General features: G+C 38.7%; 1 protein-coding gene across 1 annotated transcript; it reads left to right on the top strand.

The window, feature by feature from the left end:
* The first annotated feature begins 15,875 nt into the window (after nucleotides 1-15,875).
* ppa2.L (pyrophosphatase (inorganic) 2 L homeolog) lies at nucleotides 15,876-61,102 on the top strand. Its single transcript, NM_001092561.1, is given in 11 exon segments — nucleotides 15,876-15,993; nucleotides 30,217-30,281; nucleotides 41,831-41,884; nucleotides 44,457-44,576; nucleotides 51,260-51,346; nucleotides 51,676-51,802; nucleotides 55,135-55,262; nucleotides 56,395-56,480; nucleotides 57,379-57,448; nucleotides 58,366-58,405; nucleotides 60,716-61,102. Coding segments are annotated over 11 exon segments (870 nt in total). The 5' UTR covers nucleotides 15,876-15,932; the 3' UTR covers nucleotides 60,748-61,102.
* Nucleotides 61,103-72,089: the final 10,987 nt, after the last annotated feature.

Raw genomic sequence — 72,089 nt, 5'->3', positions numbered from 1 at the left:
CACACACTCATAGTATTATGATTTGTTATAAAGTCCAGTATCTTATCCTTCATAACCCTTCAAAAAGCTTTCCTACTACTAACGTAAGACTAACTGACCTATAATTTTGAGGCTGAGAACGGGATCCTTTTTTGAATAGAGGCACCACATTAGCAATTCGCCAGTCTCTCAGCACTATGCCAGATCTCAATGGATCCTGAAAATTAAGTGAGGAGATTTGGCAATCACAGAGCTAAGCTTGCTAAGTACCCTGGGATGAATACCATCTGGCCCAGACCTTTGTTAATCTTAACATGTTCTAATCTCTTTTGAATTTCCTCATGTGTGAACCATGCAACATTAGTTGCATTACTAGAATTGGGACTATTAAGAAGGAAACCTTCAATAACTGGTTCCTCATTTGTGTAGACAGATGAAAAATATGAATTCAGAACCTGCGCTTTTATTTTGTTTTCATCAACCAGCTGACCCCCCTCTGAAACTAAACATCCCACCCCTTCCTGCTTCATTTTTTTACTATTAACATATTTAAAAAATAATTTTGGATTCTTTTTACTGCTTGCTGCAATATCCTTTTCAATATCAATTTTAGCTTGCCTTATAGCTTCTTTGCATGATTTATTGGCCTCCTTGTACCTTATAAATGTTTTGGCTGTACCAGCTAACTTGAAAGCCTTAACAACATGCCTTTTCTTACCTCAACACCAACACTTCTATTGAACCAAAAAGGTTTTGCTTTGCAACATCGTTCCTTGCTTACAAGGGGAATATACTGACATGTATATTTATCAAGCAGCATTTTAAAGACTTCCCATTTTTGTTTCGTGTTTAACCCTGTGAAAAGCATTTCCCACTTAATATGTTGCAGAGATGCCCTTATACTGTCAAAGTTTGAACGTCTGAAATTTAGTGTTTTAGTTACTCCCTTATAGAATTGCTTCTGCAACAGAATCTCAAAGGAGACCATGTTATGATCACTATTCCCTAAATGCTCACCCACACAAATTTTAAAGATGAGTTCAGTATTATTAGTTATTACAAGGTCCAAAAGAGAGTTATTCCTAGTAGGTTCTTGAACGAGCTGGAACAAAAAGTTGTCATTCAGCATATTTACAAACCTACTAGCTTTTTCTGTCTTGGCAACCCCATTACCCCAGTCAATGTCTGGATAATTGAAGTCACCCATAGCAACAACTTGACGCAGCTGTGAAGCCGCTTGTATCTGCAAGAGTAGCTGGGCTTCATACTCATCGTAAACGAGGTGGTTTAGAGCATACACCAATGATAATTCTCTTTGTAACCTTTTGCCCAGTCAAAATCTCAACCCAGAGGGATTCTACACCTTCACCAGTGCCAGCTATGGTTATTTCTTTAGTGCATGGCTTTAATTCAGGCTTTACATACAAACACACTCCTCCACCCTTTTTTATCCCTCTGTCCCTCCTAAAAAGGGTGTAACCATTTAAATTCACAGTCCAGTCACATGTTTCATTCCACCAGGTCTCGGTGATACCAATTATATCATCATTTTAGAGCATGCAATTAATTCTAGGTCTCCCATTTTACCTGACAAACTCAGTGCATTTGCCAGCATACAGCGGAGGTTACTACTTTTACTGAAATTTGCATTACTTAGTGGAGAATTATATGTTAAGTTAGCATTATTCTGTTTTCCTTCTAATAGAGGGACCTCCTTAACTGGTTAACTATATATCCCCCTCACTCCTCCCCAATGAACCCTTACTAACCCCACTGCCCTGTCTACCCTAGCTTCCCCATCATTTTTTATCTGACCCCCCTTGCCTAGTTTAAACACTCCTCCAACCTCTTAGCCATTTAGACAGACTAGATGTACAGTATCAGGTCATTCACATATGTCTGCCTAGCCATGAGAAGTTAATACTGTTCTAAAATAAAACCTCATCATGATCCCAAGAGGACTTCAGTTTTTTCTAACAAACTCTCTCCGAGCAAAATGTTGCTGTTTGTTGACATAAGTTCCTCTCAAATAAGCATTAAGCAGCAGAATTGTTGTAGATTATGGGATTGTTTGTAATGTAAATTTGTTTGTCCACATCATTAGTGCAATCAAAATGTTATATTGTTACCGTATTCTGTAATATAAAAAGTATTTGATGCTGGAGTCTCCTTCATAACATTTTTTATGCTTTACAGTCGTCAATGGCCAATATCTTTAACACTATACACATTTTCTACTTTCTCATTTTTCCAACTTTGCAACTAAGGCCCAGCAAATAGTTTATCTTCCATGACCATCCAGCATAAAAGAAGCCAACATATTAAAGAAACCGTGCAAAGTAATGTAGCAGAATAAGCAGCTTTGATTCTCAACAGAGTGGCAGCAGTCTGTCTGGAGTGTTTGTAATGAAAAATTAGTGGGGGTACTTCATAGGAATCCTGGCAGCCAAATTCCACCTTTCTGTATCCTGGATGTGCATACAATATATATGCTCTATTCCAGGTGTCACCATACTTTTTTACCTGTTAAACCCATTCAAATGTGAAGAAATGCTGGAAACATAGATAAAGTGTCTGGGAGTTGCCACATAAGGGCCATCATTGGTTATTTGTTGGCCCCTTGTACACTGCCAACCTGTAGGAGGTACTGTTTAGCAGTACCTATGTCGTTATGCCACCAAAACTTGCCTCCAAGCCTGGAATTCAAAAATAAGCACCTGCTTTGAGGCCATTAGAAATAGCATCAAGCAGAAGATAACAACCAGTTTCTCACGAGCAACTGGTTAGAGGCCTTCAGAAATGCAGGTTGAAGTTATTGAAATAAGCCTTACAACAGAAATATCAAAATCTTGAAAAATGAGGCAATGGGAAGCTGAGAAAACAAAAATAATTTAATGATAAAAATAAAGACAACTCTCTTCATTCGGATTCAAAGGCCCCACCTCCTTACTGTTCCGACTGCTGATCTGGCTCAGATAGGTGCTTTTCATATCCATTCCCTTTGACCCATCTCCTCAGATATGTGATCCCTAAATTGAGATGTATGCGTAAAGTAATCGGTCTTTGTGTACACATACAAGAAAGGAAGCCGTGAAACAGCTTTACATGAGAGCCCTGCAGTGTTCATTCTTCATATATGTAATCAAACAATTTAGGTTTGCTTGTCTAATTATATTCGTATTTTTAATCAAACTTTTTTACGGATGTATATGCTTTTTATAAACATTATTATTATCATTACTATTATTGTTATTACTATTAATATGTTATTTTAGAGCGCCAACATATTGCGCAGCGATGTATATAATTGTTTAATTTAAGGAGCATTATTGTTATTCTTTTAGTCTTTTTTGTAAATGTGACAATTAAAAACTGTTGGTGTCCTTTATTGATATCCTTATAAATCTCACTACTGATATGCATCCACTGATTTGCTACGAAATGCATGGGGTAAATTTAGCAAAAGAATCTTATATATTGTAAGGCAAAACAATAGGATCCTTAAAGGAGAACTAAAGCTTAACTAAAGAAGCAGGCTAGAAATGTTGTACATTGTGTGTTTGGGTTTGTGTACCAACCCAAGGCAACCACAGCCCTTTAGCAGGAGAGATCTGTCTCCAAAGATGCCCCAGTAGCTCCCCATCTTTTTTTCTGCTGATTCAGTGCACATGATCTGTACTGCTGTCACTTACTGAGCTTAGGGGCCGATTCAAAATATACAGTACACATAGAATATAAATGTTACAATATAAGGCTGATTAATAATTAATACAGATAATTACTACATGGCAGCTCAGAAACCAGTGCAATTAGCATCAGAATTTAATAATCAGCAGTGGCGGAACTACCGGAGGAGCAGGGGGTGCGAGCGGGCCAGGGCCCGCACCCCCTCAGGGCCCCCCGGCAGTCCGTTCGCCATTGGAAACTCGGGCAAATGCGGCCGTACGGAGGGGGCGGGGCCCGGCTGCGCGTCACACACCAGGGCCCGCCCCCCTCAACGAATGCTACTGATAATCAGCCACGTAGCATCAGCTTATATTACAGGCCAAACTCTTTTTTTGATTGATAATTTGCGATGACCCCAAAGCTCAGCTTCTCAACAGCTGCTCAGAGCCCACTGAGCATGTGAGTGTCGCAGCCACTTTCCAAGATGGTGACACCCAGGCTGTGACAAGTTTGAAATTCTCGATCATTGCTGCCATTAAGAAGCTGAAACTTTACACTGGTGTAATAAGCTCAGTAAATAAAATATGGCATTTTTAGCCATGTCCATATTTAGGGTTTAGTTATCCTTTAAATGCATTATATATGTGTGTATGTGTGTGAGTTGGCTATTTATGTTCATTTTCAAACATGTAGCTTCAGTGACAGTACTGAGTCTATGGGTCTGCTAGAACTGGAAATGCAAAAGATCTGTTCTTACACAATATTCGAGTGCAGGGTATTCATATATGTAGATGGATGTATGCCTCTACCCAAAATAGTCATGGTAATCAGTAATAATGATACCCTGGAAATAGACCCATAACTTAAAACCTGATTTAAGGGTTTGTACTCCACTACACATTGTTTCCTCTGTGTTAAAGCATCTAATTTCCTTGTGCCCAAGGCACCCAGGACATTGTAGTGTTGATAACTTTCTGCAGTTCCACTCCTGATAAATGAATATCATTAGACTTCATTTAACAAACTGAGCAAAATATTGCATTATTTATGAGCAAATTATCAGCATGAAGTTCTACTAAGCATAAAGGTGTGCCAGTACTTCTCCTCCACATTCACACAGGATTCAAAGATAAAAGGTATGAACTGGTGGGAAGGTGGCATATAAAGGGGGTAACCGTAGGGACTGTATCCGATTATGTATCAGTCACAAAAGGTTATCTCTACTATTCCCACAAAACTAAAAGTTGAATGCATTTGAACAAATGAAGGTAAAAACAAATACTGTATCAAGAGAGGGATATACTGTATGTGCAGTCTCATTTGGTAGGAGCTACGATAATTAATTCTGTTCAGCATTCTGAGGAACAGTACCTGTTATTTACAAGAAACCCTAAGAAAACAGAATGAATGTATTGAGCATAATGGTTCGACAAGCAAGAGCAATTCTCCATTGGATCTAGAGTTTGACTAGACATACACAACCTAACACAAACAACACAGAGATACAATGGGCAGGCTGCAAGGCAAAGTAGTTTTAATTTTTCCCATCCTTGCAGTTTCAGGTTAAGTAGCTTATATGAGTTTATAGCATAACTAAACCCCTATCTTAGGCCTCTTGTAGGCAATAATGAATAATATATGGTGTTGGTTTCACTTTGGGATAAAAAGTAACAAATCTTTAAACATGGCCTTTTATTGAAGCTCCCTATAGAACTTTTACAGGGACTGTCCAAGTCTCAAATGAGGGGTGGGCGTGTCCCAGCGGTCCCTACCAGAAGGACAGTAGGAGAGGAGTAGCCAAACACAGCCCTGCAGTGATACATGCAAAGACAGGCTTCAGTTCCCTATCAGGTCAGCCTAGCTACAGTGCAGTGTGCTGGGAAGCCTGGGAAAGGAGGCAGCAGGAAGTGAAACAGATGTGTGGGACTAGTATGGTTTTTGCAGAAATCTCAATTAATCAACCTGAAATATACTTTTTTTTAAACACATCCTTCTCTATAATGAGTATAATGCACTGGCACATTCTTGTTTTAACACAATATGTCTCCTTTAAAGCTGAATGAAATGTAATCACTGGGGGTGTCAAGTAGTAAGGCATGCCCCCAGTGATTCCAGTTCTTTATTTCCTCTTCCTGGCAGCACTCCACTGTTACAACAAATACACTGGCACTGTCTGACAATTTGGCAACCCCACAGTAGCTCTACATTTCATTCTCCTTTAACCCAGTTCAAAATAAGTGGTATAGTGTGAGTGTTGCACATCACATGCTACATTGCTTGCTTTATCTTGTGAAATATTTTACTAACTCCATTTTGATGGGATGAGGTTCCATAGTTCTATATAGTTTAGATGTGTTTCTCCCCTCCGAGGGCAAAGTAATGCATTCTGAGTAATTGAGAATGTAAAAATCAGCCATTCTAGAAATAGTCTAGAGTTTAAAGTGTCAGTCTCTGAAGCAATGTGCTACATCTTTAGGGGTAATTAAAGTGAGATGGCTGAAGATAATCTGAATTATTTTTTAAATACTCTGTACTGGCAGCTAGTAGTAATAAGCAAATCAGTCCCGCAGGCAAACTATATTGGAGTCTATGGGAATTTTGTAGCTGCAAAAATATTATTTTGCAGTTTTCGTAAAAATATTGCCAGATGGTGGAATGCGAAATGTTGCAGCAAATCCATACATAGGGAAAGAGCTTGCTCATAATTACTGGCTGGATCTGTAACCACTGATCCATCCCAATGAATGTCTGCAAAAAAATAACTTAAAGGGATACTGTCATGGGGAAAAAAATATTTTTTTCAAAATGAATCAGTTAATAGTGCTGCTCCAGCAGAATTTTGCACTGAAATCCATTCCTCAAAAGAGCAAACAGATTTTTTTATATTCAATTTTGAAATCTGACATGGGGCTAGACATATTGTCAATTTCCCAGCTGCCCCTGGTCATGTGACTTGTGCCTTCTGGCCGGCTGCTGTTTTTCCTTCTCAATGTACTGTAACTGAATGTGGGACATGGGTTTTTACTATTGAGTGATGTTCTTAGATCTACCAGGCAGCTGTTATCTTGTGTTAGGGAGCTGCTATCTGGTTACCTTCCCATTGTTCTTTTGTTTGGCTGCTGGGGGGGAAAGGGAGGGGGGTCATATCACTCCAACTTGCAGTACAGCAGTAAAGAGTGATTGAAGTTTATCAGAGCACAAGTCACATGACTTGGGGCAGCTGGGAAATTGACAAAATGTCTAGCCCCATGTCAGATTTCAAAATTGAATATACAAAAATCTGTTTGCTCTTTTGAGAAATGGATTTCAGTGCAGAATTCTGCTGGAGCAGCACTATTAACTGATTTTTTTTTAATTTTTTTTTCCCATGACAGTATCCCTTTAATATTGAACTGTTTCTAGGGGATTATAAACCTTGACAGAGGAGACAGGGTTGGCAACATTCAGGAAACATGTATTTTACAGCAAACACTGAGTTCCTACTGTTATGCTGAAGAAAATCCACATGTTGTACCTAGTTGCCTTAAATGGATCCCTGCCCATAATTCTGCTATACAGAGTTATAGCTGGACCAGATGGTTCCCTGTCATCGTATTTACCGCAGACAGTTCTGTTTATTACCACATTAGGGCAATTTCAAACATATTACAGCAATACTGTGGACCACATCTATTGCACATTTAGGTCTGCATTCTCCTTTAATACTCCATTACATTTTCATGTTGGATTGAGGTTCACTTCAGGCTTTTTCTTTTCAATTCAGCCTTTTAAAAAATGTTGTAGGCACTTGGCATGTACATCTGGGGTCACCTCAGAAATAGAGCAGCTGGAATGCTAACATTCATTATAGTTAGCAATGTGACATGGAATTGTTTTGAAGTTTCATGTGGTACTTGAATGTCAGCAAAATTGCAGCATTCTTTCTATAAAGACTACATAAAAATAAAGCACCACATGCCGGAGGATTAAAAACACCCAGAATAAATAGAATGTATTGTTCTTTGCTTTACAGCATGAGCACAATGTATGATAAAGGGTAATGTATAATGGTTGTCACAATGATGCGTGTAGAAAATTTGAGGCTAATTAAAGTACTTTATCACCTCAAGTACAAAGTAAATCTTGTACAGTGGGAAGCAAGATAAAATGCGTTTAACATTTAAAGGAGATATGCACATCAATTTTCTATAAGCACAGAACTTCTCATACTAGCGGACCTTATTTTTCTCACACTCCTAGCACATTCTACGGGGCAGATTCACTAAGCGCTGAATTTGTGCTAGCGCCCGCTTCGCTCACATCGCAACACTTCACCAGGCTTAGATTTGCTAGGACAACGCTAATTAACTAAAATCCGAAGTTGCGTCCAGGGCGTCGAATTCTGGCGAAGTTGCGCTAGAGTTACTGCGGCAAGCGAAGTTGCGCTAGTGTTGGCTAATTTGCATATGGCGGGAAGTTAAAGTTGAATGAACGTACGTATATGCTGCAGCCAATACATTACACTCTAAAATAGAGTTGTTATATTGCCCTACACATGAACCCAGTGTATAGTTATGTGCCATATGTTAGGAAATGTAGGGGGGAAGCCGGGTACCACAGAAAAAAATTACAATCTTTTGCAGCCTATCATCCTGAAAAATTAAAAGTGGCCAGCATTTTTTGGGACTTAGAAAAATTTTCAAATTTTTTTAGGAAGTTCTATCTACTCTATTGCACTTCGTCTGGTCTGAGGTGGCGAAGGCAAGTCTGGCGCAAGAGGTAACGTTCAGTAAAATCGGCATCATACTGAATTTGCGTAGTTACGTCCCTTCAACAGAGCACAACTTCACCAGGCGTAAGGGAGTGAATTACTGTTAGAGTTTATCTCCTTCACTAGCGCAGTACGCCTGCGCCCGTTAGTAAATAGGCGAAGTAATGAAAAGTCACGCTGACTTTAAGCTAACGTTAGTCACTTCGCCCTTTAGTAAATCTGCCCCTATGACAGATGCTATTTTGTCACTCAATACAAGTCACAGGGTCCCGCTCCCCAAACTCCTTTAAAGTGTTCTCCATAGCCTAAAACTATAGAATCCCTTCTCTTTTAAGATATACTGTACTAGGGACTTCCCCATAACACCCATGGAGCAATAGAACCACATCCTTCCCACAGGGCCTATGTTACACTACACAATGTACACTACACATGCCTTACTATTAATGATTTTAAACTTATTTGAAAATGCAATTACGTTTGAAAGCTGTATCTGGCTGGTTTTCTCTATTTTCAACACTATTGGTTCTAATATCTGGAACAATGTAGCAAAAGCTATTATTTACCTTTACAAATAGTTCTAAAGCCAATGAAACTTTGTTATTATGGGATGTTGAAAAGGTGCTTAGCATTACATTTTCTTTCATTTTCCTTTTGGCAGATATCCCCTTTAATTCCAATAAGTGGATAAGCAATGGACTATATCCTGGCATAAGGACAAAGTCATGAAATTTTTCCTGTGTAATCACTTCCATTTTTACTATTGTTTCTTAACCCACGCTTCAGTGTCTAAATGGGCTTATAGATGACAGAATCTTTGAAAGTACCATTTTAACAAACTAATACAGACTTGATGCCTAGTTGGGGAATGGGTTGTAAAAATATGAATTATGTTTATTCACTTACTCTTTATAAGCAATCTTTATACTCAAGATTAATTGCCTTATCCTGTCAGCGTTGTTCTTAGTTTCCATTGGCCAGCATTAGCTTCAAAGATGGTAAATTAAGTTGAATATTATGTAATATGCTGTTCTGTCAGTAGATGGCAGTAACCACTAAGGTTGGCCACATATAAAAAGTCCCAGGGTAGTTCTTCAGTGGGGAGGTATTAAGCCCTGCAATCTATATAAGGGGATGAAATGGGATAGGAAGCCTCTTTAGCCTAAGAAATACCCTTTGATAATACAGATCATGTGTAGCAAGTGTAATCTCAGCCCTGGCCCCTGTATGAGAAGTTGTACACTGTAGTAGCTTTCAGGCAACTGAACATGGAATTCATATAAACCATTGTTATTAATATGTTGACTATCCATGCAAGGCAGTGATGTGACAATCTTACACTAAATTACTTTGCAAACAGATAATGATCTTTAAGTAAACAGACGATTTGATATGAAATGGAATATAACTCATGTAAATGAGAAAGCATCACCATTTATTTTCTTATAATACACAAAAGCCATGAATATCTTATAAATTATATCCTTATAAACGGTGAGTACTGATGTCATCAGTTATAAACGGTGAGAAGTAATGTCATTTCTGTCACATGACTCACTGAAACTTGTGTATTATAATAAATAAAGTACCCCTTTTGCAAAATATGAGGATATTAGAAGTTACCTCGGAGTTCCATGACCTGTATATGAAACTCCTCGGTAACTTTAACATTACTCGGCAAAGAAGAGGCTCCTGATGCTTTTCTACTCACTTCTATCATTGGCTGACAATGAGATGACAATGAACAGTGTCACAATTACATTTTTTTAAATTATTTCCCTTTTGTCTGTAATAATAAAACAGTCACTTGCACTTGATCCCTACTAAAATAGAATTAATCCTCATTGGAAACAAAGTTACCTTATTGTGTTTCATTAATGTTTAATTTTCTAGTAGATTTAAGATACAAATTACGGAAAGTCCCCTTATCTGAAAACCCCCAGGTCCCAAGCATTCTGGATAACAGGTCCCATACCCGTATAATGAAAACTAGGGAAACAAAATAATAAATGTGAATTTCAAATGTGCCCGGAAGAGCACTCTGGGAAAATGATTTAAGCCAAAAGAGAGCAGTGAACAGTTATTACAGTGTCATTATTGTGAATTCTGTCATTATTTTGAGTTCTGTCATTATTGTGAGTTCTGTCATTATTATGAGGACACACATGCCCACTGGCACAAATCCATTGTAAAGTAGTAGCTATTTTCTGACTACAAAGACCTAACATCACTCAGGCCAGAACCAATATAAAAATGTGGTTCTTTGGGGTAGGTCAGTAAGCTGGTTTTGCTATATTTAAGGAACATCAATGGCTTTCCAAAATAATTACAGGGTGAAGAGGCAGGAACACACAGCAAACAAGCCAAAATAGTAGCATTTGCTGGAAGCACCAACCTTTGTTACTAACATTTGTATTTGGGTTCTTTCTCTGGCAAAATTACCATGTGGTAAACTTAAGAGAAAATAGCCATAATCAAATATATTCAAGGCGAGCTTACAAGCAGAGAAATACATACTTTTATACAGTGGAAACAAGCAGTGACTGATGAAGATTTGAATTTCTCTGCATGATGCTGAATAAGAAAGATCCAAACACATTTTTCATGGAAAAAAACAAACTGTGAAATGAAACAAATCTAACCATTTATATTTACTCATTCAACAAAATATCATGTTTGGCAAGAAATGTTTAACAACTGATGCACAGTCCTTAGTTGGCCTTCTACTCCTTATAAGCTGTCTAGTAGATTTTAAGGACAGTCACTCCCTTGTGATACTGGAGGCACAATTAAAGCTTTACTACACAATCACAAACATTACCCAGACGTATGTTTGCTGATTTACATATGATGCTCCAATAGAGGTGCATGGTGCCATGAAATATTGATTATAATAGTGCTCAGCCAGCCAGAATACCAGGAATACTTCTTCTGTGGGTCTATGTGTGTGGGTTATCCTGCTCCTAACCATTTGCCCTATTTCATTGCCATTCCTTATTTCAGTATCGGACCATAGAGGAAAATAGAGAGGACATAGTTCTAGGGGTCTATGGTTAGGTCTGAGGTTTTCTAGTATGTCAGCCCAACACTGTGCTTAACTCATTGCAGAAATTGTTTAAATCTGTCACCATCAGTACATTTTTCCCACCATAAATGCAAGCAGCAGTGCTACGTGTGTTGAGCCATCTCAACTGGGTCAAGACATAAACATTGACTACATATTTGAATATTAGACCCCTATTTATTTTATAGCCTCAGTCCAATGTAACCATTCTGCAGTCCATAGTAGTCTGCTGCAGATATTACAATTAACTATATCAGGATCAGGCCTGCACTGGGATTGAAAATAGGCTCTGGAAAATAGACCCAAACAACCCCCCTCACATCAGCCTAAGCCTGACCTGGATTTCTACTATCTTTGTTCATGCTGACTCAAATTGCAAAGATTTCAAAACAGCTACTTGGATCAAGTCATTCCTTGCACTTCTGCACAGTTGCACTTGGTCCATCCTCGTTCCTATTTGAATTAAAGTGGACCTGTCACCCAGACATAAAAAGCTGTATAATAAAAGTTGTTTTCAAATTAAACATGTAATCCAAATTCTTTTTTTTTTATTAAAGCATTCAAAAAGCATTTAAAAATTTCAGCTGTCAATCAAATATTGAGTTCCCAGACCAAAGGAAACTAGATTCAAATAATTTACATAATGTAATTAAAGTTTATTTTGCTTGACTAACACCATAAGCAAGGATTTGGAATTATTTTTTACAGGTGACAGGTCCCCTTTAAGTGAGCAGTGCACTTATTGATGTAGGGGAACCCTGTGCCCCACAGCTTCCTGAGTTCAAAACTAGCAGCACACTTGATTCTAAATAATTGGGTAATTGGGTACACATGTAATTTAATGGAACGGGAACTGACACCAAAAATAGAAAAATTTTAGTGTAATTGCATCTGATTTTTGTCAAGAAACACTTTATTTATCACAGTGGTAGCTGCATATCTAAAGTCAAACTACAGATATTAACTGCTTAGTCATGTACCAGAACAATATAATGCTTGACTGGGATCATTAACATTAACTGGTTGGCTAAGGACCACGTTGGCTTGTAGGCAGTCACAAGTCCCCTTCATTTGATGGCTAGTGGGCTGAATGTCATATCAGCCAGATTTGGAGTTAGAAGCTGAAATAGCTTAAGATCGATTTGTTTGGTGACTTGGCCAAACAGGTGTATTTTATATATGTATGGGCAGAAAAAGAATACTCTTACTGTAAACAGAATCATTTGCTTCCTTAAATATTTGTATCATTTCTTGTGTGGGGGCTGCCATATTGCTAATTTTGACTGAGGACACACCCAACATGTTATCATGTAATAATTTGCCACAGCCAAGCAGGGCCACCATCAGGGAGGCACAGGGAGTACAACTGTACCAGGCCCCAGCCTGAAGCGCCGAAGCCGTGCCGCCTCTTGATAAGTCCCCTTCCGAAAAGCCAAAGTCTGATGAAAAGGCCCGAAGTGATGAAAAAAAGACTGGGGCCCCAATATTTTCTTTTTAACTTGTAAGGGGGCCCTGGCGCCAAATTTTTTTTTTTAACTTATAGGGGACCTGACCACCAATGATTTTTAAAAAACTTCTATGGGGTCCCTGGAGCCAATGATTTTTTAAAAAAAAACTTTTATGGGGGCCCTGGCAGCACAGTTTTTTTTTTAACTTATGGAAGGCCCTGACCACCAATGATTTTTTAAAAAACTTTATGGGGGAGCCAATGATTTAAAAAAAAAAAAACTTATAGGGGGCCCTGACCATCAATGGCTTTTTTAACTTATGTGTTAACTGTTTTTAGTGCTGATGTCTGTGTGGTCTTTTAACTGTGGTGTTGGGTGTGCAGGATCTGAAAATTTTGTTGTATAGTGCCCCGTGATTTCTAATGGCAGCCCTGCAAACTAGCTTGGACAGGCCTGTGTCAGCACGATTTGACGTCAGAGAGCAGCACCCTTTTAACCTTTTTCAGTGGCAGACTAGGGGTAGGCTGTTTATGAGTTACGTGCCTGACGCCCCCAAGCTTTGTGGTCTAGGAACGTGCCGCCTCTGCCTACCCCTAGTTCCGGCCCTGCATTTTATGGCTGAAAGTATAGAAAGGTAGACCTGTGCCCAGGGCAGCCATCAGGGGGGCACAGGGGTTAGGTACAAGTGTACAGGGCCTGAAGGGGGGCCCAGCACGGCCGGAACTAGGGGTAGGCAGAAGAGGCACGTGCCTATGGTGCAAAGGCAGAGGGGCGCCAAGCACGTACCTCTTCTGAGCCCTTCCCCTAGTCTAGACTCTTGTGTCCTTAAGCTGTGGCTGCAGTTTAGTTGTTTTTTTAATGCGTGTGCGACCTTCCACGCATGCGCACTGGCTGGCGTTTTGAAATGGCATATACGCTGTACCGCGCATGTGCACTGGCACGGCATTGCCGTATGCGGAAGTGCCCCTGCCACTAATGTTTTTTTGAAATATATTCTTTGGGGCCCCAATTTTTTTTAACTTGTAAGGGGGGGCCCTGGCGCCAATGTTTTTTTAAAAAATATTATTTAGGGCCCCAATTTTTTTTAACTTGTAAGGGGGGCCCTGGCGTCAATGTTTTTTAAAAAAAATATTCTTTGGGGCCCCAATTTTTTTTAACTTGTAAGGGGGGCCCTGGAACCAATGCTTTTTAAAAAAAAACTTTTATGGGGGCCCTGGCGCCAATATTTTTTTTTAACTAATAGGGTGGCCCTGGTTCTCAATAGCTTTTTATAGCTTGTGTGTGTGACGTCTATGTGGTCTTTTAACTGTGATGTGGAGTGGGCGGAATTTGGGGTGGGGCTGGGGCCCAGGGGGCCCATGATATCTAACGGTGGCCCTGCCTGTGCCTGACCCAGACATATCAAGCAGTGATCCTACCTGGACCTGTTTATTGGCATCTTCCCCGGCCATCCAGGCCAAATACAGATTTGCTGCACGTTATCGGGGCACTGCTGCCATGAGGCAAATTTAGTAAAAAGTTGCTCCTGGTAATTTCAAGAACCAAAATTCTGATTTTTAAACTGTAATTTTAGCTTTTATAGTGCAGATACTGCTTTTGCTCACTCTGCACTAGCAATGTACCCGCGGGCTCCAACTAAGCATTGAGGAGATGGCATGTACCTCAGGGTGGCACTCAGGGTGCAATGCTCCTGCATGTCATGTGACCCTTATTCTACTTTACATATTAGGCAACTGTGTAGAGCAGAATACTGTAGGCTCCAGTGAGTGTATGTGATAAAAGTTACTATGGCACAGATATAAGTAATACACCTGTGTAGGGTTGCCACCTGTTCGGTTTTGACCCAAACAGTTCAGTTTTTCTAAGGCCTGTTCGGGTCTTGACTTTATGTTCGGTGTTCAGCCTTGTGAAAACCGAACGTTAATCTGGCCAAATGAAAACCAATTAAATACCAAGATACTCACCTTGACATGGCTTAGTTACTATGAAGTACATTTGATTTCTTGTTATTAAAGAATCAGAAAAAAAGCAAATCAATCAAAAATAAGAAATATTTTTTGTAAATGAGCATTGCTGTATTTCAGAGCTTTCTGTAAAACTGATTTCTGTATAATAGATCCCATACCTAGTTAAAGGATTGGTCTTACTCATGGGGCAGAATAGATTGAGGCAGGGTTTCCAGCCGTGTGGGTTTCAACTGGACATCTCAGTTTGTCAAAGGGCTGTCTGTTCAAAACTTACTGTCCCATTTACACCATTGCGAAAACAGGACAGAAATCCAGCCATTTGCATATAAGTGATGTAATAACCCTGACACAGCATCATTGCTCCACGACATCATTGTGCCTGCCTCTGATGTCATCATGCCCACCCCAAGATCACTGCTCCACCCCCAATGCTATCTGCCACGCCCCTTTTGTTTTGGTTTAGCCACCAAAGGTGGCAACCCTACACCTGTGTCACAGAAAAGATTGTTAAATATTTTAACAACCAGCCTGCTAATTGCTGCTACCTTCATGCGCCACACGGAACTTGTAATTCACATGCCAACATCTTCTTTATATGTGGAACTATTGCTTTGTTTTAACCCTTATTACATCATATGTTTGTCATATAGGCTTCCCTTGTGCCCTTATGGCACTGTGACCTCCCAGCTCTCTCCGCCATTAGTCTTTCCACTATAAAGTTGCAACCCCTTGCGACAAGGGGCCACCGACAGGTTTTCTTCACTGTAAGCAGTGCGTCCACGTGGCGCGACACTATACCATGAAGTAACATGTGAGGCATCCGTAGGAAAATGCTTCGTCACACTCTGCTCATTCATTGGTGGGGGAGGTGGGGGTGTGCCCTAAACACGCCTCATCGGAGAGGCGATTGAGCTGTAGCCGCGCCTTATTTCTGCTCAGCCAATAGGAAGTGTGAGTAGGAGGCGCGTCAGTGCATAGGGTAACTCTGCAACCCTAGGCCTGTCCTCATTGCCGGTTTACAATAAGTCGCGCTAATCAGAACTACCACTACCACTAACATGTCATACAGCGTCGAGCAGAGGGCCAAGGCCAACAGCCTGGAGTACCGGCTTTTCTTCAGTGAGTGAACGGGGTGACTGACAGACATATATATGTATAATATTAATGTTCTCTCCTTCTCTATGTTTATAATGACTGTGACAGACGCCGCCACTGCTGGGATCTTACACCTGACACATCTCCCAGCATTCCCCGAGTCAGGATAGGCTGTAATACAGTAGCAGGTGGTACAGATCTTTCATTTAAGGCTGTACTTTATTATATTTAATAGTCACAGTCAGAGGAGTTACTTAATGCAATTTTCTCTGTCTGTTGTAATAATCCAGCAGTAAGAGGGGTGGACCTGACAGGAGAGGTTTAGGGAAGGACATAGAAGGTGGGTACCAGATCCCCAGCCAATAGCCATATCTGAGTAAGAGAAAAGTTAACCTAAAATGTTTTTTTTGTATACTTCAGGTTGCAGTAGTTAAATCTACTTTGTGTTCTTTTGTGTATGTGTTATGCCATACTGTTTATTCTTCTAGCTACCTGCTCACTGTGCTCTGGCCCAGAAGTGGTTAGCATGCCAGCTAAACTTTGTATCTTTATTTTTAATTAGCCATATTCAATTTATTTATTTTTTACAACCTATTCTAAGGGTAGAACTCCACAGCCGATTGCAAATGCAATGGCTTCCGTTCCCAACGTGCTGAGATGAATCGAAGGCGTCCCATTGGATGCGACGAATCTAAGGCAAGTAATAGGAATATCTGGCGTTGCATCAGACCGTCCTGTCATGTCGGATGCCCACAGCTTACTTACCTTGGATTCAGCGAATCCGACGTGACGCCTGCGATTCATCTTAGAGCATCGGAATGGAAGCTACCAGATTTAAAATTGCCCGTGGAATTGTACCCTAAAGCGGCAATCCCAGGTAAGTTTGGTATCAGAAGTAGAGCAATAATTGGAGCCAGAGATCCAGTAAATTTATTTATATTTAACCAATTGCTTGCACTCTAAATCTGTCTTCGGTTGAAGCACGTGCCCGGCCAAATTATATTATGTATAGTTCAGGAGGACCTGCACTCCAATATCCGTGAACCATCACACTTTAATACTCCTACTTGTGCATCCAACTTTTCAGCCCACATTGATAAAGTTCTTGATAAAGGCCCTAATGTGGGCCGAAACGTTGGAAACACAAGTATGAGTATTAAAGTGTTATGGTTCACTGATATTGGAGTGTAGGTCCTTCTGAAATCACTCTCACCTATGCATAAGCCCTTACAGTCTATTCAGATATGTAAAGGTTACAAGAGTTGGACTTGCTGAGTAAGCAATGAAGACTTTCACTTCTCAGCTTCTTCAGTTGAACCAAAGAAGCTGCTTGGATGAGTAGTGAAACGTTTTCAATGATTACTCAGCAAGTCCAGTTATTACTTATACTAGATATACCATGACCTGGTTGAATGAAAATCTTGTCATGTTACAAAAGAGGTTTGTACAGTAAGAGATGTAAAGTTGTACTGGCAGATACATTAGATTGCTTCAAAAAAAAGGGTTACTGAAATCAATGCCTAGTGCAAAATTGATCTGGTTGTGGTCTAATTGCTCATTTGGAGTCAGAATTGTTTTTCTTCATGTTAGAAGCACATTGCAGAGGATTCAGATTTTGCTTGCCTTCATCTGTATCAGCTAGCACTACATGTGCCTTTTTTAATGTCATCCACCAGGCAAAGGAAAAAATGCATACAATTGGTTTGGAGAAGTGACATGGATGAATAATACTATGCAAACTAAATCAGGCTGATACAGAAGAGAATTTAATTGGGATAAGAGTCAGTGGGGTAGCAGAAGAGAGGCTGGATATGTAAATGACCCTGGCGCCACCATCTATAAGTAGTAAATCCAGGGTGTAGAGGCATACAGTACTTCATATGTGCCATAAACCAGTTCTGTTGGATGGTGGGTGGCTTCTGGAGAGAGTAATGTTAGCATGGGTTAAGTCCAGATGACATAAAATTTGGTGAAGTTGCTAGTAATTTACTGATGTTGGTGTAACTAGATATGATTGCCCCCACTAAAGTATACTATACCAAAGGCTGCAGAACAGTATCTCTTAGTCCGTTTGCTCCAGCGGGGAGCATAGGGCCTCAACGACACTCCTCCAACGAACTCGGTTCGCAGCGGTCTTCTTCAGCTGAGCCCATGTCCATCCGGCTGCCTTCATTTCAGCCTCCATGCACCTCCTCCATGTCTGTCTTGGCCGGCCAACTTTTCTTTTCCCTTGTGGGTTCCACTCAAGAGCTTGCCTTGTGATGTTGTCAGAACTTTTTCTGAGGGTGTGGCCTATCCAGCCCCACTTTCTTCTTCTGATTTCTCGGTCAATGGAGATCTGTTTTGATCTTTTCCATAGGCTGATGTTGGAAGTTTTCTCTGGCCATCTGATGTGTAGGATGTGTCGTAGGCAGCGGTTGATGAAGGTTTGGAGCTTACTTGTGGTTGTCATGGTCAGTCTCCAGGTTTCCGAACCATAAAGCAAGACTGCTTTCACATTGGTGTTAAAAATATGAATTTTGGTTTGTTGTGAAAGGGCAGTGGAGTTCCAGATGGGACGTAAGGTGTTAAATGCATGTCTGGCTTTGTTGATACGGCTCCTGATGTCCTCATCTGCTCCTCCATCCTTGCTTACTACGCTGCCCAGGTAGACAAACTTGTCCACGTCCTTAATGTCAACTCCTTGCAGCTGGATTTGATCTTGCTGCTGGTTGTTAATCCTCATGGTTTCTGTTTTGTTAGTGTTGATCTTGAGGCCAGTTTTTGCTGCTTCCTCTGATAGACGTGTGAGTTTCTGCTGTGCATCTTGTTGTCTGTGCGACAGGAGGCTGACATCATCTGCAAAGTCTAGGTCCTCCAAGATTTTAGTGAAGGACCAGTGGATTCCTGTGTTGGCATTTTGTGTAGAACTCTTCATAATCCAGTCTACTACCAACAGGAAGATGGTTGGTGACAACATGCAGCCTTGTCTCACCCCCGTCCGCACTTCAAAAGGCTCTGTCATTTTTCCTTTATGCACAACCTGGCATGTGGAGTTGTTGTAAAGTTGTTTGATAATGGAGATGAATTTTGGTGGTATCCCATAATGTGCCATAAGTTTCCAGACGACCTCTCTATCTACGCTATCAAAGGCCTTCTCAAAGTCTACAAAGATTGTGTAAAGTGGAGACTGCCATTCCAGTGATTGTTCTATGATGATGCGCAATGTTGCAATGTGGTCCGTGCAAGATTTGTCCTGCCTGAAGCCTGCTTGCTCATCTCGCAGTCGTTTGTCTAGAGCCTCCCTCAGTCTCAGCAGCATGATTCGTGTGAGTACCTTGCTAGGTACAGATAGGAGCATGATGCCTCGCCAGTTGTTGCAGTTGGAGAGGTCGCCTTTCTTGGGAAGTTTCACCAGATGCCCTTCCCTCCACTCTTTTGGCACGCTTTCCTGCTCCCAGACTTTCTGAAGCAGTGGGTATAGCATGTTCGTGGTTGTTATGACGTCCGCTTTTAGGGCTTCAGGTGGGATACCATCTGGACCTGCTGCTTTCCCAGCCTTGATTTCTTTTACTGCTGTGATGATCTCGGCTCTACTGGGTGGGTTGGTGTTGATGTCCAAAAGGCTGTCTGCTGGTGGGATGAGTGGAGGCTGCTCTAGAGGTGGCCTGTTGAGGACTTCTGCAAAGTGCTCGACCCATCTCGTTCGTTCTTGGCCTTCGTTGGTAATGGTGTGGCCTTCTTTGTCCTTTGTTGCACATGATGGCTGTGTGTTCTTGCCTGCGAGAGTTCTGGTGATCTCATACAATTGCTTCATGTCCTGTTTCCCCGCTGCCGTTTCTGCCTCCTCTGTAAGGTCGTGGATGAATTTCCTCTTATCCGCTCTACAGCTCTTTTTCACCATCCGATTTGTCTCCCAATACTGTGCTTGGAGATCCATCTTTTCCTGATGATTTTGACGATTATTCATCTTCTGTTTGAGTTCTTTTCTTTCAGTCATAAGATCCCATGTACCCGATGACAACCATTCCTTGTGCTTTCTGTTCTTTTTCCCCAGGACTTCTTGGCAGGTATCCCTCCAGACTTTCTTCAGCTCCAGCCAGTGGTCTTCCACCATCTCTTTCTCCAACTCTGCTAGTGCCTCAAAGCGGTTCTTCAAGCTGCACTGGTATTCTGTAGCTTTATTTGCATCTTTCAGGCTCTGCACATTGTATTTGAATGCTGGCCTCTGTGCCTGGTCCCTGTGTGCCCTTAGCTTCAGCCTCAGTGTCGCCTGCACTAGGTGATGGTCTGACGCAGCATCCGCCCCTCGCTTCACCCTGACGTCTAGTAGACTCCTCCTCCACTTTCGACCAATGGTGATATGGTCGATCTGGTTCTCTGTCTTTCCATCAGGGGAGGTCCAGGTCTTCTTGTGGATGCTCTTGTGCGGGTAGACGGTGCCTCCAATGACAAGCTCGTTGAAAGCACAGAAGTCCATGAAGAGTTCTCCATTTCCATTTTTCTCCCCCACTCCATGTTTGCCCATGATTAGTTCTTTTTCGGTGTTTTCCTTCCCAACTTTAGCATTTAGGTCTCCCATGAGGATCTTTAAGTCCCTTCTATGTATCTTATCAATAGCTGCCTGCAATGCACTGTAAAACTCTTCTTTCTCTTCTTCTTTTGCAGTGTTAGTAGGTGCATAACACTGAGTGATGGTAACGTTTCTTCCTTTGGACTTGAATCTAGCTGACAGGATTCTCTCTGAGATTGGTTCCCACTCCATCAATGCCTTGGCTGCCTCTTCTGTCATAAGCAGTCCAACTCCATACATGTGCTGTTTTTGTGGGCCAGAGTAGATGATAGTTTCTCCGCTCGCCAGTCGTTGTTGTCCGTTTCCTGTCCATCTTGTTTCACATAATCCTAGTATGGTGATCTTATAGCGGTCCATCTCCTTGGTCACTTGTGCTGTTTTACCGCTTTCGTAAAGGGTGCGGACATTCCATGTTCCGATCTTTGTTTTGGTCTTGGTTGATAGAAGATTTATCGGCGCACTGGCTTCCCTAGGGCTTTCACCAGATTGCGTCATAAGCTCTGCTGGAGAGAAATCATTGCCAACCAAGTTGCTTTCTAATTGTGTCGTTGTGGTTTCTGTAACAAATTTTTTTTTTAACGAGAATGGGTTGTTGGCCCATAGCCCAACCCCCAACCTGGAGGGCCAGGGACTGCACTTCGTCTGGTCTCTATCCTTTGACCTGTCTGGCATGGGTGGCCCTGCCAGGAGTATAAGCTCCAGCCAGCATAGCTCTCTGGGTTATTGAGACACTCAAGCCCTCCCACCACGTCAAGGTAGCAGTCCATGGGAGAGAGCAGATCTTAGCGGCGTTTGTTATTTATAGCAGAACAGTATACTTCCCTATAAATAACAAACGCCGCTAAGATCATGGGGAATTATTTTTGTGATTCTGATCTATAGGTTGAAATAAATGTAGACTGAAGGCATGTAAAGTACAGAAATTGTCAAAGGTCTGTACTTCACATGTGCTCATCCAGTGTGGTGCAGGGGGTGCTTGGAAAATGGAAGGACCTGAGCATTTCTTGAAAGGTAGGAAACGAGCGACTAGAATGCAACTATTCACCCCGTGATTCTCTCTTTCCTTCTCCTATAGGGGCGTCAGAAATCTTCACCAAAGCTGATTCTTTCACACCTAGTAACAATAGGAATCAGTGTTTATTGCAGATGCACATGGTTTTCCATTGAAAATCGTCTCTGCTAATGCTGTGTTAGTCATGTAGTAGTTTTCTTTGTGATCACCATGCTATAGTCGCTTGCCAGTATTCCTGTAGTCATAGAGAATCAATGATTTAATGCCTTTGAGATGATCATATGGAAAAAATAGAAAAGGGTTAAATGTAAAAAAAAGCAAGAATGGATCTCATTAGAGCACACTCTTGCAATTACTGTCCCTGGAGAATGTGGAAAAGTTGTATTGGTCATTGTTGCTTTAAGATCCATCTCTGTGGGTGCTAGGCTACAGCTCCCCTTCACAATTTAATCATTGACGATATGCTGCAAAATGTGGGAACTGTAGAAACTTCTGACACACCTATCACTTTAGAACCATATTGCCAAAATGTTTTGATGGTTGGTGGTTATAGAGAGTTGCAGTTCTGCAACAACTTAGAAATAATGTTGTTTTTTGGGTTTTTTTTTTGGCTAAACAGATCTCATTTAATGTGATAAGTCCTATGATATTATCATTCTATACACTTCAGGTACAGGTGGTGCTTTAGACAGAAATAGTGATCAGGCTGTGACTGGAGGATTTGGATGATGGAACTGCTTTCAGTAAAGATTAAACAATGGCTAGACTGCATTCTATTCCATCAATTCCTGGCAAGTGTCCTCTGTAATCTATTTAATTCCACAGTTGAACATATGGTAATCTCATTCATTCATTGTTTTTTCTTGCCCCTAATGAATGTTGTCAGTCAGTAATTAGTGTACAGCCTCCTATATTGTGGATGTAATATAACATGTCTGGGACATGAACCTTATTTGCAAAGCTTATTCTCTGTACTGAAGATTTACCAATTTTACTCCATCCATTAATAGAATGACAATATAGCTGAGTTTTTTATGGTCTCAAGCTTATTTTAATGTTCCATGGAAAATGATTTTATTAGAGTCTGTTTCCATTATATGAAACAAGTTGGGCAGCACTGACACAACTATAGTCAGGCGGTGTCACATAAATTAAATTTCCTTGTTCCGGATGACCATCCCTTGTTGTGCATGGGTGTGGCACATATATACAAACACACACACAATTGTGCATCCAGTAAAGGCTTCCATGTAGTGCTTATAGAAATGGACATTTTGCCCTGCGTTCCACTTCAGTTAATTTTAAAGCATTCCACTGCAGGTGAGTGCAGGACAAATGCAATTTATTATTTTTAAGGGGCATGTACGCACACCGACGCATGCAAGTGTGGAACGCAGGTGGAATGCAACATGTTACACCGCAGGATGAAACACACTCAATTCTTCCGGGGCTCTAATCACGCAGAAGATGCATGTAAGCGGCAAACGAAGGCAGAATACAAAATGTTTCAGGCAGAGCTCATCTCATAAACACTGGCATAAATGCTTGTAAGGTGGTTTCAATGCAAGTCTGAGGTGGTTACCTCGAAAAATGGTGCCACGTGCCAATATATTTATGGCCCAGCCACTCTAGCAGCCTGCATGAAATAGATTGTAGTGTTTCCTTTACCATCTTTACTTCCATTTTGTTCACCATCATTTTTGACAGTATCCGGTAAGGGTCATACAGATATGGAATCAGTTTTTGGTTATTGATTTTCCATATAAGTATTTTTTCTTTAATATACATGAATCACTAGTTTACCTTTCAAATACATTTTTGATGGTATACAAGACAATGCGCCCTGACTTTTACTGATTATGAAGGGCTAAAAAAAATCATGTTTTGTTAACGTTATGATCAATGGCCATGCTAATAAGTGATTAGAGGATTATGAGACCATGTATTTTGACTGTGTGTGCCACTGAACAGAACTAAACACAAGTATATGGTTCAGAGTCCGAGACATATGTGAGAGCAAAATAATATATTCTTCTCTCAGTTTTAACGTGTTTTCTTTTAGGGTAAGGGCAGACGAGGAGATTCGGGGAGATTTTGTCGCCTGGCGACTTATCGCCACGTCTTTTGCGCGACTATCTCCCCGAACTGCCTCAGCGTCTTTTCCCCATAGGCTACAGCGCAAAATCGTCTGCGCTAATGCACACGAGGCGATGCGTTTTCAATAGTCGCCCAAAATTGCCTCAGTGAGGCAGTTTGCGGAGATAGTCGCGCAAAAGACGTGGCAATAAGTCGCCAAGCGACAAAATCTCCCCGAATCTCCTCGTCTGGCCTTACCCTTACAGGTATGGGTCCTGTTATGCAGAATGCTCGGGTCCGGGGGGTTTGTGGATAACAGATCTTTCTGTAATTTGGATCTTCATACCATACGTCTACTAGAAAATATGTAAACATTAAATAAACCCAATAGCCTGGTTTTGATTCCAATAAGGAATAATTATATTCATTTGGATCAAGTACAATATACTGTTTTCCAGAGAAAAGGGAAATAGTTTATAAAAATTTGGATTATTTGGATAAAATAGAATTTGTAGGAGATGGCCTTTCTGTAATAAGGAGCTTTCTATATAACGAGTTTTTCAGGTAAAGGCTCCCATGCCTGTATTACAAGCGTATAAATGCTGTTACATTATAACCTTGGTCACTTTCCTGTGCCTGGACTAAATGATCTATGTGTATATAATTTACCTAATCTTATTAGGTGATCAAAAGAAACACAGCCCAGTCTATTTAGTTACTGTGTACCCACTAGTGTGCCGTAATTGGCAAATGCATGTAGAACGCATCAAGTTGCAAACTATTAGAAAATACAGGGCTGCTTTTTTATGTATTCCCCCACAGGGAAACACCGGTAAAAACAAGTGAAGAATTGTTTTATTTAATAGGCCAATGTGGATTTTCTTTGCTTATTTTGGAGCTGTCTGAATAACTGGTTTTCTGGAGAACCAATTTACTATAGGAGTCTATACTATAGGAGTCATAGGAGTTTTAAGGATTTTTTAAAAGAAGGAAATTGTAATGCATGAAATAAAGGAGCTGCTATTTGCAGTGTGTAACATACAGAGCACTAAAAGTTAGGTGCAGTCAAACATAAATATATATACACTACTCTCCCCAGTTAAATTTGAATTGCTGCTGCCTTTCTCCTATTTGTTTCAGATTCTGGAACAGCAACAGATTCCATTCTCATCTATAGCACTGGAATTGCTTTCTTGTATGTTTCTGATTAGGGGGTTATTTTGATTAGTGATCTACTTACAGTGATATCCAAAATGAATTATATTGTATTTGGCTGCATTCAACTGATCTATGTGTTCAGGAGACTGTAGGGTTCATTTAGTAATCTGGGCAAATATGCCCAGATGCAAAAGCAATCAATCAGCAATAAACTTTGAACAGTCTTCTGGTTGCTAAGGATTACTTGATGGGGCAAATTAGTCAAAGATTACCAGATCACATAAAATTAAGGATGTGCCTAATAAAATGCAGGGCTTCAGGGATTGCCTCTGATTTTTTTGCAATCATTGCTGCCCTACTAGATGGATTTTCTTGACGCGTCCCTGAATTTTCAAGTGATCTGGTAACCTTAAATTTGGAAACCTTAATCAAATAGTCTACCAGAAATGAATTCAAGTTCTTAAGTGGTAGCAACTGCATTTGTGCAAGTTAGTCTGTTAGTAAATGCGACCTACAGTAAACTGCAAATTTTATATTTACTCAGGGTTGTAAGTAATCCTCTTTCATAGTATATTTAGAATAATGTTGGAATAGGATTAAAGCCTGCTTCTACAAAGAATGGAGTGTGTAATGTACGGTGTCACTATGCAAACAAGCAGTTTCATGTAAAAGGACAGTTACACGTGGTAATGCATATATTTATATGATAAACAAAAGCCATGAATATCTTGTAAATGATATCCTTATAAACGGTGAGTAGTGATGTAATCAGTTATAAGCGGTGAGTAGTGTCATTTTTGTCACATGACTCACTAATACTTGTGTATTATAATAAATAAAGTACCCCTTGTTGTAAAATATGAGGATATTAGAAGTAACCTCAGAGTTCCATGACCTCTATAAAAGCACTCGGCCTCGTACTTTAATATGGTCATGGAACTCCTCTGTGACTTATAATAACCTTATATTTTACAATAGAGGTACTTTATTCACTATATATTTCTCAGTTGTTTTGTTTTATAATGAATTAGAGTATTTACAATTTGTCAGTGAGCATATCAAAGTGGTGATAGACTTGTAAGTCTAGCAGCAGGGTTAGAACCCTTCTGACATTAGTCTGTAGTTAATCACTGTAATTAATTTCTTTTATGCTTGTTCCTAACAGTTTACTAACTATGCCAGTTTATATCTATGATATTTTTATTGCTACAGTGCATTATCATTTTGCCTGTTTTACAAGTAAGTGGCAGATAAAAAGTGACTCTGGAAATCGCATTGTATTGTACACTGTCTTTCTAATTATACCATTAAATAGCTGTTGCTTTTTAACTTGGAATCTGGTGTAATGCGATTTGTAAATTCAGTGCTGTACTCTACTACATTTGTACAGAGGACACTGCCCTTGTAGTTAAGCATGACTGGAATACAATTTCCTGTAACCCCTAGTAGAGCATGTGTTACACAGAACTCTCTCTCTCTTAGGTGGATCCATGCATGCATGAAAATGAAGGATTATTCACACTGATATAATATACTTGTACAAATAACTTGGTGGTCTGTGGTTCTTAAAACAATAGTAAAAGTTGTATTTGCTGGAATTTCGACTAGTAGAATAAAATAAATCCGTAAATCTTTCACAAGTTAACTCTTATGACTCAGGATATTCGTTTCAGCTAGTGGATGGTACTCGCCTGAATATTTCCTATTCCTATGTAAAAAACCCTTACATTGGGAATTCTGTATGATGTCTCTTTATCCCTAAAGCTCCCCATAGATGCGACGATTCTTCTTGCCGAACGACCGATTTTAGGGAAACCCGACCAATCCTTTGAAATTATCGTGCGGTTAGTGGGATTCGAACTATCGTACATCTTACGATTTTTCGGCCGACATCTGTCAGGAAATTGATCGGCCAGGTCAAAAAATCTTTGTCGGTCCCAGTGCAATCTATCTATGTTTGCAGGGCCAAGCAGGCAGCTCCCCTTTGTTTTCCTGGCAAATTGGTCTTTTTAGTTGATGGTAAATTCGTACGATCGTTCTGAGAAGATAGTGGTCTCGCGATCAGGATCTGATCTTTTAAAAATCTCAACATCTATGGCCAGCTTAAGTCTATACACTTGATTACCCAGGAAACTTCTGCTCTGCTCATTTGAGCTTCAGACTGCTGAACTAACAGCGTTAATCATCTCTCACTTCTAGAGGTCATTACATTGGAAATTCAGTATGATGTTTCTTTATCCCTTAGGTTCAGGGCACACGGGGAGATTAGTCGCCAGGGCAGGCACTCGGAGCTCTTTGTTTTCCTCATGAGGAAACTTTGGGCGACTTTCGGAAAATGAAGCGCTCCGAGTGCCTGCCGCCAGGCGATTTTCATTCAGTCGGCGGAAGGCAGAACGGGAAGACGACTAATCTCCCCGAATCTGCCTGTGTGCCCCGACCCTAAGAATGTACACTTGATTACCCAGGAAACATCTGCTCATTGGAGCTTCAGGCTGCTTAACTATCTACGTAAATCATCTCTCACTTGTAGAGGTCATCTTCCTAGGCTCTTCAGCACCATCCACCCCTAACACAAATAGACAGAACCACATGCTGACTTACCTTTTAAAGGGGTGCTTCACTCACACTTTCAGTTGAGTTGTTTTCAGATTGTTCAGCAGAAATAAAGAGTTTTTGTTTTCTTTATTTCCCCAAAATCTAAGTTTAAAGTTTAATGTCCCTGTCTCTGGTGTTTGTCTGGCAGTTTAGTAATTCAGGCACAGACTCTAAACTGTTCAAATTTTGCAACATTTAGTTGATGTGTTTCTCAGCAGCATATCTGGAGTATTAGCAATTATTGTATCAATTATAACCGCTGCCTTTAATGAAACTCATGGATTCTGCTTAGCAGGGACAAAGATAAGGAATGTATCAACTAAATATATCAATTTATAACCGTTTACAGGGTTGGAGAACCCCCCCCCTCCCAGAGCTGCTTTAGAATGTGAAAAATTAGACTTACATAGAAAATGAAAAATATTTGGAAAAAGTCTTTATTTCTGAAACCAACTGAAAAAAAGTGTTTGATGGTGAACAACCCCTTTAAAGACTAGTGGTGTTTGACACCGCTGGCCAGTACAGCCACTACCAGGGTATATTTGCTGGAATGAACTCTCATGGGAACTACCTTACCTGTAGGAAGCAATAAAATTAATGGAAACCCTTCTTATAAATGGCATTTATTATACAATGTTTCAGATTGGCATTGATATAAGATACTAGACATTAAGCCCGTTAAATTAATGGGCGCTAGAACATATGTAGTCAAACATTCGCCAGAGACGGTCCGTGGGGCACATGCGCAGTAGCGCAATCCCACACAGGGACTGGACGAATTCGCCAGAGACGGTCACACAGGGACTGGACGAATTCGCCAGAGACGGTCCCACGGACACAGGGACTGGACGCAGAGGCACTTCAACTTTATTATATAGGATAGCTTGAAGTCCGTTTAGTGACCCAAGCTTTGCTTTTGAATTTTGTATTTCACTTAAATTATTATTTTTAGTTGTAGGATATATATAATTGCATTTAGTGGTTTGGGTACTGAAGCCATGCGCTCCACATATAGTAACGTTTTTTGGGTCTGTTCTATATTGCCACGTGCAAAGTTAATTTCTTGTATCAGTGGTGATCACTGCAGGATTCTGCTAACCTCTTCCCTCTTCTGTTTCTTTGTACTTTGGCCTTTGCGTAATTCACGCACAGGTCATTTAGCCAGTAGTGAGTCAGCTATAAATTTCTCTGCATTGTTTAACAGGCATGCCCTTTTTTATTACTTTACCTTTACCACTATGTATCTTTAGCTGAAATTCTTTCTTCCTAAAACTGAACTAGCCCTGCTGTGTGTAATTGCTCTCCTGTGTATTACTGCTTCTGCAGTTCTAAGCTGGTTGCCATGCCTTTATTCACATTCAAAAGACTTTTGTTGAAGTAGACCTATAGGATAAGTAAAACACAAAACATAATCTTGTAGGTAATAGTATAGTGGCAGTTTTACGATAGGCTAAAAATTATTATGTTTAAAAAAATTGCCCTTTTATTGTAGCTCCCTATATATTTGCTACAGTCCTAGTAGGAGGGTAATAGCCAATCACAGCCTTGTGGTCACACATGCAAAGACAGGCTTCAGTTTCCTGTCAGGTCCACCTAGCTAGCTGCTGATTGGTTCCTATCCTACAGTGCAGTGTCTTGAGAGCCGTTGGCTCCCCTGCACAGCCTGGGAAAGGAGGCCACAGAAAGCGGAACAGATGGGAGAAACTAGTAGGGTTTTTACAAACATTTTTATTAAATCATTCTGAAATACGACTTTAAGCACTTTCCTTTTATATTTAACAGAGTATAATGCACTGGCACTTTCTTTTTTTCCACACAAAATTCCTCCTTTCAGACTAGTTTCTTGCAGTTATAATAGGATACGTATTCCACAATTCATACATAACACGGAAGCTTTTGTGAAAAGCATTGTTTTGCAGTATTATGACCGACAGGTATACACATCAAACATAAAGATTACTTCACGCATTGGTCAGTATTTGTAAGTAAAGAAGGCTCTGCAAATTAGAGCTTACGTTCTTCCTTATTGTCCTTTTATAATCATATGCTTGCAGCTGTTCATTCTCTACTAATGCTGCCCCAAGAGCTGGGAGCATTATCCAGTGCTGTAATCACTTGATAGGATTTTCGTGTATAAATAACTGCTCACATCTTGACCTTTCAGGGAAGATTGTGGCTGTTCTGAAAGTCAAATGTCATGGTTCTATGACTAATTGTAGAAAAAATAAAAAATGAAAATAATATTAATAATCTCTACATTCACTGTGTCATGGGAATTTTTTTCTCTCAAAATGAATCGGTTAATAGTGCTGCTCCAGCAAAATTCTGCACTGAAATCCATTTCTCAAAAGAGCAAACAGATTTTTTTTATATTCCATTTTGAAATCTGACATGGGGCTAGACATATTGTCAATTTCCCAGCTGCCCCAAGTCATGTAAAATGTAAATGTAAATTTTTGGGGTTGGATATTATTTACTGTAAAGCTTTTTTTTTTAATTGACTCAAGCTGCTTTATACACAAAAACTTTCGAAAATTGACACCCTACAGTGTTTTTGTGTCTTTTATTTTTTATTTTATGGTCAGCGACTTAGACAACCAGACAACATTTTCAGCAGGGCAGAATAAAGTACAAGTGTACAATTGTTAAGAATTGTTAAGAATAGGTGCAGGTATGTCATTAAAAGTAACTTTTCTCTTTAAGCCCAAAGTCACCATTTCCCTGGATTCCCATTTCTGTTTATCTTCTAGAATATCAGAATATGTTGGTGCTTCATGAATAAAACATGATATAACTATTTCTGAGCTGAAATAATGAGTTGGGAGGAAATATTTACTTTTCTTTTCTTTTCCAGAGAACTGCAAGGGCCAATATATATCACCATTTCATGATATTCCTATGTTTGCTGATGAAGAAAAGGTAAGTCTTTTTTACCCTGAATCCTGTTCTCATCTATCAGCAGCCAATATAATGGGTGGTTCTCTGGATAAACCTATGTACAATAAGCCTGGTCCTAAAATATGTTTTGCCAGTGTATTTTGCAGTAAATTAATTAGCAAAATGGCATCTTTAATTATGTAAGATACCCCCTTTAATTATGGATCTAGTAGGTTGGAAGCAGCTGAAAGACTTGCTGTGATACACCTCATTAACTGTAAATAATCCCATCTACATGTATTGACAATCAGCTGTTTGCTCAATATTTTCCATTTACTCTGTAAAGAAACACTCCAGAGAATTAACTTGTTCTTTTGCTGCATATTCTTCTTCTCAATTGAGTATAACAGCCTTCAGATTCACAGACTTAAAAGACGTCTCTTTGTAGTCACTGTGTATCATGAAGCCTTCTTGATTGTTCTTCCATGACATTATTTCGCAGCTTCCTAGGGTTTGTATGTCCCACTAAGAGCTGTTTACAGTGTCACTGCTGCCTCTCATAAAATCATTTAGAGAAAGTGATCCAACTGTGCAGATCTTTATTTAACTTTGCTTTGGAGTTGTGTATCACCCCCACCGAGATGTTAACCTCTTCTTTATCCGCATTACCGCATGAATCTTTGATTGAATTCACTGTTCTGATGCTGTCTGCTTTGGAGAATTAAAATGCAGACAATCGTATGTTTAGAACAAACAGCATAAATCTTGGCTCTATAATGCAGTAAATAACCCTTTTACCATTTTGTGCATGTACTATAGTTTCAACCACCTTTAATTTTGTATTAAATAGTGTAATAGGCTGTTCTCTTCTACTTTCTTTGCACCTACACTTCCCATTTCAACTGAAATAGAGCCTTTTACGTCTAGCTAGGTTTTATAATATAGTTGGACCTTATTATGTAAATGCCTGAAGAAGTCAAAATACTATTGATCTCCTGGGGCTACACAATTAGTTAATAAAATGCACCCAAACTTATCAGTAGGAATTTTACTAATTTAATTATGTTTAATGATATGCAGGGGGCTTAAAATGGAACCAAGAGAGCGCTGAAAGACATATGGCTATGTGAGCTTCTGGCACTTGGCTTCCAGCTTAGACAGGTTGAAATTCGTATTGTTATTTTTTGTAAATAGGATATTGTTGATAACTAAAGGTGGAGTGCAGGGTGGCTCAGCAGAAATAAAACAACAGGTCGGCTGAGGACAATATTAATTTAAAGTCTGTATGAGGAGACTATGGGGAAAATTCATTAACTTCGTAGTTGCGCCAGCTTCCGATTCGCCACACTTCGCCAGGCGTATTTTCGCCAGCGCTACGCAAATTCACTAAAATCCAAAGTTGCGCTCAGGGGAAGCGTAAGGTTGCGAAGTTGCGCTAGCGTTAATTCGCGAAGTTACGCTAGCGATGCTTAATTTGCATACAGCGCCCAATTGAAGTTACAATGGAGGTATATGTAGCAGAACTACACAAGCCTGGGAAACGGCAATTAAAATTTTTATTTTGCCCTACACATGTGCCCACTGTATAGTTAAGGTGCCATGAGTTAGGAAATGTAGGGGAGAAAGAGGGTAGCCCCAAAAAAAATTTCGATCTTTTTCAGCCTATCGCCATTAAAAAAAGAAAAAACGCCAGCGTTTTTTGGGACTTAGAAAAAATTTGAACTTTTTTTGAAGCAATCCCTATCTACTCTATTGCCCTTCGCCTGGGCTGAGGTGGCGAAGGAAGTCTGGCGTAAAAGGTAGCGTTCAGAATAATTCGCGCATCAGTGAATTTGCATAGTTACGTCTGTTGCGCAAATTCGCTATGTGTAAGGGTGCGAAGTAACACTAGCTAATTTACGCCAGCGTCCGTTAGTGAATCGGCGAATTAACGAAAATGCGCTACGCTATCGAATTAACGCTAGCGTTAGGCGATTCGTCGTTTAGTGAATTTGCCCCTATAAGTCATAGATGAACAATAGGCAGCTTAAATTGAAATGTCAATTAAAAAAACAGATTTCAGTGCAGAAGTCTGCAGGAGCAGCACTATTAACTTTTGAAAAAATATATCCTATATGCAGGCATTTCTTTAATGCAGTTAACATCGCAAATAAACGCATTCATTATAGTCTACCTGGTTGTACTCATGAGCATTCTGAATTGCGTTTTACTTCATTTGTGTTTTGTTTTTTTGACGCATCATGTTGTATTTTTTTGTGCTTGATGAGTGTTCAGTTATCAATAGAACATCAGGCTTCATTTGGAACAGGAAAAAACTCACTAAAGCTGGCCATACATGAAGAGATCCGCTCATTTGGCAACATTGCCAAACAAGCGGATCTTTCAACGATATGACCACCAACGGCCCTAGGGCCGATCGATCGGATTACAACGAGGGACAATGGGCTCCAACGGGTCGGTCGGCAGAGGAATTAAACCGTTCCCAATCGATATCGTGGCCAGATATCGATCAGGAAGACCCGTCGGAAGCCCCCATACAAGGGCAGATAAATTGCAGAATTAGTCTAAAGGACCGATATCGGCAGCTTTATCTGCCCGTGTATGACCACCTTAAGTTGCTTAAAAAAAAACTTGTTTAAATGCAATATGTAAGGTTTTCGTGCTCTGCATGCGTTTAAAAGACATCTGTGTATAAGAGCCCTAAAAGCTGCTAGACTGTGTGAAGCAGCGAGAACATTGCAAATGAAGACAATGAAATCGAAATTACTTTTAACTAGAATGTGAAATGAATAATTTGTAGATTAAAATATAACAGTAGTAGGGCAGTAGTAAAACATTCTCATTACCTAACACATGTCTAATCAGGCCATTTTGTTGTCCAAACAATTGCTATTGATCCTGGAACAGCTATAAATCAAGTTAGGACGCAAGCTGTTTATTCTGATAAGCAAACCTGAACTTTGGTCTGTCAAGCTGATTGACTCAATATTGAAATATATTGACTTCTCTAGGAATATTTGACAGTTGAAACTGGATAAGGTCTTTCTGCCTCAGCAATATACTGAAAATAAATCTTCAGTATTGCTTGAGTAATCCGGTTGGATACAGGTCGGTATATTTGTACTTTGAAAATTGAGGAAATAATGTATGGCCCAATATTTAAGGTACTGTGTTCCTGATCAAAAAAGGCAAGCTAAGACTAAGGCCACATGAGGCCGAAATCCACCCGTTGAAATACTGTAGCCGATTTCAGCCCCTACTGCGGGTTACTACTCTTCTGTTTGCATCCATAACCATTATGTCTGTTCCAAACACACTCACCAGATATTGGTAAAGAAATGCGGGACTTTGGATTTCACACCAAATTCGCTGAGGATGTTTATGCCAAAGCTCACACAGTGGAACATGAGATCCTGCATTTTGCTCCAAAATCTACCCCATCTGCCTGTGCCTGAGCTGGGGTAATGTTTTCAGGGGCAGGCAGCGCATCAGAAAAGGAACAACAGCAGGGGAGCAGATCTATATGTTGTGGCCCTAGCCTAAACATGGGCAATGTAATAAAAATAATGTTCAGTTGAATAAGTTCCATAAAAAATTGGGAAAACCCTAACCTTCAGCAGAAGGCCCAGGAGTACCATATGTGTTATAACCTAATTTATGTTTTTATGTGTCTTCCAGGCACTTAACAGAAACACCTACATGGACATGTATTCATGTTTTCCTCAACTTGCTGTAGTGGCTGTAAATACATTCTACAATTTATAGGTTCAGGTCAGGCTGACAAATGACAGCGGCCCAATAAACCTTCCAGCAATATAACAATATATATAGTAACAAATTAAGGCTTGGAATGCTCCTGGAAATACTTTATATTCCTTAGTTTAATGCTGCTGTTCTATTCAGGTCCAACTAATAAACATAGCATTGTTCCTCCACATCAGGCTTAAAGGAGAAGGAAAGCTACCAAAGCAGTTTATTGCCAATATATTAGCCACAATAGTGCAAACTATAACACTATATTAATTCTACAGAATGCTTTACCATACCTGCGTAAACAGCTCTAGAAGCTCTCTCTGTTTGTTTAGAATAGCAGCTGCCATATTCGCTTGGTGTGACATCACTTCCTGTCTGAGTCTCTACCTGCTCACTCATAGCTCTGGGCTCAGATTACAGTATGGAGGAGAGAAGGGAGGGGCAAAAGGAGCAACCTGAGCATGCTCAAGCCCTGGCCCTGGAGGTTTAAGATGAAAATAGGAAGTCTGATACAGAAGCCCATCTATACAAATTAGACAGAGGACTAAGAGCAGCATTACTTTGAGGGTTTACTGGAGTGTTTATATAGACCTTTCTGAGTAAGTATACGAATCGCGGGCGGGATGGCATACGAATCACTTCAAATTTCCGAAGTGCCTCACAAAGAAACTTAGACTTTCTTCAGAAATCTGAAGCGATTCGCATTCTTGCCGGCTGAAAGGCATTTGGAAAGATTAGTCACCCGCAGTAGAAAAGATTTGTTGCGTGGAGACTAATCTCCCGGTCTGCCGTCACCCTATGGTATGAAGATCCAAATTATGGAAAGATCTGTTATCCGGAAACCACAGGTCCCAAACATTCTGGATAACATTATTTCATACTAATTAAGCAAAGGTGCGGTAAATGTACAGGTACATTTACTGCACCTTTGTTTAATTAGTATGAAATAATGTTTACAACCACCACGGACATCAGGTGCACACTCTTTATAGTTCCCACACAATAAAAGGATTATGGCAAGAGATAAGAAAGGAATAGAAAATAGGCAAAGCTCAGTGGAAGGACCAGTGCAGTTAAAGTTCTCTTAATTGCCTAGAAACCAATAGCAGAGTATTTCTGAGCTTTATCTGGGCCATTGTCCCTACAAGAGAGGCACAATAATTATGCATTAATTTCTTCATAATGAAAAGTTGATTTCATTATTGGGTTAAAGCTGCTGTAGTTTTGTTTTATTTTATTTTTTTGTTCAGTTGATTCTTTTTAAATGTCTTTTTATTTTCAATCGATATTTTCACATGCCAGTCTTCCAAATGTAATTTGACCGTCAATCTCCGGTAGACAGCTCTGGGGTTTGTAAAGACAAAAAGTGCTTGTGGTTCTCCAAGATAAGGCTAACGGCATGAATGACATCCCTTGCTCTTGAAGGACTTGGCTGTTTTTGTCCTTACAGCAGGCAGAGCAGTGGAGTAATGTCCAGATACAGAAAGGTGGCTTGGGGAATGAGATTGGCAGCATCACCTTTCCCTGTTGTATAGCAGACTTTTAATCATATTAGATCAAATAAAAAAAAGTCCTAACTTAATGATTGGAAGCAACTTTTAGAAACAGTGGGAATCCAGTAGAAAATCTATATCCTGACAAGAACACCCAGACTGTAGCTTTTGTATTCTGTTTAGATATCTCTGCAAGGAGATAATCAAAGGGCAGCAAAGTCCTTTGCGCTACAGTATTTAAACTGCATGCATGCACCTTGTCAAATCTGTATCTTCCTTTTTACTTTTTAAAGAGACACAGTCATCCTAAATGTAGTTTATTAAAATAAACATGTCTAGAAAATTAAAGGAGTGGTTCACCTTTTAAATTTTAAGCGGGAATGTATTAAAAGTCGCAAGTGTTGTTTAAATTGGCGTTTTATGTTTAACGCTGCTCGCAATGTAAAATCATAAATATCATAAATCACGAATATTATATCACTAAGCAAAGGTTAGCGTTAACACCTGCTCTGGTGTTTCGTTAAATATTTCTCATAAAATACACTTTACGATTGAGAGATTTTATTACACACACTGCGAATGTTCATAAAAGCCATTTGGTCGCAAACTTTGTTGAGGTCTGTGATCGGTCAAAAAGGAGGCAAACATGGCCGGTAACATTCGCACTGGTCTTTGTGAACATTTTTATCTGCATTACTTTTTATTTACCCATTAGTCTCCAGATGACTCTCCATTATACTCTACACTCCTTCTTTGCCCCCATCCTTGCCTCATCCCACATTCTAACATTAAACATAGCTTCATTTCTGTACTACTGCAGTTAAGTTTGTGTAAAACGGGCAGTGCACTGGATGAATCAGTGTTGAAATGTTAAGGGGTATGCAATAGTAACTCCTTAAGTGACACCTGCTGCAGAATGCATGACAATGGTATAAAAATAGGATCATGCTGGTGTTTTGTACACCTGGTGGCAAAGGGTAAGGAAAAGAAAAGTAATAATACCTATGAGTCCCACCCTTCTCCTAGACCATAGTTACAGAATTAAGTAGAACCAAAGTTCATCAGGTTTAACCCCTCCAAATTAAACCCATTGCACATATATGCACATAATTATACACCCCTATCAACACACATATATAACTATAAATATATATATATATATATATATATGTATATATATATATATATATATATATATATATGTATCCGTTATCTGGAAACCAGTTATCCAATATCACAATAGCCTTGGATATTATACTTGTTAAAAAAAAAAAAATCATCGTAACCCCTCTTAAAGGAATTAATAGAATCTGCCATCACAACATCACACAGCAGGGCATTCTTTAACCTCACTGCCCTACCACCTGCACCACTTTAAATTAAAGGGATCCTGTCATCGGAAAACTTGTTTTTTTCAAAACGCACCAGTTAATAGTGCTGCTCCAGCAGAATTCTGGACTGAAATCCATTTCTCAAAAGAGCAAACTGATTGATTTTTTTTTTTATATTCAATTTTAAAATCTGACATGGGGCTAGACATTTTGTCAATTTCCCAGCTGCCCCTGGTCATGTGACTTGTGCTTGCACTTTAGGAGAGAAATGCTTTCTGGCAGGCTGCTGTTTTTCCTTCTCAATGTAACTGAAGGAGTCTCAGTGGGACATGGGTTTTTACTATTGAGTGTTGTTCTTAGATCTGCCAGGCAGCTGTTATCTTGTGTTAGGGAGCTGTTTTCTGGTTACCTTCCCATTGTACTTTTGTTTGGCTGCTGGGGGGGAAAAGGGAGGGGGGTGATATAACTCCAACTTGCAGTACAGCAGTAAAGAGTGATTGAAGTTTATCAGAGCACAAGTCACATGACTTGGGGCAACTGGGAAATTGACAATATGTCTAGCCCCATGTCAGATTTCAAAATTGAATATAAAAAAATTGGTTTGCTCTTTTGAGAAATGGATTTCAGTGCAGAATTCTACTGGAGCAGCACTGTTAACTGATTCATTTTGAAAAAAAATTTTTTCCCCATGACAGTATCCCTTTAAACTTCTGAGGCCTTCACAGTGATTTATAAAGAGGCACGATTATGTTTTCATCCCTCAAGTTATTGCCCTATTTATGCATGGCAGTTAGTGCTTTGTTTGCTTTAGTAGCCACTGGCTGACACCCTCCTAGAGTTACACAGCTTTGTTATCCACAAAAATCCGCCCCTCGCCCCAGGAACTTTAAAATCTTGCACATCTGTGCTGGTTTTGTGCTGGAATGTGGTGCCATGTTTGCTAGCAAGAGTGAAAGTCTGCTATCCTGGATTGCATGTATGTTAGGTGGCTGTAGTAGGCAGCGCATACAGTGAGCTTGCTCTTCCCATTAGGGACCCCTTAAAATAAAATAAGGAATTGGGGCTGGAGTGAGCTGCTTTAAATAAGTAATATATATTGGTTTTCCTTATCCTTCAATCCTCATCAATCAAAATGCCCTCATTACAAATACCCCTAAATCTCTCCTATCTGGCTCATTAATCAATTTCATTTAAGGTGTACACTTGTTTACTATGCAGAATGGCAAACTCACTATAACCATTTCTACAGCCAAATCCCTATCCCAAAAGCCTTACGATCTATTATGCGGATATGTTATAAAATATGGCATTATCAAATCTTCCAATGGGGCGTGTTACTAGCAGCTGCTGGGCTGCAGTCTGTCTTACACCCCTGATCTGGATGCTAGTGTATTGTAATGACTGTCACTGTTAAAATATAACATGATATGATAAAAAAATAACTCCTAGCTTTGGGTACAGATTAACTCACTTTTATACACCTTAATTAAATTATTTTAAGATGCCGATCAGTGATTTTTGTATTTGTAGAACTACAATCCCCCTGTCCCTGTCCTGTATTCTGAGAGGTATACAGTGATTGGCATTTTCTGAGCATCCATGGCATTTTCTGAGCATCCATGTCTGTATATTTCAAGCTACAACATGATTCTTAAACGCAGACAAAGGATTAGTCTACTTCCAGAGCTCTCTTTCATTTCCGTAAAATGTGTATTGATCCATTGCTTGGTTTTGTACTTGACCTCTTAACATGCCTTCATATTTAAACTCCACATGGGAAAATCACTTTTTGAGATGTGTCCTTTGCTATTTTAAGTCCTTTTTTCCAGCTTGATCTGAGTTTAGGTATTAGATTGCAGCATGAAATGACTTAATGCATTTAGATTTAAATCCCTTTTTGCTCACTGCTTCTCTGCCAGCTACTGATGGGATTAGAGAGATGTTTCCTGCTTTAGATTAGTATAGAACACTAAAATAAGGATTAACCCATGTGCTGCTGTTCAGGACTGGCCCTGTCTTACAGGAGCTGCACTCTAAAAAAGGAATTATTTTCCAAGAGGTTTTTGATCATATGGTTTCAGCATAAAGGGATCTGTAGATAGCCAGTTGTCTATAGCTGCACAGTTCTGCGATCAACAACTGCTTTTATACGTCTAGAACATGACTTTGTAAGGACTGTACACTTAGGGGCCGATTCACTAAGGGTCGAATATTGAGGGTTAATTAACCCTCGATATTGGACTAGGAATTAAAACCCTTCGACTTCGAATATCGAAGTCGAAGGATTTAGCGCAGATAGTTCGATCGAAGGATAATTCCTTCGATCGAACGATAAAATCCTTCGATTCGAAGGATTTTAATCCAACGATCGAAGGAATGTCCTTCGATCAAAAAAAGTTAGGCAAGCCTATGGGGACCTTCCCCATAGGCTAACATTGACTTCGGTAGCTTTTAGATGGCGAACTAGGGGGTCGAAGTTTTTTTTAAAGAGACAGTACTTCGACTATCGAATGGTCGAATAGTCGAACGATTTTTACTACGAATCCTTTGATTCGAAGTCGTAGTCGAAGTAGCCCAAAAAAACTTCGAAATTCAAAGTTTTTTACCTTCGAATCCTTCACTCTTAGTTAGTGAATCGGCCCCTAAGCCTGTATAATGACAGATTGGTCAGATGGATTATTTATCGCTTCCTATGGCTTGATCCTGTATTTGATTTGGGTCACTTTTTGTACCTATCCTCAGCAGTTCATTTCCTAATTGCAATACATTTGGGAGATATTGTAGGAAGTGCCATTTAGGATGGAGGATTGAGCAAATTCATTCTGGGATGCTGGGAGTTGTAATTCAGCAGCTGGGGGGATGCTCACTGAAGACTTCTACTGCAGAAACAGTGTAGTTCTTGCTATTAAGAATATAACTGGTGTATACAGTATAAAAAAATATATATATATATTTATGTATGGGATCTATTATCTGTCATGCGTCTAATTGTTAAACTACTAATAAAATCATTTAAAATTTACATTGAAACAAAAACAAAGCAGGACGGTATGACCTCCAACATGTATTTTAAAAATTAAACACAAGGTTTGTTTTATTATTACTGAAGCAATATGGTCAAACAAATGAATGGAACAGTAACAGTTTATATAAACAAGCTGCTGTGTGGCAATGGAGAACATTCAAGCACAAGATGCACAGTAGATAACAGATATGTTCTAAAGTATCCCATTATAAACTATAGAGCTTATCTGTTATCTGCTGTGTTTCCTGTACCTTTTTTCAGCTTGAATGACTGCCCCCACTGCTACACCATGGCTTCTTTATATAAACTATTAGAGTTTCCAATTATACCAGTGCAGCACAGTGCATTATATTTTCATTACTTTGAAAGATTTACATTTTTTGGTGTTACTGTTCCTTTGATTAGGACTGTGGAAAATTTCTGGATAATGGGATCCAATATAACAGATCCCACTCCCAAAATGATTTCTAGGCTTAAAGGGCATGTGTCACCCTATATTAGTTTCCCCCACCAGAGATGCGGGTTAATAGAGCCCACACTCCGGTTTGGAGGAAACAATCGTTGTTTTTTTTATTTCAAAAATTGCCAGTACTAAGCCACCCACACCTGGAGGGAGCTTCCGGTGCAAGCAGCCATGTTATGTAGTGTGCATGCTCACAATGAGCTTCTGATGTAGGCGCCTATCAATCTGACATCACACGCATGTACATGAGCGAGCTGTGACATTCATTCGGTGCATTTGTATATCCCAAAATGGCCATCTGCACTGGGAGCTTCCTCCCAATGTGGGTGGCCTAGCACTGGCGGGTCAAATAAATATATTCCTGGAAGAAGTCTGAGGTTTCGCTCTTTTACTTTGAAAAATACTACAGAGGTAGCTGAAACCTCGCCCCACAATAAAGAAGCTTAATAAGACCTGCGGACATCTTCCATACAGGACTGAATGCGAACAGTTGGTGTTACACCCAGGCAAGCAGGACTGCTTAAATTACAAGGAATATTATTTTAATATCAATATCCCCCTACTGGTGTGCACACCTCTGATGAGGGGAAACTATTTCTAGTGACAGGTGCCCTTTAAATTGCAGTGACAAAAACATCCACTTTGCTTCTGGCAGAAGTAGTGTAGATAATCTCTTCAACCAGTATGTGTGGATCCCCCAGGAACACTGACCTAGCTTTTCAGCGATGATTACCCACAAAGCAGATGCATCTGCCACAAAGTTTTGCTAAAGTTTCTATTCTTGAATTCCACAAATTGTAAAGGCAGGGGGTGAGCATAAAATGTAGAAGAGTTTTTTTTGCCTTTGGGAGAGAAATGGAGACAAAACAGCAAAAAAAGTAAAGTAGCGGCAGGTCATGTGTGAGCAAATAATAAACTACCAGTGCATGGCGAATACACACAATTTCTATTTAATGATCAGCTGTGCATGGGCCCAACAAATCAAAAGAAGATTTGTTTGTGTTCAGAGACAAAAGTTTTGTCAAGGCTATACAGTGTTGTTGAGATTAAAAGAATTCATGTTTATCATTGACACATGGGTCCTTTGTGCTCAAGAATACCGTATCATTACAGACAACATTGACAAGACTGAAACACTTCAATCATGTAATCGCACAATTTGGTGTCAATGAAAAGGTATTTTCAGGTACTTTGTCATCCACAGGAAAGCACAATTTTCCATGGCCACAAAGCACCCCCTGTGTTGTTACTTTTAAGGAACAAATCCAATCCAGAAAGCTATAGAAACTATAAAAAAAAGCCCCATGCACATTTATGGTTTTCTTATAGATTTGCTGCATTTGTGAATAAACCCCAGTGTGCACTTTCTGCATTTTTCCCCGCAATCCTGCACTCTATACCAGTGACTAAATGCTGTTCATGGTTCCACATGATAAACTGCTAAAAAAGTCATCTTCTTCTCCATTTAAAACAATGTTTTTATATTTTTATTAATTTTGTTTTTTTTTTGTTGACCCTTTCTATAGGCTATATTCAACATGGTAGTAGAAGTACCCCGCTGGACCAATGCCAAAATGGAGGTTTGTATAATGAGTGGTTTTGCATATAAATGAAATAGAGCTGCAATGGCTTTTTTTAAAATGTTGTATGTGCCTAATCTACAACAATTAACATTGAAAAACATAAACTTGGTAAGAACAGTTCTATAAGAAAAAGAAAACAGACCTGTCTCATGATCTGCATTATTAAGGTGTAAGATTGAAATGGGCCCATTATGAATTTACTCTTACGGAAGCCTTAAAGCATTGATTTAATGTTGAATTTAAAGGGTTTTTTTCACCTTTCAGTTAACTATTCGTGTGATGTAGAGAGTCAAATTCTGAGACAATAGCAGTTGGTTTTCAGTTTTTATTATTTGTGGTTTTTGAGTTATTTAGCTTTTTATTCAGCAGCTCTCTAGTTGGCAATTTCAGCCATCTGGTTGCTAGGATCAATATTACTCTAGCAACCATTAAATTGAATAAGAGACTGGAATATGAATAGGAGAGGGTCTGACGAGTAATAAAAAGTAACAATACATTTGTATTTAGTCTGACAGGCAATATTTGGTAGTCGTGACCCCCCATTTCAAAGCTTGAAAGAGTCAAAAGAAAAAGGCAAATAATTAAAAGACTATAAAAAATACATAATGAAGAAAAGTTGCTTAGAATTAGCCATTCTATTACATACTAAAAACTTAAAGATGAACCACCCCTTTAAGTTTTCATTGTAAAATTCAATTCATATGGGTCATATCAGAAAAGATATGAGACACAACGCTAACATCTCCGTGTTTTTTTTTTTAGGGATGCACTGAATCCAGGATTCAGTTCAGGATTCTGCCTTTTTCAGCAGGATTCGGATTCGCCCGAATCCTTCTGCCCAGCCAAACCGAATCATAATTTGCTTATGCAAATTAGAGGCGGGAGAGAAATTGCGTGACTTTTTGTCAGAAAAAAAGGAAATAAAAAATGTTTCCCCTTCCCATCCCTAATTTGCATATGCAAATTAGGGTTCGGTATTCGGCTGAATCTTTCGCAAAGGATTCGGTGCTTCGGCCGAATCCAAAATAATGGATTCGGTGCTTCCCTAGTTTTTTTCCTGTATCAGCTATAAACCAACTTGACAGGAGAAGTTTTCTCCTTTCTGTTTTGTCTGTTCACTCTATATGTTTGGCCATATCCCCAATAATGTCTGTTAATATTCCTTTTGTCCTATGTAATTATCTTCTTTGAACCAGTGCTGTGTCTTCAGCTATGCAACCACCTCACATAGACAAGAGCCATGAATATCCTGTAAATGATATCCTTATAAACGGTGCTTAGTGATGTCATCGGTTATAATCGAAGCTTAGTGATGTCATTTCAGTCACACGACTCACTGAAACTTGTGTATTATAAAAAAAAGTAACCCCTGTTGCAAAATAAAAACTTTATTCTCTATATTATTTCCACACTAACAGTTTTGCAAAAAATGTGGTCATTTTTCATTTGTTTTTGCTTTCAAATATTGGAATCAGAGGAATATCTGGCATTGGCTGAAAACTGTGGGTAAAGCTGTTGCATACACGTGAAGGGCTATGGATGTGACTCTTTGTGTGTCTAATGATGTGCACTGGCAGTATGCAAACAATAAATATTCTGTACCACTATCCAGCCCTATTTCTAATGATTACTCGGATTGTTGTGTAATAACTGGATTATCTTGCTTATTTACTGGTTAGAAAGACTGAGGCAGATCTTTACTTCAAAGTAAAAGTCCATGTACTTGAATAAAGTTATATTACATGTCGGAAAAAATACACGAAAAAGTAAAAAATGTGGGTAAAGGTATGTACTACAGCAGTTAAGGAAATATACATTATCATTCTGGCTGCAGAAAATGACTGGGAAAGACTCGTATTTGAATCTGAATGAGATAACTTAACAGGTACAGGGAATCTGAACTAGGACATTTCATGTTATATCCAGGAACTGTATCGAAAGAATAAGAACGTTATCTAGAGCTTAAAGGAACAGTTCCATGTAAAAATAAAAACTGGCTAAATAGGCTGTGCAAATAAAACATTTTTATAATATAGTAAGTTAGCCAAAAATTTAATTTATAAAGGCTGGAGTGAGCGGATGTCTTAACATAATAGCCAGAACACTACTTCCTGCTTTTCAGCTCTCTAACGCTGAGTTAGTCTGGACTTGAAGGGGGGCCACATCGGACATAACTGTTCAGTGAGTTTGCAATTGATCCTCCGCATGCAGCTCAGATTCAAAAGCATCAGTTATGACCCATGTGGCCCCCTCTCAAGTCACCAATCGGTTACTGCCTGGTAACCAATCAGTGGAAACCAAAAGAGCAGCAAAGAAGGAAGTAGTGTTCTAGCTATTATGTTATACATCCAGTCATTCCTGCCTTTATACATTACATTTTTGGCTAACTTACTATATTGAAAAAAATTTTTTTATTTTGCACAACCTATTTACCCAGTTTTTATTTTTATACTGAACAATTCCTTTCAGTTCCTGCATTACAGCGGTTCATGCCCACACTGTAATGTCAGTTTTGCTGCATTCATTATTTTTGCAATATTCTAAAATGTAGAATTATTTGTATGCACAGATTGCCACAAAGGACCCTTTGAATCCAATCAAGCAAGAAGTGAAGAAAGGCAAGCTTCGTTTTGTTGCAAACGTATTCCCTCATAAAGGTTATATCTGGAACTATGGGGCCGTGCCACAGGTACTGGGATCACTTTCAGCTCACAACTTCTCTAACAGGAACAAGTGTGTATAATTCTGTGTTTACAGGACTCTCTAGTCATTTTATTATACATTTAAACAGTTTCAACAGTGTTTATTGCCGAATGAGAACAAGCGTATGTGTGCCACTGCACCACCCTATAATTTTCTTGTATTTGGTGGGGCGCTATTTATATATATATATTTTCCCTAGCATGGTAGGAAAAATTAGATTGATTTGCCGTATGGTTCATTCACACAGTATGATTGAAAGTTTCAACCATATAATCATGCACATTGCTTATTCCATGGTTCTTTTTCAACTTCCCACTCTATTCCCGATTCTATTTTAAGTCTGGTAGGCCAAAGAGTTATGTGCCTCAGCCCACCTTACAATTGCATCATTTACTTTACCATCTTTCAGGGTTGTCATTACACTAACTTCTGTACAGATTACTTGTCTAGCTCGGCTCTGTAATCTGTGCTGTTTTAGAAATGTATCTGTGTACACTGTTTGTTTACTTAACAACCAGTATTTACCTTACAATAAACCTATTATTTATAGATTGTTGATAAGAACAAAATATATAGAACTTTTGTGTTGATAAATAAGAAAATCCCCAGTGTGACAAATTTACAGATAACATCAGTCATACTTTTACATACATTTAATTTTTATATTCACTCCAGTGGATCTTGGTTTTTCACTGTTGACTCCAGTCACATCCATTAGTCCTTTATAAAATACATTCTTGTGCAATTTCCTGCAAGTTCCTGCATATCTTGTATTGGCACAGAAGCACTAGAGCTGTTAGAAGTAGTTGATGACAATACAGGCATATGCTTTGTAAATAAGTAGGGGTGCCAATGCGTGAGCCAAGAAAGAAATTATTTTGACAAGCGTGAAAGGAGACCCTGCACATATTGAACAGCTCCTGTCTAACCACATTTGTTTTTCTGTAGTGAAGAGGATTTTGAAAACTGATTCTCCGGAGGTATTGATGTGTAAAATTGATATAAAAGGTGTCAGGTCTCCAAAATTATATACCCAATGCAAGATGTGGATATTGGATGAGATAAGCATTCTTAGTCATCACCAACTTGTTCTCAAGATTTGATTTAAAACAAAACAAATCTAGTTGCAATGTACTGTCAATAGTGATGGGCGAATAAATTTGCGAGGCGCGAATTTGCAGCAAATTTCTTAATGTTTTTTTTTTTTATTATGTTTTTGTAAAAACTTTTATTGGGGGGCCCTGGCACATTTTTTTTCAATTTATAGTGGGGTTCTGGTGACCAATGATTTTTTTAAAACCTGTAGAGGGCCCTGACCACCAATGTTTTTGTAAAAACCCTGGCGCCACTTTTTTTTTTTTTTAATTTATAGGGGGGGCCCTGACCACCAATGGCTTTTTATAACTTGAGTGAGGGGTTTGCCAATTTTAACACTGGTGTCTGTGTGGACTTTTTACTGAGGTGTCGGGTAGGCGGGGACCACAGGTCCAGAAAATTTTGCTATACAGGGCCTCGTGATTTCTGATGGCGGCCCTGGTAAACTGTAGACTATAAGCATAGAATCATAGAATCATGTTGCAGCTCCCTAAAACTCTTCTTTGATCATTTTGATAGTAGGAACAAAAGAGAATTACTGTATGTATAATTTAGAGAAGAAAGAAATGCTAGTCTTCTGAGAGCACACCTCTAAAAGCTGTGTTCCTTTTGCTCCTTTAAGCAGAATATTTATTAACATCACTGGTGATGTTGCCCATAGCAACTAATCATCAATTAGATTTGAAAAGTCACCTTTATAGGCAACGTAACTGGTGATTTTTGTCTCCAATATTAATAGATACACCCCTTAGAGCAGAGCATTTTTTACTCATGAGCCACATTTAAATGTAAAAAGAGTTGGAGAGCAACACAAGCATAAGAATGGGGATGTCAAATAAGGGCTGTGATTGGCCGTTTGTTAAGATTAGAGATTCTATGATTATTTGAAAGGGATATTGTATGGTTGTCCATTGAGCCACCAACCACCATTCCTGTACATGTATAAAGTTAAAGCAAGTCATACTCCCTGTATCCAATTGCATCAATATATATTTGGTAGTGATGCGCTGGTCGGGTGAAACCCGACCCTAACCCACCCGAGCCCGACTTCCTGCTTCCATTTTAAGGCCTGCCCCGCCGATGACGTTACAAAAGGGGTGGGGCAGGAAGCACACGTCTTTAAAAAATCAAGTTGGAAACCGGCATTTCCGGGTGGTGGGCGGGGAGAGCAGGAAGAAGTTGCTCGAACCCGCCTGACCCGCGGGTATCGGGCGTACCCGCACATTACTAAGATCAGGGGTCTGCTGTCTGCACAACGTTTGCCTAGGTGCAGTAACCCATAGCAACCAATCAGCAGGCTGCAGTTGCTGGTCACCTGTTTCAAAGCAAACATCTTATTGGTTGCTATGAGTGACTGCTCCTCGGCAAACTTAGTGCCTTTTATTACATATAGGGGTTAGTTGTTAATAATACTATGAAATGCGTGAAGTCACCATTCTCCAGGTTATACTAAATAATGATGAAAATTATAGCTCACTTCTCAAGTATCCCACCATCCTGGTAAAACAAAGCAGGTCTCTGATGGCCTACCAGTTGTATGTTTGCCTAAATAGGTAAGTTATCCGTTATCTGGAAACATATCCAGAAAACTCAAAATTACAGGAAGGCCATCTCCCATGGGGGCAAATTTACTTACCCGTGAAAATTCGCCAGCGCTGGCTTCTCGCGCATCAAAACACTTTGCCAGGTGTAAATTTGTCTGGACAGCGCTAATTCATGAAGATCCGAAGTTGCGTACAGGGTACCGAACACCTGCGACATACGATCATCAGTTCAAAGTTAATCTAGCGTTGGTTAATTTGCATACAGCGTGCAGTTAAAGTACAATGGACGTATATGCTGCAGCAAATACATTACACTACACAAGGCCAGGGAACCTTAATAAAATTATATAGAGGTGTTGTATTGCCCTACACATGTGTCCACAGTATAGTTTAGGTGTCATATGTTATCAAATGTAGGGGGGAAGGAGGGTACCCCAAAAAAAAATTTGATCTTTTTCAGCCTATCACCCTGTAAAAAGTAAAGGGGGAATTTTCGCCAGCGTTAGCTACTTCACCCTTTAGTAAATTTGCCCCATAGACTGCATATTATACAAATGATCCACATTTTTTCAAATTACTTCCTTTTTCTCTGTAATAATAAAACAGTACCTTGTACTTGGTCCTAATTAAGATATACTTATTCCTTACTGGAAGCAAGACCAGCCTATTGGATGTATTTAATGTTTAAATGATTCTCAAGTAGACTAAGGTAAAAAGATCCAAATTACGGAGAGATCCATGATTTGCCAAACGGCAAGTCCCGAGCATGCTGGATAACCAGTCCCATACCTGGTAACTTTTGTTGATTTCTTCGTGCCTGCGCTTTTGACATACAAAATTTTACTCTCCCAAAAAAATCCATTTAGATCTTCCCTGCCTTTCAATCAAGGAAAATGTTGTACCTGCATTGAGAAAGGCAATTGCCGCCTTAAGAACCACGGCTTTTATGTCACACACTATTCTGTAGCCATTAGCTTACACTGAGTTTATCGGTGACCCCTGTCAAGAAGCGTTGTTGTGTAAACTAAAGGAAAGTCTCCTTATTAAGTTGTAGGAGAAATGTGGTGTCATTTGCAAAGTCGAAGCAGTAAAGTAACTGTATAATAAAAAATAAATTCTCTGTAGAGCACAATTGTGTTTAGCAATGCGTAGGCAGTTAAATAGCATACTGGTAATCTCTTTACCATTTCGGACAATTGTACTTTAACAAATACATTATATAATGGAAATTCTTTCACGCAATATCTTATGTATGTGAATGCATCAAATTGTACAGAACACATCACAAAAGACATGTATATCCAGTGCAAAGGTTTAATAATTATAAAACTGCAGTCATGTAAGGTTTGGTTATATAAGATTGTTCATTGCTGATGCAGATTTGTATTTAGAAATAACATTTTATGAGCTGCATTTCTAGTTCTAATTAGTGCACAATACCATGAATTTTCAGAATAAAGACAACTGGGTCTGTAAATGAATGATATTCTAATTATGGTTGTATGAAAGGCCAAAATGTAGGCTGCTGTTCTCCTTCCTATGTCAGAAAAACCACCCATTGATGACACCTTTGCCTGCCCACGCACTTTATTCCTTTACTCCATAGCATCACTTCTCTCTTTCTTTTGTCAACTTTCTTCATTTACATTCACCCAGTAGGTGAATCTGCCCCGCTTCAGTAAGTAACTATTGTACCGACAGCTTAAAAGTCCCATAGTACCCATTAATACAAGCATTCCTATTGTAAAGGTCTGTCAGGAGATGTATGTCAGAGAGAAAGGTCAAGCAATCTTGGTATGCTTGCATGATTAGTCAAAATCCAGGTCTAGCATCCCTGTCTCACTGAAAATCATTAATAAATAGCTTTTTCACCCCAACGAGAGACTTTGCCTCCAGCTGCATGAAAGTAAAATAAATCATAGCATTGCTTTGGTGAATACATTTTTGTTTTCTTATTCTCATGTGATTACACCACAGTACTAGCTTTAATGTACAGCTATCAAATCAGTTATTTATCTGAAGGGACTAGGGGTGCACCAAATCCACTATTTTGGATTCAGTCGAACCCCCGAATCCGTTGTGAAAGATTAGCCGAATACCGAACCGAATACGAACCCTAATTTGCATATGCAATTTAGGGGTGGAAAGGAGAAAAAAAATTACTTCCTTGTTTTGGGACAAAAAGTCACGCGATTTCCCTCCCCACCCCTAATTTGCATATTCCGAATCCTGCTGAAAAAGGCCGAACCGAATCCTGGATTCGGTGCATCCCTAGAAATGACATGTAAACCCCTCACACAAAAATGTAATCAATGAACAGCCTCTTTGAAATTAGTTAGTTAATAATTAGTTAATTGCCACTCTGGTTGTTCAAGGGTTAATAGTAAGGCTGCAGCATCCCCTTTATCACTTAGGATTCCGTCTGCTTCTCTAACCCACTCTGCCCCCTCCCTCAGGAATTTGCTTTGGCTGTTGGTTCATGGGCATGCTCAGTTTTTCGCAATTCAGATTAATGAATACACTCTCCAGTCTAACAGCCAATGAAAAGATGGCATTGCTGGTTCCCATAGAAACTCTGCTCTAGCTGTCTGCTCCTTTTAAATCCCAACCCCCTCTCCTGAGCTCAGAGTAACCATTACAGTGCTGAATCCAAGCAGGACTTGTCCTCATAGTAAATTCTGCCTTTGTTAGCCCGCATTCTTCAATCGCGTGAACTTTTTAGCCATATGTGCTGTTTGCAGATATAAATGCACTGATGATGTGTCAGAGGGAAAATGGCCCCCAGGTGAAAGCTGTTTGTTTTAGTGAAATATAATGATGCTGGCAAACGGAGGGGATGTATGCAGTACAAACAATGCCATTTGGGTGAGGGAGATGTGCCCAACTTATATACATGGTAGGAAAATGTAGGCTTTACATGTCCTTGAAGGCCCTTTATGGAACATCTCGAATTTGGAATGCTAGTTAACAATTCCAGCTAGTCATCTGCAACTTGCTTTCTCTCTTCCTTCATTCTCTTAGTCTCTCTTTTTCTCTCTTTCACACATTTTCTTCATATGTCCCTCTCCTTTCTTATAACCCTTGCTTCTCCATGCCTTGCCCTTTCACTCACTCCTTGGCTACCCCTTTTGCTTTCTCACTCACCTTGTCATGTTTTTCTTCCCCTTCTTGTTCACTCTTTCAATCTACCCACACTCCTTTTTCACACCCCTAGTCTCTTACTCACTCTGTCATGTTTTGCTTCTTTTTCTCTTTCAGTCTTCCCACACTCCTTTTCACATTTCTTTCCCTTTTGCCTCCACATCTACTTTTAGAGATATGGAATAAAGAAGATTTAGAGCATATTGTTGTGCAGAAGCATTAACAGATCTAAAAGTGGGGTTGCTAATGTGTAAATACTTGAAATTGTCTTTTCCATTTCCCAGACCTTTTTTGTATCTTATTCAACTTTTGCTTTACTTTGTGTTCATTCTCCCTTTGCTTTATAATGCACAGGAACCTTGCAGCGTACGCTAATGTGTCCCTACAAAAGACAACTACTAGCTAAAGATTTTTCTGCACATGGCGTGGAAATGTTATTATGATTGCTGTGGGGATTACCTATAATGATGCCAATTTTAACAAAAAAAAACCCTTTATTCCTAGTATCCTACAAAGGAAGAATTATGCAGTGGGTAAAATTTTTACACTATTATAACATTTAACATGTTAAACTGTGCAGTAGGATGCAGTTTCACCTTTTATTTTGGATACAGGGTTATTAAATCTGCCAGCAATTGGTTGGACTGGCTGTCACTTTGTCCCCATAGCTGAGCAAATAAGCTGCTGAATCTGTATGGAGTGGGTTTTCTCTATTTGACCAGCTTTATGTTGGTCCTGTTTTATTTTTGTTGAGAATTGCTTATCAAATGGTATGGCAGCTATGAAAGATATATTGCTGATATATTGCTGCATATTAGCTTATTTTATGCATATAAAAATACAATGCCTTTTAATTAACCGTAAATATTTAACATTAATTATCTTTCAGACATGGGAAAATCCAGCTCATATTGATGAGAACACAGGCTTTGGTGGTGATAATGACCCAATTGATGTCTGTGATATTGGAAGCAAGGTAATAATAAAACATTATATGCTGTGGCTATTTTATTATGGACCTTTTGCAGTTGGCATGGAAGCATGTTATTCTGATTCAGAACTAGAAGTCTACATGTACAAATGTCTAAGTATTTAGTGAAAATAGGCGGGTAAACAATATCTCAGACAACAGTGAAATCACGATTGTAATAATTTCATGCATAATATTGCAGCATATTTAGACAGATGTTTGAGTGCAGGAATGGAACGTGTTACTGTAATATAGACAATAATAGGTGTATTTGTTGAAGCCTTGCTTTTCATAATGTACATACCTATGTAATTTACAGCAGCTTTTCCTTTTAGGTGTGCGAGAGAGGAGAAGTTATTAAGGTGAAAATCCTGGGAACCCTGGCATTAATTGATGAGGGAGAAACAGACTGGAAGATCATAGCCATAAATGCAGATGACCCGGAAGCTTCTCTTTACAATGGTAAGTGAGCTAAATATTAGTATGGATACAATTATTTAGAAGGTTGCATCACTACAATTCTAAGTAATCATAACATACCCAGTGCAACAACTGCTTTCTGATAGTAAGGCCAGAAATGTAAATATTGTGTAAATAATAACTGAGGGAAGAGAGCATTCTTTCACCGCTCTGTCTGCCGTGCACCTTATGCTTAATTTTTTTTAAAAATCCTTAAAAGGCCTAGGCTGACCCTGCCTATGGCAAGCATTAAGTGTAGAGCCACATTGCAGCCACTGTCATATGCCACTTCCTAACTTGTGTGTCTGAATAATGTGTAAGTTTGGGGGTGGGGGAATACCTACATACTGACCTGCCCTTTGCCAATACAGCACTATAATATGAGGGCAGCCACAGGTGTCCTCAGAAACCAAGCGGCTGTTTGTGAAGACCAGAAGGCTGACTGCAAACTACAGTATGGGGTCTTTTTATCATGCTGTGTAAAAAGATTGATGTTTCTCATAGAAAACAAAACCAAAGATCTAACTGTTGTTTGGTTGCTCTGAGCAACATCACCAGAAATACATCACTCTGCTTTTTTTTTTACACAGCATGATAAATTGGCCCCTTTGTGTTGCATTTATATTTTTGGGGAAGTTAGGTGACATAATCGGTTCCTTGGTTTCAACCTGGTTTGTGCCATGGGAGGAGAACTTTAGGAAAATGGATTCTAGGCAGTGTGGTTTGTCCAAAATGTATGTTGGATGATCTTGGGTGGGTAAAGGGTTGTGAGAGAAATATTCAAGTTAGTTAAATAAAATGTTTTTTTTCTTGCCTACATCTTTAAATGTTGATCTTATTTCTTCAAAACTTTTTAAAACTTTTAACTGTCTTCTCAACTATTCCTATCTATGGGACTGTCCAAAAGGGTTTCATTAGAAAGACAGAATTATCTCATCAATATATTTATTTTCTTAATATATAGGGATGAGATTCCTGCTTTTTAAGTAGACACACACAAGCATGTTCATTTTAAATCAACTGCCACTTAGCCATGCAGTATGTGGATTTTATGCGGCTACCTTACACATCCACCACAACATTTACATATAATGAATGATTCAGGGTTATGATATCTTTAAATCTGTTATTTGAATGGTCTGCGTTTTATTGATCTGGTGTAACCCTCCCTCCTGATTAACAGGTCAAGATATAGTACAGGGAAAGTGCAAAGACTTAATAAAACCCACATAAAAAATTCAGCAACTTGATTACTTGTATATTTAATGCAACAAAGCAAATGATTGCAGCAGCTTGGAAGTCTCCATATTTACAGATTACCAAAGTTAAAGAATGGTTGATGAGAGTATATCTTTATGAGAAATTAACGGCTCAATCCTTAGGGAGGTACAAACAATTTTTTGATATATGGCATCCTTGGCAAGTGTATTTCCAACTGGAGGAACATTGATAGTTCAATCATTGTATTATGATACTTATTGATGACTGGTTATGTTATTAAGAGATTATGGATGCTGATGGTAATGTAGAGGAAGATATGCTGATGGTAATGTAGAGGAAGATGTCCCCCCCCCCTTTTTTTTTTTTTTTATATATAGGTTTTATTTTTGTTTATTTTTTCTTTCTTGGTTTATAATTATAAGTACATGTGGAATCGATAATCTTGATTGGGTGCTGTTAATATATTATCATATTGCGATTTTGTATAATGTGCGTTCTGCTGGATTGCCTTTATCTTGATTGTCTAATATGTATTTGGCAATGTGATCACTGTACTGAAAAAAATTAATAAAAAAAAACTTCAGATTCATTCTATAAACAAAAAGAATGACCACTTTGGCAAGTGTATTCCCAACTGGAGGAACATTGATAGTTCAATCATTGTATTATGATACTTATTGATGACTGGTTATGTTATTAAGAGATTATGGATGCTGATGGTAATGTAGAGGAAGATGTCCCCCCCCCTTTTTTTTTTTTTTTTTTTATATAGGTTTTATTTTTGTTTATTTTTTCTTTCTTGGTTTATAATTATAAGTACATGTGGAATCGATAATCTTGATTGGGTGCTGTTAATATATTATCATATTGCGATTTTGTATAATGTGCGTTCTGCTGGATTGCCTTTATCTTGATTGTCTAATATGTATTTGGCAATGTGATCACTGTACTGAAAAAAATTAATAAAAAAAAACTTCAGATTCATTCTATAAACAAAAAGAATGACCACTTTGGATGCAGATTGTAATGCAAAACTGAAATTCTCATTTGTACCTCAAAGAAGAAAAGAATACATACAAATGGCAAGCAGAAATGTTTATGCCTATCAGTCAGTGCTTGGAACATCACCTTTGCAAGAAAGAACAGCTCCGAAATGCTCCTTTCTATTGTTGATATTAAATGTGTTTGCCATTTCTATGTCTGAGATGTCCCCACGGACTTTCAGCACCACAGAAGTCTAAGGACTGCAAATGCCATGTAAAAACCTTTGTCATTTTTAGTGTAAATATGTCATGTTTGATTTTAAAGCTTCTTCTAATCACTGTATTGCTGAAAGATTTATCCTCTGTTCAATTTCTTTTCTCCATACGCAAACTGTGCGATATTAGTTTCTTTGATTTGTGGATATTTTTTTAAAAATCATATATTCTACAGGTAAAGCATGTTGGGAGTTGTAGTCTTCAAACATCTGGAAACATTTTTAAACAGCAGATAACCAATAAGATCTTTAGTTCTTACATAAGAAGATAGACAGAGATCAAACATGAAATGTTGTTCTCTACCTTGGAATTAAAACCTTTCTCATATACCGTGTGACATTTGTTTCCAAGAAATAGTTTAAAATCATGTTTCAATCTAACACCATTGTGATAGGGGCCATAAACCATTTTTGCTTTTTAAAAGCAAGGTGAAACAAGGTAGTCAATCTGCAAGTCAGCCCAGGGTTTAAAAACTGTACTAGGTAACATCCAAACATAAAACAGCCCAATGAAAGGTACAATTTGTACAGCAGTGCATAAAGTTTTGCACATCATGTTATGTGGGTTTAACTAACTAAATCATAATTGCTGAGACATGTCTGAAGTTCTTTTTATTTTCACTAAATTAGTTTCTGCAACGTCCAACAGCATGGAGACATATCTTTGTCTCTATAAATAGCATTTTCCAATTACATTGTTTTCTTGTTCGCTGGCTTCTTAACCAATTGGACCAACCAATTGGCTCAAAAAAATGGCAAACTTTTGAGTTATAGCTCTGCACTTTTCTAAATTGCACCAAGTGTTCTAGATAATTGGAGTATGTTACAAAAAGGCTTTATTATGTTTTACTGTCAGACATAGAAGATGTCAGACGACTGAAACCCAATTATCTGGAATCCACCGTTGACTGGTTCAGACGGTACAAAGTTCCCGATGGAAAGCCAGAAAACCAGTTTGCCTTTGAAGCAGAATTTAAAAATAAGGTAACTATGATTTACATGCACAATCAACTGAAATGAAATTAGCATCACAGGGCAAGTTAGCAAATGATAAGATGGCAAGAGATTGCATAACAGGAAATCTAGGGCACAGGAAGCTACCTTCTGAAAAATATAGGCTGCAGTGGTAATATAAAGATAATTAGCTTTATGGAATAGAGAAACTTTCATTCCTTTTTAGACTCTTTCTGCCACCTTTTATTTTTAATACTCTCTTAAAGTGAAGGAAAGGTTAAAACGAAGTAAACTTTATGAAATATCTATATAAATACACCAGTAAACCCTCAAAGTAATGCGGCTGTTAGTCAAAACAAACACTGCATTTCTTTCCTTCTATTGTATACACATGGACTTCTGTATCAGACTTCCTTCTTTCAGCTTAAACTTCCAGGGCAGGGCTTGAGCATGCTCAGTTTGCTCACTATGAGCGGGCATGGAGAGACTCTGCAGGAAGTGATGTCACACCAAGCTAATATGGCAGGTGCTATCCTAAACAAACAGAGCGTCTAGAGCTGTTTACTCTGGTATGGTAAAGCATTCTACAGAATAAATATAGCATTCTAGCTATCACTAGTGTGGCTAATCTATTGGCTATAAACTGCCCAGTAGCTTTCCTTCTCCTTTAAGGGAAAAACATGGTAAATGTATAAGCTTGGGGTATAAAAAAGAGGTGTAAATAGTCATCCCTGTACAATAATTACCATTTGTTCAGTGATTATAGAACCATAATAACCGGGTAATTAAAAAGGCAGAATAAATAAACTATGGGCCGTATTTATAAGTTGTGGAAAAGATTTTACACCTAATAGTGTACATGAAATGTTGTATTTATACAACCCAGTAGTAGTCCTTACAAGTGGCTTCATGTCAGACTCACCCCTTCATTTAGGTCATTATTTTATACCAGCTCAAAACCCACTGAAATTAAGTGCCAGAGCATTTTGAGATGAAACATTTGCCAGCACTCTTTACTTACTTACTTTTTACTTACATTAGATTTATAACACCAGAGTATTTCACTAGGAGATGCCCAATGTAATTATAAATGCATGCAGCTTCATCTTCTGCTGATTTCCTTGTTTGTTTCTGATTCTTTTTGGCTTGTGTCATTTTGCAGGATTTTGCCATTAATATCATTAAAAGTACTCATGAGCACTGGAAGGCACTGGTGGCTAAAAAAGTAGAAGGAGGAGAAATCAATTGGTAGGTTTTGTTTCTTATACACTAACCACTGTGGCCATACTTCACAGCAATATTCTTTACATGTCTTACTATCACATTTATTCATTCACAAAGCTATAAAATGGATGTGGGTATCTGTCCTGGTTTTGTGTATCAGTCCTCTGTGTTTGGAGGAGCTGGACATAATGTAGAAAATAGGACTATGCACTCTGCCCTAGAGAATGAAGAAAAAAACCTCCAACAAGGAACCTGTAGAACAAGTTACACCTACAGTGTGACTACAACTGAAAAGAGCATTTCTATAAATATCCATAACCGTTGTTTTAATAACTGCTACCAACTACACCGTCATGTTCTTGGGTTTGCATGTCTGTGTGCCACACCAGATAAGTACACGATTGTGTGCTCCAATCAATGACCTAATAAAGCATGAAAATAGCTACCTCCTTAGTAATTTATGTTATTAATAGCCACTACAATTTATTCCATTATTGGTTCCAAGGTGAAATAGCCAGCCCTTCTAAGGCCATCCTTTAATAAACTGTTTGGACACCCTTACCTGATCATTTGGGCCTAATCGGGCATTGGGGGTTTTCCGGATAAGGGATCTTTCCATGATTTGGATCTCCATACCTTAAGTCTGTTAAAAATATTTTAAACATTAAATAATCCCAATAGGATTGTTTACCACCAATATGGATTCATGCAGCTTAGGTACCCTAAAGTACATGGTACTGTTTTATTATTACAAAGAAAAAGGAAATTGTTCTTAAAACTTTGAGTTATCTGCTTAAAATCAAGTCTAAGGGAGACTGCCTTCCTGTATTCCGGGGTGTTCTGGATAACAGGTGTCCGGATAACAGATCCCATGCCTTTACAAGGAATGTTAAAAATATTGCTTGATTTTTTTCCATTTCAGCATGAATGTCACAGTGCAAGAAAGCCCATTCGTCTCCAAGGCAGAAGAAGTGGAATCCATTGTGAAGGCTGTACGTTTGGGAAAGTGAAGTTAAAGAAATACACATGGCTCACTTATATTAGTGATTTTTTTTTCTGCCAACTGTAGGTTGAAGAATTAAAGGGGAAGAAAACCTAGTCGGCGCAAACCCCCCACCCCCCCTCCCGTTTGTTGCCCACCCTCCCTCCTCCCCCCTGGCCTACCCGTCCCGCTGGGCAAATGCCCCTAACTTGTTACTTACCCTTCTGCGCAGGTCCAGTCCACGGAGTTCACAGACGACATCTTCTTCCACGCGATCTTCGCCTACACGGGAGGGGGGGTGGGGGGTTTGCGCCGACTAGGTTTCCTTCCCCTTTAAAGCAAACATTTGATTCTTTTGCCATGGGTTACTGCCCAAGTGCAAATATCCCCTAGTGTTGGCTGCACAAGTTTTCCACAAAATTGCATTGAATATATGATGATGGATTTGGTATTTATATGCATCCAGAAATATTGAATTTGGCACATCCCTACATATAGATATGTATAAAAATATTGCCTTGCTGCTGTTGCAGAGCTATAAATCAGAGTTTTTATAGACTAGTAAGTGAGAGCTACAGTTAATTGGTAATTACAGATGTATGTTTTATCTCTGTATTTCTTGTAAATATTTTTGCATAGATTTCTCAATGCCCTTCCTTCTTTCAGTGTATCCTTGTGTCTCATGGGACTGCACTGTAGTGCTTAGATTGTACCAGACATACTAGATAGATGAGATTTTAGAAAGCTCTGACAGGCTATAAAGGAAGGGTGGAGGTCAGGTGGCTCAAAAAGGACTTGAGAATGGAATGATTTCAACAAGGGAATGAGTAAATGAATTTGATAAAACATTTAATAGGTAAGAAAGGCAATAGTCAAAAATGTGTATTGTTATTTTACTGTAAAGATTAACTTTAATGTTTATTTCAGACACCTCCTTGTGGACCCCCTAGTCCTGTCTCAGAAAATGGTAAGTTTGGGAATCTTATTGCATCTATATCTTTAAAAGTACACTATCCTTTCCCTTAAATACTGTGAGGTACCTTGCTTGGTGTTTAATTTGTCCTTTGGGATATTTCATTTAAATATCGACTGTCCCTGTTTGTATTGCTGTGCTTTTTCCACAGAGACCCTCATGCTAGGACAAATATATTTTGCTGTTTATTGGAAAGGCAAACATGTTCTAATCAGTACTAAAATAAGACATTTAGCCTTGTTTCAAGCTATGTTCCTGCGGTAATTTAAGAGGGGAAACTGCATCTTATTAGAATGAAATGGCTATAAAACAGAGCCTGATACGTGAAATCTTTAAAGCTCAGAGGCGCAGTACAGACTAGGGATGGGGTGAATCTGAGCTGTTTCGTAAAAAATTTGCCACAGGCGAATTGTGGTCAAAGCCCATTAAAGTCTACGGGCGTCAAAAAAAATGTTGACGCAAGCCGCCATACAAGTCTATGGGCGTCATATCCACGTCGAAACAAGGCGAAAAAATTCGCCCATCCCTAGTACAGTCATTTAATCTTTTACATCAGGACACTTGCTACAGCAATGAGCTGCAGTGGGGAGTGGATACAAACACTCGGGGCTTGATTTGAATGCAGAATTGTTCTGTCCAGTAGATATATCTGTATCTGTGTTTACATATAATATTCACAGGGCTTCATATGTTTTTATATAAATGAGCACTTAAGAAAGGGTGAGGTAAACCCACATACTCAAAATGTTATGCGCAACTTCTTTGCTTCCTGGTATCACCCAATAAATCTACTATGAATACTTAGGGGCAAATTTATCAAAGGTCGAAGTGAATTTTCGAATTAAAAAACTTTGAATTTCGAAGTAATTTTTGGCTACTTCGTCCATCTAATAGGCCAAATTCGACTTCGATTGGAATTGAAAATACTTCACAAATTCGACCATTTGAAATTCGACCATTCGAAAATCGAAGTACTGTCTCTTTAAAAAACTTTGACTTTGACACTTCGCCACCTTAAACCTGCCGAATTGCTATGTTAGCCTATGGGGACCTCCTAGAACCTATAGCCAGTATTTGGCTAAGTTTTGAGAAGTCGAAGGATTTTTTTGTAAAATCAAACGATCGTACGATCTTAAAAATCCTCGGAAAAAATGTCGGACTACCCTGTTCGATGGTCAAATTTCGAAGTTTTATTCACTTCAAAATTCAACCCTTGATAAATCTACCCCTTAGGGTCAGATTTATCAAAATGTGACATTAGAGCTTGTCACAGCGAAATGCTTCCACTTTCTATTCATTCCTATGGGATTTTAAGAATCGATTTATCAGTGGGCGAAAGTTAGTCCAAGTGAGTCCATCATCTGATAAATACACTACTTAAAGTCCAATAAGAATGAATAGTTTTTTTGCAGTGAGATCTAATCTCACATCTGCTCCTCAGATTTATTCATTATACTTGCAATTTATACTGATTTGGAATCCTTTTGCTCCCATAATTCCATGACCTTATCTTTTTCTTTTTTTTTCTTTTTTTTGTTATATCTAAACTAGCACAATGTTTTGGTCAGCAACAGTTACCTTACTCAGGAACAAAACAAAAATTAAATGGGAACCAGTGCCTGATATAGTTGATATACCAGATCAGCAGAAATAGGAATCATGACAAATGACCTTGTGTAATATATAACTGACCTTTTTTACTGTATACGTCAGAAGGGGGGTGGGGGGTATGTAATTCTAGTCCCTCTTAAGTCTTTAGTTAAGAAGTTATTCTTTTAGAAGACAAGATCGTGAACTGGCACATGCAGCATTCTTAATATAAATGCTGTGCGAAACTCGCATTAGAGCTGCTGATGGCCTTTTATGTCATTATTTGCAGTTCAGTTAAAATGCTGCCCTTCTTCCCCTGGTTGAAGATATTAAAGAGCAATTTTAAAACTGAATGATTATTTGAAAAATATGACGAGACACAATAGATCAGAGCACAAAGGTAATAGCAGCTAAGCAAGCAAGGTATTCATGCTAGACCTGTTATTATCCTGTAAAGTTCATAGTTTCAGGCTCTAATCCAGAATGCTAGTGAACACTTACTCCTACGCCTGCTCTATGCTGGAAAGCAAATTTGCATTATACAAAGCATAATTAGAAGAAACTGATTTTTATTGTAATTTCTGTGCACCCGCTAAAGCTCAGGCTTTACCTTATCAGAAGCTTTAACTAATGCTCTGACAATAAAATATTTTAATTATTTTTCTTTTTCCCCTACTTTTTTCTGTCACTGCATTCATGTCCTTGTCCATCCAGTGGACAAGTGGTACTATTACCAGAAAAACTAATCATTGGGAGAAGATTTACAGCAATTACTACAGGATTTCATCCAGTCATGGAATCTGCAGTAGAAGACTGAAGGGAAAAGAAATTTGGCTACAGTCACCAATCCATGTCAAATGCCCCACGCACTTAGCTTTATTAGGCATATACCAACCCATTCTGGCACCTGAAGGGCAATCTGGAATAAACTCATTTGAGCACTTGCACCAGCTCTCTCCTCATTAAGTCAGGCATCAGAAATATATTTCCAGGATTATACTAATATTATTTGCAATACTCGTGTTTTTGTGATAGCAGGATTAACATGGAGATAATCTGTATAAATTCTTTTCATGAAAGGAATAAAGCTACTTTTGGGTATAAACTTGCCTTGTGTTATTATTTACTAAAATATAGTGAAACTGATGAAAGGCCTTCTGTTAGGTTGAAAGCGGGAATGCACCGGATCTACTAAATGAAGAATCATGCAGGTATAAAGGAAAAGGACAAGGAAATTCACCGGGGGTGCCAATTTATACTCTTATATAAACCAGCAAGGGTGGGACCAAGTGAGCCACAATTGGCCATTTCTGTTCACGCTGTGTGGTGCCTTCTTTGTATTTCCACAGGCCTCTGCAATTGATCCAAGAGGGACAGGTGGGGGGAGGGGCAATTATCTGCCCCCCAACTTCTCCGCAAAGAGTTGGCTAAAAAGCGTCAGATTCATTTTCCTGGAAACCTGTTATCCAGAGAGCTGCAAATTAGAGGATGGCCATCTCCCACAAATTCCATTATATCCAAATAATAAAAATGTTTTAAAAATGTTTTCTTCTTTTCTATAAAAACAAAACAGTAGCTTGTACTTGATCCCAACTAAGATATAATGAATCCTTATTGGAAGCAAAACCAGCCTATTGTCTTTATTTTTTATTTTATATGTTTACATTATTTTCTAGTAGATTTAAGGTACAAAGATCCAAATTATAGAAAGATCCCTTATCTGGAATCCCGAGCATTCTGGATAACCGGTCCTATAACTGTATTGGGAATTATTAGAATACTAGAAGTCTATCACAAGTCTATCACACAGTGAGAACGGGATACTGATACATTTCCTTTCAGACTGGCCATGAATATTACAGGAAAAAGAACATCTGAGTGCCAAGTGTCATTATTATTATTATTGGATTGTATGTATGGAATCTATTACCAGAATGTATAGGTGGTTTTTAAGATAAATGTATTAAATTTGGAGGCCTTAAAGATATTACAGGTATGGGATCCGTTATCCAGAATGCTCGGGACCTGGGGTAACAGGGCTTCAAATAGTAGATCTCATACCTATTTAAATATTGTTTATGTGAGAATCATGTCTGGAAAATCTAGAAAATGTATATGCTCTCAAGGATCTGATTTGATCAGGAGCATTGTTTAAAAGAATGACGGATTTGAAAGTAAGTCAGTCTTCTGGGAAGAAGAGCCGAGGGAGGGAAGAGAAAACTTATGCATGTATATTACCTATGGGAATTAAGTTTATTATTAAAAGTGATTATATTAAAGCTGGATGTCATAACTTAATAAGGCACATGTCTGTGTTACTAGACTTGTTTTCTATCAAAGCTGCAGTTAAAGGCCAACAATCACCAGAATTAAAAAAAAATATATGCATTTTGACAGAAAGCTATGTTGAAAAAAGATTTACTTTAAAAAAAATATTTATTTTTATATATATATATATATATCTATATAATAGATATAGATATATATAATAGATATAGATATATATAGATAGATAGAGATATATATATATATATATATATATATATATATATATATATATGACCAGAGAGTAGCACGCACACCGTGTAACACATCTTGATAAAGGTTGCAGAACACAACCGAAACGTCGATGTATAATCGATGTAAATGCTTTTTGTATTCTAAATAAATCCTTTGGAGTAAAGAAGACATGGTGTGCATGCTACTCTCTGGTCCTGTACAACGTTCAACTACAGCACAGCACCCGACATTTACTTAACAGCAGATAGCGTGTGCGGATTTTGGAGTCTTGTATATATATATAACCAAAGGAATGGTGCACTCCGTAGACAAAATTAATACCTGGGTGCCAGCATGGGAAATAAGCAGTGAAAAAGGATTGCGGCACTCACAGGGTTTTAGTGAAAAAACAAAAAATGTTTTATTATTAAGCCTCAACGTTTCGATCCCCCACAGGGATCTTCGTCAGGAGCAAAAAAGGGATGTTTGTTTGTTTTTGCTCCTGACGAAGATCCCTGTGGGGGATCGAAACGTTGAGGCTTAATAATAAAACATTTTTTGTTTTTTCACTAAAACCCTGTGAGTGCCGCAATCCTTTTTCACTATATATATAGTATTTTAATTTGCATGTACAAAAGAAAGTAGATTTGGAAGACAATTCATAATTTGAGCTGAAGACTTACTTTAAATCTGCTTGTCAATGTTTATAACAATCAAAATGTACAATTATTGAAAAACAAAAATAAATTAAAGTTAAAGACAATAGTGTCAGAACAATATATTTTCTTGGGCAGAACAATATTGCCTGTGCAGATGTGCTGCAGACAAGCCACTGTTAATATTAAATGCAGCATAAAATATAATCCTTTATAAAGACTTGTAACTAGGTCCCTAAACAGTATTCGTCAGCCCCAGGAGAAAGGTGCATATACTGTGTGCATTACATTTCTTCATGGTGCTTCCCTCTAAATCAGCTTGAGAACTAAGCTTGGGCAGATGTAACCCACAAAAATCCCAGCACAGTCCTATCTTATAATACAACCTCTAGTTCTGCTCCATCTTGTACTGTCACTGAATAGAAGGACATTGGACTAAATAAATATTGGGGTGGGTTCGAACTAGCTTTCTAATTTGTATATATTGCATTTACAGTATATATCATATGAGCAACTGACAGTCTTCTGGCAAAAAAATTGTCTGATAAAGCAGTCCTAGAGCTAATCCTTGTAGAGTTGCATGCATCACATTATACAAATCCCATTATGTTACCGGAATATAAACTGTTTTCCAGTCATCAGGATAAAACTAAACATTCTGTTTTGCATGTACAGTATTTTTAGCTGTGTGGGCATAGAACTTGTCTCTACAAATACAAACTCCTGTGAAATATGCTGTGTGTGGAATTACTGCTTTCTTATCAGTGACATCCAGAACCACTGGATCAAAGTAGCAACCCAAAATTAAACTAATATATAAATAAAGACTGAGCTACATGGAGGAATGAAAGATAAAATGTAATTAGAGTATGGGCCATACTACACCTCAAACTAGAGTATTGCAGTGGGTCTGGTAGCCACGGGTTACCTGCAAAGAAAGCGGGCACCCTGCGGAATGAGGGGAGGATTTTCAGGTGCGGGTATACCAGGGGGTTGTGGGTCTCATCTAAATGTCTTATGTTATGTACTATTGTCTATATTTTACTCCTTTTAAAGTTTTACAAAACTTGTTTCTGTCCCCGCCCACTTTTGATGGTGGCACTTCCGGTTTGCAGCAACATTACTTCCTGTATGATGGTGGTCATCGGGTTGCGGATAAGGCAGTTGTGGATCAAAGTGGGTAAATATTCGAGTTGTGGGGTAGGGTCCGGGTCTTAGAAATTGGTTCTGCGCAGGACTTTACCTCAAACATTTAATACTGTTGAATTTTATAGAGCAATTGTTTTCAGACTTTTTGGTTTCGCACCCCTCTGTAGCATTTGAGGAAGCCCACTGGGGTATTTGTCATTACAATAATACAGTATATACTGTATTACAACAAATATTTGTCACCATAACTTGCCATGCTACTCCCATTCACTTCTTTAAAGGGGTGGTTCCCCATTAATTTAACTTTAAGGGGGAGATTTATCAAGGGTCAAAGTGAATTTCGAAGGAATTTTCAAAGTAAAAAAATTCGAAATTCAAAGTAATTTTTGGATACTTCGACCATCGAATAGGACACTACGACTTCGAATCGAAGTAAAAATAGTTTGAATATTCGACCATTCGCTAATCGAAGAATTGTCTCTTTAAAAAAAACTTCAACTTAAATTAAAACCTGCCAAAGTGCTATGTTAGCCTATGGGGACCTTCGACACCATTTTTCTAAGTTTTTGAAGTCGAAATAAAAATCGTTTGATCGTACGATAAAATCATTCAATTCGAAGGATTTAATCGTTCGATCGTTCGATTTTACTTCGACCACAGAACAGCCAAATTCGATGAAAAAAAGTTTGAATTCGATATTCGAATTCTAAGTATTTTAATTAGATGGTCGAATTTCTAAGTATTTTTAACTTCGAAATTCGACCCTTGATAAATCTGCCCCTATATATGTATGCTAATTCTCAGCAACTTTTCTATTGACCTGTTTTCTTTTTTTATAGTTTTGTATTATTTGCCTTCTGACTCTTTCCAGCTTTCAAATGTGGGTCACTGACCCCATCTAAAAAACAAATGCTTTGTAAGGCTACAAATGTATTGCTAAGTTTTATTACTCATCTTTCTCTTCAGGCCCTCTCCTATTCATATTCCAGTCTCTTATTCAAATCAAAGCATGGTTTCTTGGGGAATTTGGATTGCTGAAATTGCAAACTGGAGAGCTGCTAAATAAAAGGCTACATAACCAATGAAAACGAACTGCAGAATATCTCTCTCTACATCATATTAAGAGGTGGAATTTTAGAGTAATGTCAATTTTAAATAAATTTCTTATAAATCCGATTTTATTCACATTTCGAATGGTATGTTATTTATGAAAAAATGAGAGTGTCTAAAATTCGATCAAATAGTTCAGACTCGAAAACTCATTGAATTTGAATCGAGTTTTCCTCCAAGAAAAAAAAACAATTTTTTTTTTGACGCAGAATAATTTTTTTCTTCCATTGGATTCTATGGGGTGTCATTTTCGCTGTGAAACTTGGCAAAAACTTGGAGGTGTCATAAATCAACATATTCAAATTCGAGTTGGTGCTTTTAAATTCAAATTTGTGAGTTTTGACAAAAAAATTTAAATTTACCATTCGAACCTTAGTAAATCTGCCCATAAAAGTTAACTTAAATGTGACGAGGCCCTTTAGGGTCTCCCTGACCGAGAGTCCCACAGATTTGGGGCTTTAGTTCTAGAGTCTGAAAGAAAACAACTACATAAGTTCTTGTATTTGCTGAAGTATCCAGTCTGTGTTTCTAAATAGTCACAAATTTTCATGCAACCACCTCACAAAGCACTTGTTTTCTGGAGGGGGCGGTTGTGCTTTTATCAACAGACTACAAGATTTCAGAGTGTAGCCAAATTGAAGTATTATTAGGCTGATAAGAGCATGCCTGAAATGTCATCAATTCTGTTTTTTTCCAAACTTAAACTGTTGAATAGACAGGGGTTTTATCTGTCGGCTTTTGAAGAAATGGTTTGACGGAAGCAGCACGGCAATTACTGGATTTATCCCATGAACGTGACTCAAAAAATGAAAAAACCTTAGTAAGTATAATATTCTGCCCGCTATGGTACAAAGGAAAATGTATTATTATTTTTAGACCAATATGTTTCTTAACCATGGTCAGAATACTTATCTGTGATTATACTTAAGATTTCATTCACAGTCTGGAATGGAACAGATTGACTACACAATTGCTGCCACACACAAAATAGCTTTTCCTCTACTCTTACTATTGTAAACGTATGTCTCATTTATCCTGTATCAAATAATGAAACCTCTACATAAATGAATGTGACTGATTCTGCTTTAAAGAACATTGTATACTGGGCATCTTGCTTTAAATAAATGAAGAGTATTGTTGCCGTATGCACAAAAAATTGAATAGGTTATGTATCATTGCGCAAGCTGTAAGTGCATATTCATGAAGTACTTGAATTTTAGGCATATCTGTGTTACGTACCTTAACTGATATTTTACTAAAAATCCACCATGGGATGCAGCTCTGGTGGGTGCTAGTGACGGACGAATTTGTCCCATTTCGATTCGCTACAAAAAAATTTTTTATACGCGCGCCTATTTTGGCCAAATGCATTAAAGTCAATGGACGTCAAAATAATTTTGGTGTGCGACAATGTTTATGCGTGTGACTTTTCTGACGAGCAGCCAAATTTTTTCAGTGTGGTGGATTTTTTGCCGGCGAATTACCGCGGCAGTTTTGCAAATTTATTCGCCACCCGCAAAGTGCAGAAATGTGTGGGTGCAAGTAAAGGGGTCCTATGCAAGTCTGCACCTGATGGTGCTCCCTAACAAGTCTCCCCGTCTGTTCTTTATGAGCACCGTGCTACCAAACCTAGGCAGTAGGCAGTGCTCTATTCATCTGGGTAGCACAGGTCTTGTACTCCATACTAAATAGGTACATAAAATGAAAGTGTTCACCAAGGGGCATATTTATGTAGGTTGGAATGTTAAATTTGAACTGAAATTTGACTTTTCAAGATTTTTTTGTGTCAAATTTGAATGTGATATTTATCTCACCTTGACCATGGAAACCGTGCTAACGAATATTCGCCACCTAAAACCTGCTGAGTTCATTTACAAGTCAATGGCAGAGGTCTGTTGAACCATTTGAATATGTTAATTGCCTTCCTGACATTCAAGGGTTTTTTTTGGAGGGATTTGATTAAAATTTTTGGGTCGGGGATATTCGATCGAATATTAGACGTTCACGTTTTTTTCATAAATAACTTCCCATTTGCCTTTAAATTTTTCTCTTTCGCTTTGTTTACAAATATTGGCTTTTTATCATTTATAGTAGCTGGTCAACTCCAGAATGTGGGTCAGACTGAGCGCTGACACAAGGGTGTATATAGCAGCTGGTAAACACCGATCGCTGGTTGTTTTTTTCGGTGTTTCATGTTGAAAACCTCTAAAAGTCATTTTTTTTGGACAATTTTTAGCAGAAAAACAATGTAAACCTCTAAAGTCTGAATTGATTTCAAATTGTCCGATTCGATCAGCGAAGCTCCCATTGACTACTATAGGACTTTGACAACTTTTACCTGGCGAAGTTTTGTATAAGAGTTTTTCGTGGTTTATACACTTAAAGGGGTTGTTCACTTTTAAATTAACTTTTAGTATGATGTAGAGCAGTGATCCCAAACCAGTAACTCGTGAGCAACATGTTGCTCCCCAACCCCTTGGATTGTGCTCCCAGTGGCCTCAAAGCAGGTGCTTATTTTTGAATTCAAGGCTTGGAGGCAAGTTTTGGTGCATAAAAACCAGGTGTTCTGCTAAACAGAGCCTCAATGTAGCTTGACAATCCACATAGTGGCTACTAAATGGCCAATCAAAGCCCTTATTTGGCACCCAGGAACAGTTTTCATGCTGTTGTTGCTCCCCAACTCCTTTTACTTCTGGATGTTGCTCACGGGTTCTAAAGGTTGGGGATCCCTGATGTAGAGAGTGATATTCTGAGATAATTTGCAATTGGTTTTCATTTTTTATTATTTGTGGTTATTGAGTTATTTAGCTTTTTATTCAGCAGCTCTCCAGTTTGCAGTTTTGGCCATATGGTTACTAGGGTCCAAATTACCCTAGCAACCATGCACTGGTTTGAATAAGAGACTGAAACATGAATAGGAGAGGACCCAAATAGAAAGATGAATTGGCCATTCTATAACTTACTAAAACTAAGCTTAAGGGTGAACCACCCATTTAAAAAATCTCAAACTTTTAGAGCGTTTTAAACATTTTTACAGATTTGTGTATACTTTTCTAGTAGTATGTTCCATTCAGTAATCATAAAAAGAAAATTGCCATTTTAAAAAATAAGGGCCGTCCCCTGGGATCATACGATTCACTGTGCACACAAACATACAAACAAACTATACTTGTTAGGTCACATGAGCCAATTAACAGACAGAGTTCTGTCTTTTGCTTCAACACTTCCTGTTACAGTTAAGAGTTGTAGTATTTCTGGTCAGGTGATCTCTGAGGCAACACACAGACCATCACGAAATGGTGGCTCAAGGCAAGAGATGTAAAAGGGCAATATTTACTTAAATATATATTCCAGTTTGATTAGATTCTTTAATATGCCACTTCATATGTGAACTATCTGTTGCTTAAGTGTTCATTTTGGGGGTATAGTTTTCCTTTCATATCTTGGAATTAAAATAAAAATAATTAATGAAAATTGCAAAATGCTTAGAATTGTCATCAATCTAATATTCACTTATTTTAAAGGTTACTTATCCTTTGAACGACAGAAGCATAGTATCAGTAATCAGATATCCCTCCAGCAAAATACTCCTATTCAGCTGTATAAATATAAATACAACCTTTGATTCTACACTGTTGGGTCTCAGCCCCCTGTTTGAATTTGTTCACACTATCCGCAACAGGTAATCGTGGTGCTTTATCGAGTGACTTTAACCTTAGTCTTTTGTGATCTATTTATTATCCTTTAATCATAATTAACATCACACTTTTATAGAGAATCTTGTTAAACAACACATTGACTGAATAGATCTTATTTCATCATTCTATATTACATATTCATAACTATTATTCTCAAAGCCCTGCAGATGACAGCATTATCTCTGATCAACAAAGAAGAATAACTGGAATTATTATCCTGAGACCTTCTTCTGAGAAAAACTGCAAATCAAATCTCTTTTATATCTTATAATTTACATTTTCTGGTTTGTGTTGTGGTTTAGTGATTAGTATTGCTGCCTTGTGGCACTGGGTTCCCAGCAGTCAAGAGGGACCTCTTTCTGGGGTGTCCCACACTGCTGTTCCTTTAATATGTAAATGGCTACACAACTTACCTTTAGCTTGTGGAACTGATGTGCTACCTGCCTTGTCCACTAATCTACTATCTACCCCTTGTCTCACAGCCAAATTACATTCCAACCACGGTCCAACCCGTCCTGTTGTTAACCAAGCCTTGCTCTCCAATTACAGAAGGTAGGGGCAACATGTTAAGCATGTTGAGTTTGGAGTGAATTTTAGAAGCACTTGGTGCATGCAAGCAGATAGTCGATACATGAATTTTCACTCCGGCAGCGAGCTGCAGGTGTATGTAAGAAGAGAGTGGGTCAGATCTGCAGCAGACCCAGCCAGGGATGATTTTTACTCCTAGTTCAGCCCTTGTCCTCGGTACACAATCAGCAAAGAGGATGTTGGTTTTCCTTGTTGCCTCCTACACTCAAAAAAACATATTCTCACCTCTCAGGGTCCAAGCACATAAAAGGTAAGCTTGGAAAGTGGTTGACTATCGGAGCATCAATCGGCAGGAAGGACAGAAATTTCCCCAACTTAAGGTGGCCTTATCGGGTGGGCAATATCGGGCTGATTCCGATCGTGGGCCCTAGGGTCCAACGATCCGATCCTAACGATGGGTAACGGCGGTCGGATCGCAGGGCTGCATCAACGAACAGATGCGGCCGCGATCCGACTGGATTTTTACCTTCGGCCAGATGTCGATCGGGGAAGCCTGTGGGAGGGCCCCATACACGGCCCAATAAGCTGCCGACTCGGTCTGTTGGCAGCTTTTATCGGCCCGTGTATGGCCACCTTTCTTTAAAGGCATATTTATCAAATCGTGAACTTTCACTATCACCCTTTGATAAATACAACTTTAATAATCCCATAGAAATGAAGGGAGAGTGGCGGTAGTTCACTCCTCGGACTGTGGAGATCTCTAACTTCACTCTTTGATAAATCTGTATACATGATTGTCAATTAACAATAGATAACTGGCCACTGTTGAGCTATAGGGGCAGATTTACTAGCGTTCATTTCTGCCTATCGCAAATTCTCTAGAGGTCTTGTGCTCAGGTTAATTTGCATATGGCGGGAAATTTAAAGTTGAATTGGATATATTTGTTGCAGCAAATACATTACATTACACAAGTGCAGGGAACCTTAATAAAGACAATAGAGTTGTTGCCCTACACATGAGCCCACTGTATAGTTAGGGGCACATTTACTGAAAAAACTTTGAAATTCGACCATTGAATAGGTGTAGTACGATATTCGAAGTCTAAGGTTTTTAAAATCGTATGAAGAAATTCTTCGTATCGTTCGATTCGTACGATTTAATAAAATTTCCAAAAAACCCTTGACTTATCAAAACTTAGCCAACAGCTCATATAGGTTATAGGCGGTTCCCCCATAGGCTAAACAGCAATTCGGTAGGTTTAAGGTGGCAAAGTGTCGAAGTTTTTTAAAGATACAGTATTTCGATTTTCGAATGGTCGGATTTGTGAAGTATTTTCAATTCAAATCGAATTTTCGCCTATTCGATGGTCGAAGTACCCAAAACTTACTTTGAAATTCGAAGTTTTTGAATTCGAAAATTCACTTCGACCCTTAGTTAATGGGCCCCTTAATGTTCCATATGTTAGAAAATATATGGGGGAACCCGGTCACCCCAAAAAAAATTTATATTTGCAAATCTATAACTTGTATCCATAATAGTAGTATACAACAATAATGTTAAGAAAATTGGGGGTATATAACTGTGCATTTTTCTACAGCAATAAGAATAAGGTTGTTGTTGTTATTAGCAACCTATTCTGTTCCATGACAAGGAGGGCAGTACAGATGTTCTCTGCACATGTCTAAGCATTATGCTTTCATCTTTACTCCAAAAAGTGCAATTATAAAAGTCACCTGTTATAACTTTAAAGTCATCATTTATGATACCCATGCAAATGTATTTTTGAAAAGAGGTATTTATGAATGACATGCAGTGAGAGTGATAGCCTAAGCGCTTGTACTGTCTACCCAGTTTGTGAAATTGTCAAAGCCAACCTGTCACAGCACATTTGTAACGCAGTGACATCCCTGGTACCTCTTTGCTGGAAGCCTAATAATCCACTTATGTGATTATGTGAATGATCCATTTTCTGCCTCTCACACTTTATAAAAGGACAAATTGCTCTAGACAAGAAAGCCTAGTTATGCACTGTCAGGATTTTCATTCCCAGAAGCCTTTACCATTGCAGTAGCTATAGTGTGCCTGCAAGAAGATCTGAACTGAAATAAACTGGGTGTAAATTACTTTTTGAAAGTTTTGGGGAAGGGTGACCTCACTTTTTAAGAGAGCTAATTTTATGCCTGTCTCTATGAACCTGAGGTTTGTACAACCCCTCCATGTTAAAGAAGCGAAGAAGCCTGGGAAACCTTAATAAAATAAAATAGAGTTGTTATTGTGCCCTATACATGTGCCCACCCTTAAAAAAGTAAAAGACACCAGCGTTTTTTGGGACTTGAAAAAATAAGTCCTATCTACTCTGTTGCACTTCGCTGGTCTAAGGTGGCAAAGTAAATTCTGGCACAAGAGGTAACGTTCACGAAAATCCGCAACTTAGTGAATTAGCCTAG

The sequence above is a fragment of the Xenopus laevis genome, chromosome 7L (genome assembly GCF_017654675.1).
Source record: "Xenopus laevis strain J_2021 chromosome 7L, Xenopus_laevis_v10.1, whole genome shotgun sequence".
In the NCBI taxonomy this organism is placed as follows: Eukaryota; Metazoa; Chordata; class Amphibia; order Anura; family Pipidae; genus Xenopus; species Xenopus laevis.
The sequence above is the reverse complement of the archived record's forward strand: the minus strand, read 5'-3'. Positions and strand labels throughout refer to the sequence as shown.